The 72,089-nt window shown below is 40.1% G+C and overlaps 1 protein-coding gene and 1 pseudogene across 2 annotated transcripts; one reads left to right on the forward strand and one right to left on the reverse strand.

The window, feature by feature from the left end:
• Positions 1 to 24,986: 24,986 nt before the first annotated feature.
• Positions 24,987 to 29,033, reverse strand: LOC147636865 (pentatricopeptide repeat-containing protein CRR2, chloroplastic pseudogene; annotated as a pseudogene). The gene is made up of 2 exons (XR_015266273.1): positions 25,733 to 29,033; positions 24,987 to 25,638 (listed from the first exon to the last, which is right to left on the reverse strand). The product of XR_015266273.1 is annotated as a pentatricopeptide repeat-containing protein CRR2, chloroplastic pseudogene (transcript).
• A 17,880-nt stretch (positions 29,034 to 46,913) lies between these two features.
• On the forward strand, positions 46,914 to 48,116 carry LOC147636866 (uncharacterized). Its single transcript, XM_086799862.1, has one exon. It carries the CDS (start codon positions 46,982 to 46,984, stop codon positions 47,927 to 47,929), a length of 948 nt encoding a protein of 315 aa, XP_086655988.1. The 5' UTR covers positions 46,914 to 46,981; the 3' UTR covers positions 47,930 to 48,116.
• Positions 48,117 to 72,089: the final 23,973 nt, after the last annotated feature.

The raw sequence follows: 72,089 nt of genomic DNA on the forward strand, positions 1-72,089 counted from the left end.
TTAGACAGGTTGAAAGAAGGTCTTTTGGAGCGTATTCAACAAGTGGAGGATTCTAGTGTGCTTTGGCAGGAGTTGAGCATCTTGAAGCAGGTCCATGGGCAATCACTGGATAATTTTGTGCAGGTATTTACATGTTTGTGGAGTAAGTGGTGTATGACATTGAAGCAGGGAATTCCTCCTATGTTTCTGAAGAAGAGTTTGTTTATTGATGGTCTGTTACCCCATTTAAAGATTAGGGTTGAGTTGAAGAATCCCAGGTCATTTGATGATGCAGTTAGGGTTGCTAGGGAAAAGGAAGGCAAGGTTTTGAAGCAGATGGAGATGGGTATTTATTCGTATGAAGGTGTTGTGTCTGCAAGGGATAAGCAGGTAAATTTGGTTGAGGTGGATAAGAGTCCTATGCAAAGTTTGATTAGACAGGAACCTCAAAGGCCGATACAGGTACAAAGGGGGATGTTTTATATGCCTTCTGATTTTTTTCCAAAGTCTTTAAAGCACGTGCAGGTGAATGAAAAGCAGGATGAGGAATCTGGGTCAAGGTTTGAGACTTTTGAAGATAAGGAGTTGCCAGTGGATTCTTCTTTGGATGGGGACGTCGTGGCTGTTCATGACAGTGAGTTGGAAGGCTCTATTGGAGATCAATTGCATTTGGATTTAGATGACATGCATGTACATGGAAGCAAAGGGGATGATGCCTTGGGATTGGCTGATAATAAGAAGGAAGAGGAGCTGGATACAGGATGCTTTGAGGATGGTTCTTTGCTAGATTCTACAAGGGAGGAGAATGGGGTAGAGACTTGTGGTGAAGTGAAGATGGCTTGTGATGCGGATGTGGAGAGTGTGGAGGAAGATCCTATTATCTTGGATTTTCTTGGACAGCTTGATGGTGATATGGTACCTGTGATGAATAATGTGGATGTTTTTCCATTATGTGCTGAGGAGTCTTTGGACGATGATACCAGGGGGGTTGGCAACATTCAAGAAGATATGCATGTAGATTTGGCAGATGAAGAGCGTTGTGAGGTGAGTATTGTGCTTGAGGATGATATATGGGAAGTTGCTAGCCTTGATGAACAGGAGCCAGAGATAGACATGGATGCAAATATAGTTGAGAGTGTAACAAAGGCAAAGTGCATGGATGACAAGGATTCTGAACTAGCTGAGCTGTATGGTTGTGAAGAGATGCCTGAAGTGCAGGAACTGGAAGTGTTTGTGGACACTGTTGATGGAAAGGATGTGGATTTTTGTGTGCATAAAGGTCAAAATGCTGAAACCTGGCCTTCATTGGTGTTGATGAATGAGATGCTAAATGCTGTAATGCCACAGGTTTTGAAGACAAGGAGGTTTGTTGTGGGTGAAGTGGACGTGAATGATTTTGTGGTGTATATGGTTGATGTTTGGTATGCAGTGATGCAGCCATGGTGTTTCATGGATGCTGGGCAGTGGGATGGTGAACAACTATTTCCTTTTGATTCTGGTGGATAGCTACTAGACCTTATATCTTTTGCTGCTGAGCATGAATGCTCTAGCAGATGGGGGGGTTGGCAAAGTATGTCAGGCGTTTTTCTGAAAGATGTTTTGGGCGTGTGTATATACGTGTGCATGGTGTGAATAAAGGTTTGGCTATGGAATGTGTTGGCAGGTGTACAGGGTGGACGGTTTTGTGTTGGGCTTGTGCAGGCCTGTCCAGAACGAGGTTCATTGGAGATGGTTTCAACTGTTCAGCCGTCTGAATGTGTACGCATCCTATAAATGGACTGGGCACGAGGTTGTGTTTGAAGATGTGGAAGCATGGGGGACTAATGTTGCCTTGAACCATGGAAGAAAAGGAAAGTGAGGGATGTAGCTTTAAGCATTGGTGTGAAAGCATAGATAGTGGCCATCTTTTAGGCAAAATAGAAAAAAATGATAATTAACGTGGCCATAAAAAAGAATAGCTACGTGGAAGCTAATATGGCTGCCAACGTGATGTTCTGGAAAGTTGGCGAAGCTGGCGAAGGTGTGAAGTTGGCGGGTGATGCGCAGCGATAGACTAAAAAGAGTAAAGACCGCCTTGTTTTGTTTTGGGGGGCTCTGATTGAATTGCAGAGAAGAAGGCGAAGGGGAGCGCCATGCTGCAACTAGAGTTTGGGGGCCTCCCGTGTGAAGAGCGGTGAAGTGGACGTGGAGGAAATTAGCTGCGGCTACTGTGGAAGCACCGACGGGTGCTGGCGATAGGCTGGCGACAGAAGGGCTGCTGGCGGCTCTTGAAGTGGTGGTGAGCGTGGAGACGCAAAGTGGGCGTGAAGGCGCAAGGGTGATGCGCAGCTATTGGTGTTAAAGGTGCTGCAGGCGTGTAGAGAAGACCACTAGAGGAGCGTGGAGCGCAGCCGTGTGTGGGAGAGCTAGTGAGCGAAGGCAAGGCTGGTTGGTGTTCTTGCTGGGAGGCCGCTTGGCAGTTGCAAGTACAGCTGGATGCAAGACAAGGGTGGCGTCAAGGTGACAGGCTGGCAAAGCGTGGGCTGGTGTGGGCCGCGTAGGTGAAGCCGACAGTGGACAGCGTGAGCGGGTGCCGAGTGAAAGAGAGAGAGAGAGAGGTGTTGGTGCTTGGCTGGTGGGGCCGGTAGCACTGCAGAGAAGTGGCAGAGGAAGAGGCTGGCAGAGGATCAGCACAGAAAGAGAGAGAGAAGTGCTGGCGACGGCTGCTGGCGACACATACAGAAGTGATGGGCTGCTGAGAGTTGAGGGTTAGCTGGTGGGGCGCCCTCTGAAGAGTAAGTGGCCGGGTTCTTTCTGGTGTGATTGGCACAGCAGGCAGGCGAGAGGTTCGTGGTGATTGGGGATGTGGTGTATCCTCGGCAGTGACAGGTCTGAGTGTTTTGTTTATGGTTGTGTGAGTAAGGCTTCTGTGTCGGGAGAAGCTTGTATGAAGTGTTTTCTGGAAATATATTGCTGGGTGTTTATCTTGTCTATGGTGCCCCTGTTTTGTGCTCTTTCTGGCGTGGGTGGGTGGTGAAGAGTGAGAAGTGTTCCAGCCGGTGGCTGGTGGTGCCTCCGTTGTGTTAGTGTTTTCCAAGTTTGGGAGGTGAAGGGCTATAGAGGCTGTGGTCTTTCTTTCTTTTTTTCACCTCACACCAGGCTGCATCCATAGTGAACCATTACAGTTCCATACTACCATGTGTATCTCTGTCAATGGCCTGGTCTGTGTCCCATAGGCCCCAAACCGCTAATCCATGGGCTGGCCATCAATGATGACCCGACCATCTCGATAGAAGGCCTTCTTGCCTTCTCTCCTCGCGTGTAAGACTCGTGGCATGCAAGCTCTCCTATGCTCAAGCTGCATCCTTGTGAAATCATCATCCAAGAAAATAGGAGCTCCCTCTAAACCTCGTAGTATGACCCTCTTCCTCATGAAGGTGACCCTCTCCGTCTCTCCTGCAAATTGTAGGATGAGAGCTCGCTTGCGTGTTGAGTCTTTCCTGGCTCTCCATGCTTTGGTGAAGGGGAGAGGGTCCTCTTCCCTGTAGCCGAGCTTCATGCATAGAAGCTGTCCATCTTTCTCGGGAGTGGAGTCGGGTGTCTCGGCTATACCTGTGACTCGAATGTTGAGGCGGCGGGCATGCCTCATCTTCTCCTCCTCAATGGTGGTGTGAATGATTTGGTGTTCTTCCCTTTGAGTCTCCTCCCTCACTTCTTTACGGATGTTCTTCTTCACCACCTCAACCCATCCTGACTGCTTAGCTTCGAGTTTTCCCTCCATGTCCTTTGTGATCTCCTTGGAGATCTCTTCTTTGATGGCCGTGAGAGTGTTGTCATTGATCTCCCCTTCTTCCTTCTCAGTATTCTTGGTGGCTACCAGTTCCACTTTCAATGCGCTCACCTCCTCCTTGAGTGCCGTGTTCTCTTGTTCAAGGTCTGTGACCCGTGCTTCGAGGGCCATGATGTGCCGGTGTAGTTTGTTCTCCACCTCATTGAGGTTGGAATCGGATGTCTTCTTGTTCTCCTTGATTAGTGCCTTCATTGCCATCTCGAGGGCCTCGAGTTTCTCTTGGAGACTTGGGGCCATTCCTCTAGATTACTCTGCAGTCCTTCCCATAGGCAGGGAGGAGAGAGAGAGAGAGAGAGAGTTATGTTGTTGCCTTGGGGCCTGAGCAAGGTGGGTGGCGAAAGGGGGGCACAGAGCCTAGCGGGGAGGGAGGCGGGCTAGCATAGCGAGGCGGTATCACAGGGCCTACCGGAGAGGAGGGCGGGCCAGCATAGCAGACGACGGCGAACGAATCAGCGAGGCGGAATCGGCGAATAGTCAGTAGGGCAACGAGGCGGAAGGGCTAGTGGGCGGAAGTGAAGCGAATCGGCGAACAGTTAGCAGGGCAGCGAGGTGGAAGGGCTAGTGGGCGGCAGCGAAGCGAATCGGATCAGCGAACAATCGGGGCGAACAATCAGCGAGAGAGAGAGAGAGAGAGAGAGAGAGAGAGAGAGAGAGAGAGAGAGAGAGAGAGAGAGAGGGCTGGCGAAGAGGGGGTTGCTGGCGGGAGGGGGGGCAGAGGGGGTAGAGGGGGCTGGCCCAGAGGGGGGAGAGGGGCTGGCGGGAGGGGGCGCAGAGGGGGGGGGAGAGAGAGGGCAGGAGGGGCTGGCGGGAGGGAGGGCTGGCGCAAGGGAGGGCTGGCGCAGAGGGGGCTGCTGGGCGGGGGGGGGGGGGGGGGGGGGCGAGAGAGATGGAAAGGAAACATAGGTGAGAACCTGCTCTCAATATCATCACCAAAAGGAATACATGTCCCGAGCAAGAAGGGAGAACCTAGGGACTGCAGCTAGACGAGCTAGGCAAGCAATGCTAAGCAGTGAAATATGAGGGAGGCATGGCAGCTATATATACTACTACATGTAGGCAGCCGACTGGAGCAAAAGAACCTCCACGACTGGGAAAAATACCTAGGACCATAAATGGGGAATAAATATGGGTAAAATATAAGTGAGGGGTGACTAGCCCCTCAGACTAACAGGGTCAGCCCTAGAGGCTAAAATAGGGCACCAAATAGGAAGCCAGCAAGTAGGGGATGATGTCTAAGAGTTACAGTATTACTTATTGCAGTGGTTCTGTATCACTTATTGCAGTGGTTCTGATTTGGTGGGATTCACGGATGCTGATTTGGCTGGTTGTGTTGATTCTCGGCGATCTACTTCTGGATGTTGTTTTCTGCTTGGAGCTTGGAAGTCTCAGAAACAAAGGACTATTGCTACATCATCTACTGAGGCCAAGTATAAGTCCTACCTTTTCTGCATGATTGAAGCTTTGTGGATTCATTAGATTCTAAAACATTTATGCTGTGCTCAGGATTCTCATGTCACAATTTTCTCAAACTCCCAGAGTGCTATTGCTTTGGCACAGAACCCGGCGATTCGTGGTCGATCCAAACATATCGAAGTGCATTATCATTTTGTTCGAGACTGATCGAACTTGGTTCTCTTCGCTTGGTGTGTTGTTTTACCAAGGACAACATTGTAGACCTCTTCACCAAACCGCTCCCTCATGCTTCTTTGGAGGTCTTACTTTAGCGTGCCAGCGTTACGAAAGGACCAGATGTACGAGAGATTAGAGCAAAACAACACAGCACGAAATAGGTGAGTGAGTCTATATATGATTGTGACTGAACATATGTACAAGAGCCCTCTGATGCGAGGATACTTTGAGTAGAAGATCGGTGCAGAAGCAAAGACGATGTCGGAGCTCAAGCATAGTTGATGACAAAGGCTCGCGTCGATGTGAGGCAAAGGCACTCCGTGAGGTGGTCGGTATCGAAGGCTTGCACGGTGGATGTAGAGGCACTCCGGCAGCAGAAGGGATGCAGACTCTGGTGACAAGGGTGCTACAGTACCTGATTGGTGATGAAGAGTAGAGAGGGCTGCTGTCCCGAGTGGTGCAAGCTCTGGTGATAAGGGAGCTGCAATACCTGAGTGAGAGGTGAGGAGCAGAGAGGGGTGCCGTCCCGAGTGGTGTTGATGGTGAAGATAAGCAGAGAGGGCTGCTGTCCTAATGATGTGAGATGGTGAGCAGAGAGGGCTGCTGTCCCAAGGTAAACTGTAGAAGAAAACAATGATGTGCTTAAGCAGAGTGGGCTGCTGTCCCAAGGTTACCTATAGAAGAAAAACGATGATGTACCTATGTAGTGGAGAGTGGGCTGCTGTCCCAAGTTAAACTGTAGAAGAAAACGCTGATGTACTGTATGTAGCAGAGAGTGCGCTGCTGTCCCAAGGGAAGCTGTAGAAAAAGGCTGAATTGCTCTACTGTAGCAAAGAGTGGGCTGCTGTCCCAAAATGTGGCCTGATATAAAATGCTGATGTGCTGACCTGTAGAGCAGAGAACGGGCTGCTGTCCCAAGGTGTGGCCTGATGTAAAATGCTGATGTGCCGACCTGAAGAGCCGATGATGAAAAGAAGATGTAGTGCAGTCCCCAGCAGCAGCAACAGCAGCAGAAGTGGTACCGGATATGATCTATGAAGTGGTATAGAATACTGAACGATGAGGCTATGCTATATATATGGTGGCGTGCTGCTGGTCGGTCCAGTGAAAGGGCAGTCGGCCAGCAGCAAGACAAAAAAGATGAACAAAATATAATAAATCCAGAAAAAGCCCCTTTTCAGGGCTGGATAAAATGCTAATTTCACACAACTTTAGCATGCCGGTGTTGGTCCACCACCTGGCGCTGAAGAGGTGTTGGAAATATTGTTCATCCCGAGATGGACACTCTGCATGCTTGTATCTGGCCCATTTGTAAGGCCCAGCACTGCATATTTATCTGCTATTTTTTGCACCATTTTTAGAGCATTTTTAGCTTATTTTATGGTCTCTTGTCCAGGTTGCCTCTAGGACCTGGCCGACCAGCTCATGAGCACCTATATAAATAGGTGCTTCATTCCCACATCATTTCATCTCTGTTTTCAACCTTGACTTGTACGTACCAGCACTCATGGGCCTCCCTCATGCTGTAGGTTCTTGATCATTTGCAGTCTACTGTCTACACATATATGCTGTTTTATTCTCTGTTTTCAGATTTACAGCAGTAGCACAAATATCTCACAAATAGGGATGTTTGCGGTTAGTAAACCGCGGGCTGGACTCACTTGTGGAGGCCCTGCAGCTCTGGAAGACTGTCTTGGGGTTGTCCCGAAGGTCGGTCCCTTGTTGCTGGCACTCCATGCCTTGGGCACTTGGGGTTGTGTCGTCTTGGCTTGCCATTATTGTACTTCATCTCGAAGTTCTGTGCGAGCGAGATGGCTTGCTTGAAGGTTGTATGTTCAAAACAATGGACATCCCACTGGATCTGGGAGTCTAACTCATACAGGAATTTATCTGCATGTGACTTGTGCAACTCTAAAGATCAATTGAGTGACCTTGTTGGCATATTGGAGCTCAGGTTTCGAGTTTTGTTGTAGTCCTTGAAACTCATCTTCGAGTTTCATCAAATACTTTGCGGTAGGAGCTGGTGAATCAAGTTTACCACAAACCGGTCCCACTAGTAATAAGCCACTGTCCATGGTGTTGGCTGCAGACTAGACTTGCCACCAGAAGCATGCGTCACGGGAGATGTGACAATTAGCCAACAATACTTTCTCCTTATTTAGAAACAGCGGCAAAGTACACCTCAAATTGATGGATCTAAAAATATAAAGTATTAGAATCACTTTCATCATCATACTCACTGAACGTGACCTTCTCGGAGAATGGGTTGAGGGGTCTGTGCAGTGGTCAAGAATACGGAGCCGCTGCTCATGTGTCTCTGACTGTGTGCCTCTTCCGCCATGTGGTGGTCTGCCAACAATAGTTGTTCTCGTTGAGCTTGTTCTTAGGGTTGCTTCTAGGTGCCTCTGTAACATAACGTGTTAATGTTGTCACTGATGCTTCCTTCTTTTGAGGTAGGGAGGGATCTCACTGGTAAGTAACACCCCAAGCTTTCTATGAAGATTGCCTTATCAAGAGCCAATCCTTGACTATCCGATATACGAATACATTCATGGCTTGGAGGTCTTATGTGATATTTAATTTCTCTCCCTCTCCCTCCCTCCCTCTCTCTCTCTCTCTCTCTCTCAAAAGTGTTCTCCTTAGGAGTTAATGGGACATATACCCTCTCTTCACCTGTAAGACACCTCTTGTACGCTTCCTTCTTTTGAAGTAGGGAAAGATCTCACTGGTAAGTAACACCCCAAGCTTTCTATGAAGATTGCCTTATCAGGAGCCAATCCTTGACTATCTGATATGCAAATACATTCATGGCTTGAGGATCTTACGTGATATTTACCTACATTTTTACTTTGGAAGGTATCCAACTACTCGGATCCGCCCTACTATCCACTTTCTAGATCAGGATACAGTCATCTGTGAGGTTTTTAATTACTAAGCACATTGTTGGTACAAATGCATCACATAACAAAGTTCCTTAATTTAATTTCCTTCACTGGTTTCTTTATCCCTTAATTCTAACAAATCATTTAAAAAATAATATATTTATAATCGTAAACTTGAATTACAACAGAATCTCGAAAAACATCCCTCGACACACCGAGTTAGATACAATGTAGGCATTACAACGGTCATGGCGATAAATTATCACATATTAGTAAGGTGAAATTTCCCTTCACTCACCTACACTAACATGAAACCTATCAAAATTGGGTTTTCAATCCCACAAGGAACCCTTGCCCTGCTTTGTGGTGGGTTAACTATCATAAGCAATTGTCCCAACTCCGTAAATACTCGGGAGTTAGTTGCCTTGGGTGGGGGAATACCACTTGTCCTAGACCGATCACTTCGGAATGGTTATCCCCAAGAGAACACGTCCCTTGGTTTATTTTACAACAACTTTAAAATATATTACTAGGCTTGTCATAATCTTGCATCTATATTTCATGTAGCATTCCATGCAATAAACATTCTCACATGAGAGAGAGAACCTTTTCTACTTTCTTAAAGAAAAATTTCATAGTTAAATGCATTAGACAATCCCTTTTCTCAACAAAAAACTTCTAGGGTTTGGTCTCACTTACACAACAAGGTGGAGGTCCAATAATCGCTTACGGGGCGGGGAAGTGAGCCGGCGGTCCTCCACTTCCTTGGGAGACATTTGCAGCTACCATTATTTGAGGTTTTGTTGTACCTTCATCATGGTTAGCTATTCTTGGGTGTCCATGTCCTCCATGTTCCGCACGCCCTCCTCCACGAGCCATTATCCCTTGTCATGGTTGAGCCTTCGCTTGTTGTCGGGAAGGAACTCACAAGCCTAGGGAGTCGAGTGAAAATCCTCTCTTAGGAAGAGATAGTGTGAAAAGAAAAATTAATTGATTATTAGTAGAATATTTTGAGAACCACTTGGAGATTGAACCTCTAGTCTCTTATCTTAACCACTAGGCTTTATGCATATTATATAATTAGTAATCAAGTTGAAGTTATTTTCTTTAACCTAAGAGGAAAAAATAAAAGAAATCGAGAGAGACATTGAATGAGAGAGAGAGAGAGAGAGAGAGAGAGAGAGAGAGAGAGAGAGATGGAAGCGGGAGAGAGAAAGGTGGAGGTGGTTGGAGAGGAGATTGGGAGAGGGAGAGAGGGACTGAGGGATTGAGAAAGAGGGAGAGAGAGAGAGAGAGACTAAGATACAGAGTCTAGGAAGGAGGAGTGAGCAAGAGAGCGTGTGAGGTGGGAGGAAGTTCGCGATGGAGGGGGAGTATAAGTGGTGAGGTAGTGAGAGAGTGATAGAGAACAATTGAGATGGAAAGAGAGATAGCGAGGGAGAGGGGGGTGTAGGTGGTGAGGTAGCGAGGGAGTGACGGAGTGAGAGGGAATGGGAGGATGAGTGAGGTGGTTGGGGAGATAGCGAGGGGATGAGAGGGGGTGAGGGAGTTAAAACTGAATCAACACTGTTTATATTTTTGAAACAGATGAGATAGAAGAGTGATAAATTTTGACTCTAATTTGTGGATGGGCTAATCCCAAAAACTCTAATCCTACTACTAAGGAGCTCAAATAGCTCAGATTTGACAATTCATACAGTGCTGTGAATGTCAACTCAGGCTACACTCAGCAAGTGGCTTTTGCACACTATCTTGTTCATTTCAGTTCACTATCGCTCACTATCCCATTAGAAGCTGCATACAAAATATGATTTTATAATGATCTAGGATGAAAAGCTCGTTGTGCCGATAGTGGATGCATTGTGATTGAGGCTTTATCTCCGTCGATGTATTCTATTAGGTGTGACCGGTAATTCTACAGCTTCCTATTATCTAACTTGTGGCAGTTCTCCTGAGAAGACAACCTCCTGTAATTCCTCCTTTGATGTAGGAATTCTATTCACCAACCAGGCGGCACATTTCTCCAAGGTTTTGTAAACCTTAGATGGTGTGAATCTTGCATCTTTTAACACCTTCCTTCAAGATCAGCAACATCTCTCTAAACCTTTGTTAGACAACTGACTACAAACTGATTATAGCTCACTACAAATTGATTATATCTTACAGCGGCAGCTGACTACAAATTGATTATAGCTTACAACTGACTACAAACTGATTATACCTTACAATTGATTATAACTAACTACAAATTGATTACAATTGACTATAAACTGATTACAATTGATTATAAACTGATTACAATTGATTATACCTTACAACTGACTACAAACTGATTACAATTGACTATAAACTGATTCACCTAGCTAACTCAGATAGCTAATTCAACCAGCTAATTTAGAAAGCTGATTCAGTCAATTGATTTCGAAAAACTAACTTCTAGAAACTCTGCAGGTTAGAAGCTGACTCTAGTAGATTCTTTAGTCAATTGATTCATTTAGCTGATTCAGATTCAGATAGCTGTCTCAGATGTGCAAAATAAAAAATAAGAAAATCTAAAAGCATGTTTATTGTGGAAGAGTATTGAGCCTTCCCTTGCTCTAAGTATGGAGCAACTATGGAGCATTCCCTTACTTTTCAAACACCTTCCCTTAAGGGAAGCTCCGTCATGCCAAGGCTTACTCTATGCTTGAAAAAGAGCTCTTTGCCTAGGGCTTTAGTGAAGATGTCTCCAACATTCTCTGTGGTATTGCAATGTTGCAAAAGTAGTATTAAAAGGATGTCTTGTTTCATCCTTTATCAGCTTCAAAATGGATTCCATTGGCGTAGATACTAGCTTGCAGGTCTCCATACTAAACTTTTTGAGAATAGTCTGCATGTACTTTTGCTGAGAGATGAAGATACCACCGGCTATGTTCTTGGCTACTTTAATCCCAAGGATATAGTGAAAGTGTTATGGCTCACCCTAACCCCCCTTGAAACATATCCAACAAGAGATTACCTAGTGAACCGCAAGTGTCATGAGGATCTTTCCAATGGCTGAGCTCGTAACCCTTGAGGCCTCCAAGCTCTACAACTCCTTGAGAAGCAATTCCACCGCGCTCCCGCGAGCATTGTCACACCGTCACTTTGCACTACGAGTACTCGTCCCTCCTCTCACCTCACATGCATCCATTAGGGAGAGAGATTAGCAAGAGGATTAGTAAGAGCAAGACTCAACTACACAATGGGAGAGTATGTTGTATTATGAGAGAAATTCATTTATACACATGGCCATAAGTGTTCACACTCACTTAAACTGTGGCCGACCGGGCACTTTAGGCTCATAAGAGGCCTAATGCTATTACAATGACTGCTCTCATAATATATCTATGAAGTACATCACTTGGGACTTCATCCTACATGCTACCACATGCTCTTGTAGGAATTGCCATAAGTATTCCATCACACCATTATGGGCGCCGTCCAAGTTGTAGCTTTGGACACCATTGCTTCATATCTTGAATGTATGACCCTTTGGTGTATCTACCTTGACTCCTTGATGTAAGATAATGGTGGTAGTTCTTGTTAACCCTGGGAATGGGTTAACATTCCCCCCTTCCTGATGGCGAGCGTATCCTCGTGATCGTGTTGAAGACCTTCGTGTGGGAAAAATTGACAAGCTTTGTCGATGGCTTTGATGTTGAGTGATGTTCAATGGCCGTTTTTTCTCCGGAAGGAATAAGAAACGTTAGTTAGTAAATAAAAAGGATAGTGGTTTATTGGGAATTCCTCAGGGTTTGGAGTGATGGGGTTTTTTGCGAATGATTGATTTTTATATTTGTGTGAGCTTTTTTTGGGGGGGAGGGATTTGCCCACTTTGTTTTTGTTGGCGATCATAAGCAAGGTTACATGTGATTTATGTTAGTGGGGATGCTAAGAGATGTTAATAATGGGAGAGAAGAGAGGGAAGGATCCAGAGGAACGTAGACATTATCATTAGAACGAGATGATGATTCTCAGTTCTTCATTTGATTCATTGAAGTGACATTCATCATTTGAAGAAATTGGCCTTCGATGAAGTCCCTTTGTGTGGAAGGATTCTTGTCAAATGTTGTTGAGTAGGACCTTTTTGTACATGCTTCTTCCCATGTTATGTTTTTATGTATATTTAAGTGCTCTTATGAAGCATATATACGTGAAGTACAAGAATTGAGTCCTATAGACTCTTATTGAACTGCTCTTTGTTAAAGTTGCCACGGGTTGGCGAGGATTGAAAGAATTATGTCGACTTATAAGGCTAATATAGATATCTTCACTAAGGATTGAAGATCATTGATTTGTGAAGATGGTAGCGTCGTTTGGAGAGGTTTGTAATTTGAAGGGAAATTCCAAGCGATGGGTTGTACCATTGACCAGGCTTTCGCCCACCACGGTCCCCCATCCAGAAATGTACTTGGAAGTTGTCAATGGTGAGGCTTTGGTGCAAATGTTCTCCAGTGCATGAGTATGAACATGTACTCATGGAGCAGTTTGCTACATTAATATAGCCAAAAGAATAGTAAGCTATAAGCTTAACAAAATATAATGGCTATTGAAGATTCTTGGGAGTTGCTTGTGATTTTCTATCGCTTCTAGGTAGGCCCTAAGTTTAACTCCCTTGTGTTTGTGTGTTTTTTTTACTACCACCTTGTGAGCAACGGGTTCTTGTGGTTATTCTCCTTTGGTGAGAATAGGTTCTTATGTCTACCGCATAGCTTTTGCATTTACGCTTCACATCCAGAGAGGTTAAAAGAGCATTGTGAGTTTGTCTTTGATGCGCTCATAAGTCTCCGTGTGCAAACATGGGAATTGATTCTTAAATTTTTGGCTCAAATGCTGTCGAGGCGGTAGGCAAGACTGCTGGTTGGTTACCATTGGGGTTGCTTGGACACACAAGCTCTTGTGTAGGTGCTGAATGCACGAGAGTGGTTGAGTGACTTGATTGGTGTTGCTTGGGTTGCCATTCTTGTTGAACGTGAAGCTGTTGGGGTTGAAGTCGATAGAGAGACTCTCTTCACGTTGTTCGATTTTGGCAACCATATGATGGGATTACTATCATAGTATCCTTGTTGTTAAAGCGCATGCACATGCACCCATCTTTGATGTACATTATAATGTGGTGGTGGCTAATTCTTTTGGTGCTGAGGTTTCTTTTTTGTGAAGGCTTAGTGACCTTTTGATGTGCTTGGGAATCCAAGCTTTGGTATTACTTTGGTAGTATCCTTATGCTTGTAGTAATCTTTTGGGTACCCACACTTGTTGACTCGGTGGAGTTCTTTGAGGAACTCGCATAGGCTTTTGTGGATGGTGTTGTGGAGTGCTTTATTTTTCCTTGGTTCCCTGAGTGTCGCGTTGAGGAAGAGACTTTGATTGTCTCGCCACCCAAATTTGATTGGAACCTTCGTGTAGCCTTGAGCAACAAGTAGCTACTTCTTCACCCACATTTTGATACTATTAAGATACCTTGATTTTTTATGTCTTGGTGGAGTTTTCTTTTTGGTGGAAGTGGAAGGTTTTGGGACCTCCTTCACATTGGTTGGTGCTGAGGCTGCAGGTTTGGGACTCATGTGCATTGTTGACGATGATGAGGCTAGAGTCTCTTGTGGAGTATGGAAGAGGCTTGTAACCTTTTGCGTTCAGCAACATAGAAATCCATTAAGGTTGGATCCTCTTCCTTGCAGTATAGTATTGTCAACTTTGTGTCGTTGACCGTCATGATGACTCTATCGTTAGCAAAGCATGATGGTGCTTGGGCAAGCAACAATAGTCCATTTGTGCCCCAATATCAAATCTGCTTCCAACACATACTCGACCACAAAAAACCTACAAGTAAGGGGGTTAGTTTCAATATATATTGTATGTTCAAAGTATCCCAAACATGGCATGTTCAAGTCTTGTGTAAAGGGGATTTTTTTAGGATGATCCGTGAGTATTGGTTGACCTAACAAATCCCATAACTCGAGGGTCATAAGATTGTGTTCTCATGTTGGATAAAGCTGTGCTTGAGTTGTGGTGATTTTATTGGAAAGTTCCAATCCAACCAGAATCTGAGGGATCTTTTCACAGTAAGATATGTTGGAAGTTCCAGCTCCTCCAAGGTCTCGTCCTCCCGTAAGAGCAATTTCACAATGTATACAAGAGTTTTCAAGGTGATTGTTTACATAGATTCATTTATTGAATACAACGAGTCACATATCTAAGTTCCACCAAGGACGACATCATACTCAAGGGAATCTAGGGTAACATGGAATGTAAATTCCACATCTCTATCGATTGTTTAAGTAGCATAGCTAAAGTAACTAAGAATTTTAATGTTTTGTCCATTGGCTCCTCTTGCAAGACCATTGTATGTAGGGATGAGTTTAGATTGTCCCAATGGCACCCAAGTGTCTATTGTCATGATGTTATGACTATCTTGAGGGCTAATCAATGCGCATTTACGCTTAACATCATTGCCTGTAAGGAAATCTAACTATACCATGATAGAATCTTCAAGAAGAATCATGGATGTTTCAGTTTACATTTTAGCTTTAGATCCTGTTTCTGTTTCATATTCCCATTCACTTTTATCCTCTTTTTGGCTCTCAGAATTTTCAAGAGTACCCAATGCGTACACTGGCACACTTGGTCCTCTAACAATTCTAAATGAGTTCTGTTGTTGGAAACTTGCGAATTAATGTACATTTACGCTTAACATCATTGCTTGTAAGGAAATCTAACTATACCATGATAGAATCTTCAAGAAGAACCATGGATGTTTCAGTTTATATTTTAGCTTTAGATCCTGTTTCTGTTTCATATTCCCATTCACTTTCATCCTCTTTTTGGCTCTCAACATTTTCAAGACTACCCAATGTGTACACTGGCACACTTGGTCCTCTAACAATTTTAAATGAGGTATGTTGGAAACTTGTGAATCCTCACGGTCTCATTCTATGGAGCTCTTTATGTCTTGGCATGTTGATCCCTTAAAGGTGCAAGTGCTGATGTTATGCTGGCTTCACCGGAGAGAAGAGCATTTCTCCAAATGAGGTTTTGAGAGATTGCTTTAATTTCATAAGGAATTCATCGAATTCCTCATGTGCTTTCTCAACTGCATAATTTGTGCAATCTATCTCTAATGACTCTTCTGTAGAGAGTATGTCTTCCTCCTTGAAAGGGGAAGCGGTCCTCCTTCGGGTTTTGTATTTTGGTTGCTTTTTTAGGATTGGCATTATGAGGTTCAATTACAATCGGTGATCCTATAAGACACTCAACCATACTAAGCATGCTCTCCTGAGCTTGCTTTTTGCATTTTGAATTTGTCATATGATCATGATTTTCAATTTGGGGTGGTTGGGTGGGTTCTAGTTTCTGGATTGGTCTATTAAGTGCACTGAGTGCCGAATCAGAACTTGTTTCCTTCTCACTAAGTGACGTATTAGAACTTGTTTCATATTCTAACTTTCTTTTGATCGTCACGTTTTCTTTATGTTTGCCCATGCGATGAGATCGAATTTTGGTTTTTGTATCCGGTGTCACACATGTGGGTGTTGTGGTTTGAGTGGTGGCCTTTGAGGCGGATCCTTTTCCTTGTCCTCTTTTTCAACTTTGGTTTGAGTGGTGGCCTTTGAGGTGGATCCTTTTCCTTGTCCTCTTTTTCAACTTTGGTTTGGATAGTTTGTTGTCCCTTATTTTTCTTGGGTTTAGAAGGCTTTGTTTTCTATTGTGGTTCCTGCTTTAAGGCATGTTCTTCTAACCATTTTGAAATATTATCCTTTGTATTCTTTTTTATTGTCTCTCATGCTTTAGATTGTAAGCATGTAAGTACATTCAAGGTTAGCGTGGACAATTGCCCATTTTGTACACTTGAGATGTTAAGAGTTAGATTTTGTGAGAGGCAAGTTGCATTGAAGCAACTCGCCCTAGGCAATCTTAGAACATGTGATCAATGCCACATCGTTCACACATGGGTTGCAAAGTGTCAGTGACTATGGGCATGGAAGTATTCCAAACTGTGTAGTTTGCCACTTTGTGAGTTCCACGACAATAGAAACACTGAAGTGTTTGATTAACTGCTTCTTGAGAGGTTTCTACCTTTTGGACTGTTTTTGTTTGGTGCATGGGAGATGGGGGTTTTGAGTCAATTGTTGATGAATTGGAGCACTTTGTAGTATCATGACCAAAGGATTTACAATATATGCAGTACAGAAAGATAGGTGCCTTGTATGTACAATGGGGATTGGGATGGTCGTAGAGTGATTGCACTTAACACAAGGCATATCGCTCCTCACTTGTAGAGACATTAAGGATGTTTGGCTTTGAAGGATTTCATCCTCTCTTAGAGATGTTAATTGAAAGCTTTTAAGCAAGGCTGCATAGAATTTGAGAAATGACAATTCCGAGATCGATCGTTCTTTTGCCATTGCTTCACTTGGTTTAGTTGAGGAACATCTCATAGCATGATCATCTTCCAACATGTTGTGATCTAAACGTACTCCTTCTTTACAACATTGATTAAATGTTTCCGGGTTGGATACAATGATCAAGTTGTGTAAGTTGTTATTCTTTAAGTCCATCATGAAACATCTCTTCAATTGAGAATCGTCGGTTTCACGAAAAAATTAAATTTGATTTTTTTAATTTTACGCAGGGACTGTTTCACTCCATGAGATAGTGTTTCATGCCATGAAATGCTTTGGTTTTCATGCCATGAATCGGACTTCACTAAAAATTTAAATTTGATTTTTTTTTTGCACGAGGACTATTTCACGCTGTGAAACACTTAAAGGGTTCACGTTGTGAACCGCTTAGGACGTGAACTGATTTTTGATTTTACTATTATTATTATTATTTGGAGTCTAGTGAAAAATTTGAATTTCCTTGTTTGGGGGGGATATTTTTTGAATTTTAAATTAAAAGAGATATGGGCATGTTTCCAAAAAGGTAAGTGGGAATCAATTGTTTTTGGCTGACGGATCCCCTTTCACGTCGTGAACTAGCAGGATGTAGTTTATGGATTTTATCAAATTTGATTTTTTTTTAAAATACTGTTTCACATCATGAGATGCCTAGTGCTTCACGCCGTGAAATGCTTAGTGTTTCACGCTGTGAATTGAAATTCACGAAAAAATTAAATTTGATTAGTTTTTTTGGGCGTGAACCTTTACGCCATGAGACCTTAAGGTGTGAGAGTGCAGAAAATGGTTCACGCGTGAACCTTTTTTTTTGGAGTCTAGTGGGAAATACAAATTTCCTTGTTTGGGGGGGGGGGTATTTTTTGAATTTAAAATTAAGGAGATATGGACATTTTCCCAAAAAGATAAGTGGGAATAAAAAAGTCAACCTTTTTATAACACCCCTTTACGCCCTTCATAAATGATCCCCAAAATGGACAATTTGACAACTCATGAGCATTTATTCATTCAATGCTCTTTAGCCTCAATGAGTTATGTAAAATAAGTGATTAAGAATTAATTAAAGATTAATTCTTTCACTAATCTTTCTCTCTTTTGTACTAATCAAAGCCTCTAATTAATCCCTAATCACTAATTAATTCACACAATTGAGCACATCATTGGATAGTGTAAGGAATTTCTAAGCTATGTGCATCAACTAATGTGTAAATTAATGTATAATTGGATATTAATTATTGGATAGAGCAAGGAATTCCTAAGCTGTGTGTATCAACTAATGTGTAAATTAATGTATAATTGGATAATAATTAAGCTCTTAATTGTGGTCTCTTCTTTTAAGGTAAAATTAAGCAAAATTTAGTCGAAGTCCTCCAATGATGAAGAAATTGATGTAATTAGGTGTTTTGATGCATGCAATGCTCTCAAAACACTAATTTCGACTACCTACATAATCAATTTGGATCCCAAATAACCCATTTTCTAAACTTTTTGTCCCTTAAAGTGGATTAATCACCCTTTATGACAAAAACCAATCCATTAAGAGAAATTAGTCGAATTCAAGGGTTTTTTGATGGTTTTGAGATTTTTTTGAAATATTAAGCTACTCCTAATGGTTGCTAACACTTTAATGCATAAAATTCCAATAAAAACTTACAAATTAAGCTAAAATTAAGGATTTTAGTTCTATGTTTATCACTAAAGAGAGCTAACATTCACTAAAAAATGCATTCTATTGCATTATTTGATGCAATGGATGTAAATTAAACCTAGTACACACTATGTGCAACCCCTAATAACATTGAAAACCACATTAACATTAAAAAAATAACAAATTAAGCAAAAAGCATTCCTTACATAAATAAAAAAGAGAGCTATTCTACACCAAATCACAGACAAATCACCATCAATTTCACATCTTTTTTATGGAAAATCATTAATTAAGATAATGGGCAATGGGTAATGTGTAGATTACAAGAAAAACAGTGGAAAAAGCTAAGGGATAGCTCCTCGACAGTGGCACCAAAAATGTTATGGCTCACCCTAATCCCCCTTGAAACACATCCAACAAGAGATTACCTGGTGAACCGCAAGTGTCGTGAGGATCTTTCCAATGGCCGAGCTCGTAACCCTTAAGGTCTCCAAGCTCTACAACTCCTTGAGAAGCATTCCACCATGCCTCCCGCGAGCATTGTCGCACTGCCACGTTGCACTACGGGTGCTCGTCCCTCCTCTCACCTCACATGCATCCATTTGGGAGAGAGATTAGCAAGAGCAAGACTCCATTACACAATGGGAGAGTATGTTGTATTGTGAGAGAAATTTACTTATATACATGGCCATAAGTGTTCACACTCACTTAAACTACGGCCAGTCAGGCACTTTAGGCTCATAAGAGGCCTAATGCTATTACAATGACTACTCTCATAATATATCCATGAAGTACATCACTTGGGACTTCATCCTACATGCTACCACATTCTCTTGAAGCGGGAATTACCATAAGTATTTCGTCACACCATTACGGGCACCCATCCAAGTTGTAGCTTTGGACACCATTGCTTCATATCTTAAATGTATGACCCTTTGGTGTATCTACCTTAACTTCTTGATATAACATAATGGTGGTAGTTCTTGTTAACCCTAGGAATGGGTTAACAACAGGTATCTCAGATCTTTCATTTCAAACTCGGCTGAGAGTTTGGATTTGATAACCCCAACCATGGCTTCATTGCTTCTCGTCAAATTGAGATCATCAACATACAGAAGAACAAGAACAATTTCCTTCCCTTTTACCATGTAGTAGAGAGTATAATAGCATTACTCTTTTGGAAATCTTGAGCTTTGAGATGCTCATCAATTATGCCATACTAGGCTCTTGGAGCTTGTTTCAAACCATACAGTCTCCTCTTCAGCTTACAAACAAGATGCTCTGTTCCTGCTTTGACATAATCTGCTGTGCTGCATGTAGACTTCTTCCTCAAGATGTGGCCATTGAGGAAGGCATTGTTGACATTCATTTGCCACAATTTCCACTTATGAAGAGAGGCTAGAGAAAGAAGTAACATGATGGAGTTCATCTTGGCCCAGTGGTGCAAAGGTCTCTCCATAATGAACCCCCTATTTCTGAGCAAAACCTTTAGCCACAAGTCTTGCTTTGTACCTCTCTATCTTTCCTTCCTTGTTGTACCTCAACTTGTAGATCCAATTGCAGCCTATGACTTTCTTGTTGGGTGGAAGCTAACACAAATTCTAAGTGTGATTCTTGTGCAAGGCAGTCATCTCTTCATCCATTGCATATGTCCATTCTTTCTTATCACACACATCCTCATAGAAGAGGGGTTCATCATGCTGCATTAGTGATGTCTAGAGAGCATAATTTATTAGTTTAATGTCTGAATTGTTACCTCTATGATATGTGAACCTTTGGGACTAGTCATTTTCTGAAGAACCATAACATGAAACTCTTTGAAAATGCCAAATACTTCAGCTTTAGATTTCATGAAGAAGACCTAAGTGTATTTGGAGATGAAGGAAACATAGTATGTATTACCACCAAGTGAAGGAGTGTGGGCTGACTCATAGATATCTCTGTGAATGAGGTCAAGGAATCCTCTTCCTCTACTCGTGCTTCTAGAAAATGTTGCTCTGGATGCTTATTGCCAATGCAACAGTCTTCACATACTTTATCAACTGTTTGCATAGATGGCATGCCTAAAACCATGCCTTTTGATTTCGGGAAACACATGTTATTGAAATTCAGGTGACCATACCTTTTATGCCATAATTTTGATGGAGGTAAGGAGGCTAACCTATTAGCCATTGCTAACAGTTTTGCTACTGAGCCACTCAACTTAAAGAGTTTACCATGCTTTAGATCTCTTTCGATGACCTTGTAGCTGTGTTAAGGATCTTTGATCAGGATTTGCTGACCTTCAAATTCCACTTTGAAGGCTTTATCCACCATGGCTCCAACTGAGAGTAGGTTCTTGGTGAGTGAAGGAACCAAGAGGACATCTCCAAGCTGCTTCCTTTCTCCTGTGTTCAGCTCAAGGGAAAATTCTCCTTTACCTGTGATAGAATTAGGAGTGTTATTTGTAATATAAATCAAACCATCATGAGTAGAATCCAACTTAGAAAAATATCCAGCATGAGAAGTCATGTGGGGCAAGTATGTGGGAGCTTGCCCCACTATCAATCGACCATGGTTCCTGCTTTCTGCCATGCTCTACATGTGAAGTTTTGAGAGCTTCCATCTTTAGCATAGCTGACTGATTTTCCCTTAAGATCAGCTTGCTATTTCCTACAATCTTTCTCAAAATTACTATATTTTTAACATTAATAACATTGAATGAGTTCTATATTCCTCTAGAGCAATAGCAACCTCACCCATTAGAAGAACAGTACCTTGATCATGGTTGTTGTTGGACTGGTAGTTGTTATGTCTTCCTCTTCCTCTTTGATTATTTAATCTTCCTTTTCCTCTTGCTGAACACATCATTGTTACTTACTGAAGCGCTGCTTCTTCCATGGAAGGCAATCTGCCTTGAAGTGCTTTTAGACTCATACAACTTCTTCAGATTGTCCCAAGCTTCTTTAGGAGTCAGCACCTCTCTCATATGGCTGAGGATGTCATCCTTCACACTCAGCTTTATCATGTGGACAACAAACATGGCGTTCTTGTCCCATTTTGCTAGGGCTTTAGTAGATAGATCAGTTGTCTCTCCATAAAAACCATCTCCCAACTATCTTGGAAGAATAATAATAACTCCATCTTCAGCTTTCATGTTGCATAGTTTGTATTATTGAGTTTTCCAGCTCCTTCCAAGTGTAGGCTAGTCAGGTTGGGTGCCATTGACTTAGCAAAATAGTCAGTTGATTCCGTCTTTGATGGGTTCCGATAGTTGGAGTTGACTATGACAGCAAAAAAAACGGGCTCTGAAAGCTAGTTCTGACTATAGTAAACCTAGTTAAACGAGTAAACTTGGCCAAATGAATAAACGTGGCCAAATGAGTAAACCCGACCAAATGCGTAAGCCCGGCCAAATATTGAATACTGACTGTGGAATGTAGAAAGTTGTACGACAACAGGCGATGACTTTCAGTAGAGCGAGTTGCTCGATGTCAATAGCAGTTAATGTAGATGGTTGATTCTGTCAATCGATTTAGGAAGCTGATTTCGACAACTAATTCAGGGAGCTGGCTCTTGTAGTTGATTTAGAGATAGCTGGCTCCGATAGCCGTTTCAGATAGCTGGCTCTGATGGCATAAAGATTATGTGGCATCAATAGGTCGGAGGATGACGTGACTTTTGCAAGTTGGACACGATGATGTAGCTTTTGCAGGTCAAACGATGACGTGGCTTCAGCAGGTAAGAAGATGGCGTGGCTTCAGCACGTCAGAAGATGATGTGGCATCAGTGAGTCAAAAGCTGATGTAGATTCTGCAAATCTAAGTCTGTAGCAGCAGGCAGAAGTGGTTGATGATGAATCTATAGCCCAAGTGTAGAATGCAGAATGCTAGAATGTAGAAGATTGACTTAGCAGTTTGCTTAGTGCCAACGCGGGGAGTAGAACGACTGCAAATCTAAGACTGTGCAGATTTGAGGTAGCATGTGACTCAAGCTCATGTAGATGCTGGTGTGCTTGATTTTAGGGGCTAGGTGGTGCCTAGGCAGACTCTACGTAGTAATGGAGTAAATAAGGCTCTGATACCATGTGAAAAAATGGTGAAGACCAGAATATCTATTGAATGAACAAGTTAAAACTGAATCAGCACTATTTATTTTTGAAACAAATGAGATATGAGAGTGATAAATTTTGACTCTAATTTGTGGATGGGCTAATCCCAAAAACCCTAATCCTAGTGGTAATGAGCTTAAACAGCTTAGATTTGACAATTCATACAGTGTTGTAAGTGTCAGCCCCCCTCAGGCTACACTCAGCAGGTGGCTCTTGCACACCTGTCTTGTTCACTTCAGTTTACCATTGTTCACTATGCCATTACCATCTACATATAAAACATGCTTTTATAATGATCCAGGATGAACACCTTGTCATCAATAGTAGACGCGTCATGATCGAGGCTTTATCTCTACTAATGTATTTAGTTAGGTGTGACCGGTAATTCTGCAGCTTCTTGTTAGCTAACTCGTGACAGTTCTCCTGAGAAGACGCCAACATGTAATTCCTCCTTGATGTAGGAAGTTTATTCACCAACTAGGCGGTGCATTTCTCCAAAGTTTTGCAAACCTTAGATGGTGTGAATCTTGCATCTTTTAATATAAGTCTCTAAGAGGTAAGTGTGTACTTTTATTTCTTTGCTTATTTTTCAATTAATTTTTTGTTATTCCAATGGAATAGTTCATAGAAGTAAAGTCATGTTATTTAAATAAAATTTATTATGTCTCCCCTTAATAGTTTTGCATATGATAAGAATATTATGATGAAAGCTATATATATCATTTTTTAAAACTTTTAATTCAATGTAATTTGACATTCTTCTAATTATGGTCTTAAAGAAACATAACAAATTGCAATCCTTGAACTTTAGACTCCCTCAAGTCTTCATCGACATTTGTACGAGCTTTTGCTAGGAAATGCGATACAATGATGAGCACATCTATTGAATGAACAAGTTAAAATTGAATCAACACTGTTTATATTTCTGAAACAAATGAGATACAAGAGTGATAAATTCATACTCTAATATGTGGATAGACTAATCCAAAAAACCCTAATCCTAGTACTAACGAGCTCAAATAACTTAGATCTGACAATTCATACAGTGTTGTGTCGGCTCAGGCTACACTCAACAGGTGGCTTCTGCACGCTGTCTTGTTCACTATGCCATTAGCATCTACATACAAAACAGGCTTTTATAATGATGCAAGAGGATGAACACCTTGTCGCTCATTGTAGACGCGTCGTGATCAAGGCTTCGTTTTCATTGATGTATTCCGTTTAGTATGACCGATAATTCTGCATCTTCTTGTTAGCTAACTCGCGACAATTCTCCTGAGAAGACATCGACTTGTAATCCATCCTTTGATGTAGGAATTCTATTCACCAACCAGGTGACACATTTCACCAAGATTTTGCAAACCTTAGATGGTGTGAATCTTGCATCTTTTAACATAAGTCTCTAAGAGGTAAGTGTGTACTTTTGTTTTATTTGCTTGTTTTCCAATTAAATTTTTGTTATTTCAATAGAATAATTATGTTTCTCATAAAAGTAAAGTTATGTTATTTATATAAAAATTATTATGTCTCTCATTAATAGTTTTGTATATGATAAAAATATGATGAAAGCTATATATATCATTTTTAAAAAATTTCTACTTTAAATGTAATTGACATTCTTCTAATTGTGGTCTTGAAGAAACATAGCAAATTGCAATCCTTGAACTTTAGACTCCCTCAAGTCTTCAATGAAATTTGTACGGGAGCTTTTGCTAAGCAATCTTGACAAGTAAGAAGTAATTCTTTTTTTTAAAACCTCATATTTTGTTTCCACAAAGTGTAGCTTTTATTAATTTTTATGAGTTAGATATATAAAGCTTTGCTAGTGCATCATTTTCGAATTAAAATTATATCTTCTTTATTTAATTCTTTAATTGAATATTGCATGTCAAACAATGGTGTTGATTAGCAACCAAAGTGTGGATATTTGTTATTGTCTTACAACTTACTTATTGATAAAAATAGGTGGTGGTTTTAAACCAAGATTTGGGTCCCACATGCACTCTTACTCACTGATAATAATGCTGGTAAACAATAATTATTTGGATTTGTTGATATTGTGAAGGATTTTCCATGAAAGAGGCATGGAGAATGTTTTGCATGATGAAGGATTAGCAAGACAGTTTTTGTAATCTCATGAAACTTTGGCAAGCGATTCTTGTTATTCAAGCTAACACATTGGCATGCAAAAGAGAATTTTCATAGCAAAATCCCATCAAAGACAACATGAGGACCAACTTTTACACTCGATTTTCTGTAATCCATTGCCCAAAATATTAGTATCGATTTTCATTTGTGGTATCAACTCAATTTTGAATAATTTTGATGATAAGCAATAGTCATTGTAAAAACCATATAATGTTCTTGTTTCAACAAAAAAAAGCAGCTCTTGTAGATGGATTGGATGTATTTTTTTAAATGAAGTGATTACCAGTGATCCAACTCTTTTTTGACAAGTGCACCCTCACGTCAAAAATCAATAGCACTTCAAACTTGGGACTTTAACATGTTCTAAGTATAAAATGATGCGTTTTGTGTATGTTGTATCATTTTACATGGCCTAGCTAATGTTTCTAGGTATTTAAGGACCTATATCCCCTGTATGAAATAATCATTAAACGCCTGGCAACTCTAAAGTTGAGGCTAGGGCTGGGTTAGTTACAAAAGCTTTGGAAGGAGGCTGCAAGCATCCAGTACAAGCACCAGTTAAATAAAACTCTCTTGAGCATGCTCATTGACAACTCCTCTGATAGATTCTGTTTCATTAGTCACTGACAAATACCCATCCACTGGGGCACCTGCTCAAATGGATCTCCAAACCTTCTATCTAGAATCCTTCAATCGAAGAAAAGAATATGGAGATGCTGCTCCTCAAAATATTGACTGTAGCCACCTGCATACCCTTTGGCTCTGCATGCTGAGACCACCACCATGTATCAGTTCCATGTAATGGTTAGAAGGCTGGTCCTGCCTATGGACACGTTCTTGTGGATCATGCTCAAGGAAATAAACTCTTTTGTAATCTACATAAGCGAAAATCGCAACCATTGCCTCAAAAGCCTGCTGCAGCTAAATTGGCTCCTGACTATGGTGAAGACACATTGGATTGGTTCTCCTATCGTGCCTCAGTTGTTAAGAGACCACCATGCATGATGCTAAAGACTCTCCTCTAAACACCTCTGATAGCATTGATGGCTCCTCGTTAGATGCCTGATTGAGAGCCTTCCTGTTAAGAGAATATGGATGACGTTGGATACTCACCAACACCTCTGATGGCTTTAAAGATTCTTTGATAGATGACCATTTGAGAGACTTGTCATCCTAAGCCCACTCCCTGGGAATATCTTGGAAAGTCCACACTGCTCTTCAACTTTATGACACTAGCAAATAAACAACCAAACCCCCCCCTCCCCACGCCCCCCTAGCTGTGAGTATAAGGCATTTTTGGCTTGCATCAACCTTCCTAGGCAGGAGCTGTCATTGAAAGAAAGGTACAATACAAGCAAACAAATGCACAAAACCTGTGGGATGTTCACTCCCGAAAAACTAACCAACACAGTCTGTGCGTGCTTATCCTCCGCGTGCCACATATAATATACAAGATCCAGCAGCTCTGTACCTCCCATGCCTAGTCAACATGAAAAGGTCACGTCTGCCAGACCTAGCACCTCACCAGTAATCTGCACATGAACAAACCCCATGTTTTACATGGTGAAATCGGTTAGCATCCCTCAGTACGATTTCACGATGGGTTATCTTTGAGATGAACTTTGTGAATGAGTGACAGTCAGGGCACACTCGGACGTTTGCTGTTATGAACAGAGGCGTCTCAGAGCTTGTGCTGATGAGTCCAAAACCAATAGCCAGCTTCTCACTATGAATACAAGGCTGATACTCGCTCCTCTCAAAGTCATACAAGTGTAGATAGCCTGCCTTTTTCATCAGCCTAGCCAGCCTTCTCAATTCAGAATAAATCTCTTGCTTTTGTGGGTGTAATTGATCCTCTTCCACAAACTCGTGAACTACACCCTTGACCTCAATTGAGCTCTGGCCATGCTGCTTTTTGAACTCTCTACATCTAATGTTATTCATTAGCTTTTCTGCATCACTTGCCCTTCCAGCTGCAGCATAGATATTTGCAAGTGTTACATATGGTGTTGGATCGTTTGGATCCAGGTGAAAGGCTCTCTTGGCAGCAAGCTCTCCTCTCTCCACATCAGCCTGGCTTTTGCATGCACCAAGCAAGGTCAGCCATGATACTATAGTAGGCTCCCAAGGCATTTTTCTGATTAATTCCTCTGCGTCACTCAACCTCCCTGTCCTACCCAGGAGGTCAATCATACAGTTATAGTGGTCAATATCAGGTTTAATGCCATAATCCTTTTCCATAGAAAAGAAGTAGCGGCAACCTTCTTCCATTAAGCCAGTATGACTACATGCAGAGAGAACACTAACAAAGGTGACCTTGTCAGGTCTGTACCCCCCTGCTAGCATTTTCCTAAAGAGTTGAAGCGCATCTTTGCCGTTTCCACACTGTGCATATGCTGTTACCATTGCACTCCATGAGACAGCGTCTCTTTCAAGCATTATGTCAAACATTCTCCTTGCATCCTCAACTTTGCCACATTTGGCATACAGGTTGATCAAGGCATTCCCCACCACAACCTCTCCTTTGAAGTTTGTGTCCAGGATGTAGGCATGCAATCTTCTCCCGTCTGTCAAGGCTGCCTGGCTAGCATATGCAGAAAGAACACTGACATAGGTGAATTTATCTGGCATTACTTTCTCCTCATGCATTCGAGAGTAGAGATGAAGTGCATCCTTGCCATGCCCATGCTGTGCATACACTGCAATCATGGCAGTCCATGAAAACGTGTTTCGAATGGGCATTTTGTCAAACACTTTTCTTGCACCCTCTGTACTGCCACATTTCCCATACATGTGAACAAGGGCAGTCCCAAGGACAATGTCTGATTCAAATTTACTACCCACTATGCTGGCATGTGTCTGCATTCCTTCACTTAAAGCTTCTTGGCCAGCACATGCAGAAAGGACACTTACAAGGGTGACATTGTCAGGCACCACGCCATCTATTTGCATTAGACCACGCAGTCTAAGTGCCTCATCATAGTGATCGTGCTGTGCACATGCTGAAATTATGCCATTCCATGAAAATACATCCCTCTCACGCATCTCTTGAAGGACACCTGTTGCATAATCCAGGCTACCACACTTGCCATAGAGGTTGATAAGTGCATTTCCTACTACCAAATCAGATTGGAGATTGCAGCTTACAAGTTGGGTGTGCAGCCACCTGGCTTCCATTGAAGTTGCTTGACCGGCACTTGCAGAAAGGATGGTAATGAAGGTGACCTTGTTTGGCAGGACTCCTTCACCTTGCATTTGGTTGAGGAATTTAGGGGCGTTTTTTCTCCTGCCATTCTGTGCATGTGCTGATATCATGGCTGTCCACGAAATTATGTCCCTTTCACATATTTTGTCAAAAACATTGCATGCATCATCCAGGCTACCATGCTTACCATACATGTTAAGCAAGGCATTCCAAAAGATTTTATCTAATTTCATATCAATTCCAACAACACGAGCATGCATTTGTTTTCCTTGATATAGACTCTTCTGGCTGGCACAAACAGAAAACATGCTCACAAAGGTGATTTTATCGGGGAGTACTCCGTAATTGAGCAAACTGTCAAAGAGCTCCAGGGAGTCTTTGGCTGGCCCATGGTGGACAAATACATCAATCATGGCATTCCAAGAAATGATGTCCCTGTCAGCCATTTCAGTAAAAACAGACTCCGCTCTCACAAGGCTGCCACATTTGCCATACATATTGATCAGGGCATTGCCTACCACAACATCAGAACCGAATTCAAACCCGACAATGCGAGCATGTATTCGCTTACCTTCAGCTAGAGATGACAGGTCAGCACATGCAGAGAGGATGCTGACATAGATGAACCTGTCTGCGATGAACCCTTCCATGTGCAATTGGTCAGCGAGTTGAAGGGCCTCCTTTCCATGGCCATGGCGAGCATATGCCCTTATCATGAAATTCCATGAGAAGTGATCTCGAAGACACATGCTGGAGAACAAAGCCAGAGCATCCTGTAAAGCTCCACTTTTGCAATAGGATTGCAGCTGCATGTTTGCCATGTATGTGTTATGTTGAGATCCATTATGGGGGATGTCCGCCATGTATATATTCTGTACAGGTCCATGAAGGAGGGTTTTCGCCATACATAAGCTCTGAACAGGCCCATCACAGAGGATATTTGGCGTATTCGTACGCTGTACGGGAGCATTATGGGTGATGTTTGCCGTACATGCGGGCGGTGTGGCCCCCTTGCCATGCTCGGCATTGTCGACTTCAAGCGCAGGTTTTGGAACAAACAGAAGCTTTTGAGATGCGCACGCCGCAGCTGCTACATTGTTCCCTGCCTTCGAAACTAGGGGAGCTCTGATCATCAGACATGGTTGATACCTCCAAACCAACTGTAACCAGGTTTAGTGTAATACAGACACGACTGGCTTTGTTCACACACAGGCGGACGTCAGCTAGGTGTCCGCCTCATCGACTCAGCCATCAAATTAATTCACCTTATTTTAGAGCAACTTCCCAATGCAAGAATCCCTTCCCTTCAAGATGATGTGTCCAATTTTGAAATGATTCACATGTCACATCACACTATAATAGTTTCAAAATATGCTAACGTCTATCAATTTATCATGACGTGTGGCTCCTCGTGACCACGACGGGCCGAGAATAGTCAGGGGAAAATTTTCGCCCCTTAAGATTCTCCTTGATCATTATACCATCAATGCCCTTCCCAAGGGCAAGCTCCAAAGTCCACAAGCCTGAGGGATTTACAATGCCTACTCAAATTTACAAGTTGTGGTGGCACATTCATCTTGTGCCGGTTTATTTATTGCTTTTATTTGTCATTGTCATCTGGTTTTTTTAAATCATGGTTGCAAGTGTTTGACTACTTATCATATTCCTAATTCTCACAAGGTCCATTTTTTAATCCCCTAATCTACATGTGATGTTATCAAACAAATCATCAATTTGGGTTGCCAGTAACAGTTACGAATGGCTACCTAGAACAACTACCTAAAAGGCTTGGGATGACGTGTCTTTGGCGACTAATGGGATTCGAACCCATGTTTTCAAATTCACAATCTGACTCTCTGACCCATTGGATTTTATCCGACCCCAAGGCTAGCTCCCCGCCCCTTCAGATTTAGAAGGGGCCTGTCTCGTTGAAATCAATTCAGACACGTTCGTACTTGCTATCGGATTTGAACCGATAACCTAGAGCACATTTGAAGTCTGTCGCGTTTACCAATTCCACCAAGCAAGTATGCTCACTATCGAAAATCGAACCAATAACCCTTGAAATGGAACAGGTTTTAAGTATGTTGTGTTTACCATTTTCACCAACCAAGTGAGCAAACAGGGGAAGCAAAGCTCTTTGGAGAAAGAATGTGGGGTGGGGATCAGAATCTCTTGCTGCTTTACCCGACCCACTCGGGCCCTCGTCCGCCACTTTCTTCTCTAGACACCCCGGCTCCACTAAACGGAGCTTGCTCTCGATCGGCCAGACTCATCGTTCTTTACTACCGAAGATTCTGGCAGGAGGAATTGAGGTGACCATGTCAACCTGAAGTAGCAGCACTTTGTAGCTAGCTCGGGATCACCAATGTTTTTCGTGTTTATCAGAACTACCACTAGTGTCTGTTGCAAAAAATAATCACTATAAATAGGTGTTGGATTGAGCCACTAGAAATAGTCACAATTTCAAGCAATCACCAGTCCAAGTAATAGCCAACCGATATTTACAAAGTTTCTACCACCAATAGATACCGCTTTCAATTGATGGCCTAGTGACCACTTGGAGAATAAGCTATGAGACATTTTTCCATTGGAACCTTTGTCAAAGTGGACATTAGTGCTAGCCTCTTCATTTTCCTCTTCTTGCATGCTCCCATCTCCTCCATTAGCCTAGACTTCCTCCCTTGTCTCCAAAATAGTTGTTATTTCTCTTAACTATCTCTATGTTGTGCTTTTAAAGTAAAATAACATAGTCTAATCTTCCCCACTCCTTCCTCTCACAACTATAAGTTTTCCTCCCTCTTCCTGAAATTCCTAAGGCATTGTGCATAGAATCTTATTTAGAGCTTTTTGTGATCATCTAGAGAGTAGAAATCTTTCTTTTTCCCCTAAGAAAAGATCCTTCTATTAGTTAAAAAAGTAAACCTGCCTATATACAATACCTACAAGAATGCAATCAACATGTACAAAGCAAAGGAAGAGCTCCTTCATGGCTCACCACTCTCGGAGGAAGCCTATAATGTCGAGGTGAAGTTTAAACTTTTTATCAATTTTACACTTTCAAAATTAAATTTTGAATGTGCTTCACAAATCACGGAAACAAATAACTATAAACATCTGTTTATAAACGAAAATGGTAGTCATTCATATCACTGAATATCTTCTTATACTCACCCACTTGTACTCACCCATGGTGCAATATTTTATTTTATTGTTCTCATATGTAGTTCCCGTATGTGTACTATTTTGTTTTTATCAGTAAAGTTCTAGAAATATAATTGTTTGTGCATAAGTCAAAGTGTTAGATCATTTAGTACTTCTCATTTATTCCAAGAGTCTATATCTAGTAACCGTTCTAAGAGTCTATATCCAGAAACTGACAGAGCCTGAAGATATTGGGATAAGAAATAAAGATTGGGACATGAGAGGTTTAACAACAATAGATGATGAGACCTATCTATCCTAGGTAGAAGGCTTGAAGTAACAAAGTCAAAAGATGATAGGGATCAAGAAGAGGGATCGGACCCGAGTGGATTTGAGCTTACTTGAGCAAGCACATGAAATTCCGAGTGCCAGGATAGAAAGATGAGAGATGAGACATAACCGAGAAACAACTCTAGGAGAACATATCAAAGAAGAGTAGCAATCAAAGTCAAACTAGACATGGCATATTATTACATAAGTGAAGAGAAGAAGGTGAATCTAGGCATCCACATTTAGGCTTTTGAAATGTGGATGAGCTTAAAGAAGATGGAATAAGGGGAAATGGTAGACTACTCCCATTAAAAGCTAGAGCTTAGAAAGAAGATGGAAGAAGGGGAAATGGTAGACTACTTCCATTAAAAGCTAGAGCTTAGAAAGAAGATGGAAGAAGGGGAAATGGTAGATTACTTCCCATAGTCATTAAAGAAGATGAAAGAAGGGGAAATGGAAAACTATTTTGTAAATAATCATGGTGGATTCAAGATAACAATTAGGCCCATGATTAAAGCATAATAAAGAGCTATGGAAATGGATTAAGATTAATCACATGATTAAGAAAATAATCAACACAACATGAAGGAGGAGAATGAGTGAGTACTCTTACATTAGATCTGATCCTTGATATAGGCTTGAGTACAAGTGATTAAGAGCATGATTAAGTTAAACCATCTCCTAATTTCTCCTAGATTTGAGCACCATGGAAAGGGGCACCTATTACCTAGATTTACGTGCAAACAAAGATCCTCCTTGCTTTAGACACCTACTTCCTATATATTTATGTAGTTGAGTGGACCATATTATATAATATAGAATTGGCCTAAGACCTTAAAACCATATTGCCCTTATGCCCCAATGTCATTAATGGATATTTTAGTGAATTATTTCAACACTCAACTTTCTTTATACGAATTTTGGTGTATTATTTCAACATCCTCCCTCAACAAAAATTGATGACTTTATTGATGCTAATGCACTATCTACAATGTTGGTTATGATGACAATCTTGGTGTCCGTAGATCTTACTTCCAATAATAGGTTTACAATGCCAATGATGATGATAGATGATAGTCCTAGTTATGACTAATAGGTCGAGCACGTTCTAGAGTTGGTCTAGAAGGCCCAGCTACCATTGATGTAGTTGGCCTCTGATGAGGCTCATTCTTCTTCCTTTGCTTCATCTCCAGTGATTCTACTTCAATCGTAAACTAAGGCCTTTTAAGCTTTGTTTCTAAAGAAACAATCCTTCTCTTCGTGATTTGGTTTCCCAAATAAGTTAAAAGACTTTTTTGGAAAATCCTTCTTCTAGAATGATCCTTTGAAGGATGTATTTAGCCCTTGCTTTTTCTTCTTGTAGCTTCCTTTGTTAAAGAAGGGCCCTTCACTAATCCCTTACCTTTGTTTGACTTTATTATCTTCATCTTTCTAGTAGAATTGCTTCCACATTTACTAGTTTTGGTGCTACCACGTTTGTGAGAGTAGTAAACAATGTTATAGATGCATCTTGGGGTAGGATCTTTACGAGCACACAGCTATGACCACATCTCCCTTTATATTTTTCTTGATCCCTACTAGTAGCTCGGTAAGGAGGCTCTTCATGTAATTGAGTGACTTCCCTGGGTTCATTTTAAGATCAAATAATTTTATGAGTAGGCTTATCTTAGAGTTCTTGGATTGTACTCCAAATAATGTGTCTAGTGTGTTCCATGCATCATGAGAACTATCTTTTCCATCTATGTGATGGATATAGGTATCACTAAGGCCCAATGCAATCATTGCTAATGCCTTATCTTCTCTGCTAACCCACACTGGCTCTTCATCTCTAGTGTTGGGCATCTTTTCCTTTCATTAGCTACTCCTCATAACCCTTTTCTTCATAAAAGTAAATTAACCTTGATTTGCCAGGTGTAGAAACCATGGCCTTCAAATTTATGACTTCTGAGAGAATTTTCCATAAATTTGGTAGGTCTTACCACTTAGCTTTATGAGCTTAAGGATAGTGTCTAAGAAGAATGCGGGGGAGAAGATGAACTTGAGCTCCTTTTGCAAGTAAACACATACACACATAAGAGTAGACAAGCATACAAGAGAGATGGATGGCTAAATTTCTTCTATTCTCTTATCTTCTCTACAACCATTAAGAGAACATTCTATATGGGAAAGTACTCTCCTACTATAAGTTATAAAGGTCGGTTCATAGTGTGAATTCGACTACATGAGCTGGTGCTATAACTATACCATAGTTGTAGTACACTAGAGTGGCTCACTAGAGTGGCTCTATCACATGCTTGTAAACCACTACCAACATATCACCCATAATCTCACCAACCCTACGAATGGTGTGAGTGTGGAAGCTATTACCCAATTGAGTTATCAATGTCCGTAGCACTAGTTGAGTTCGATATCTTAACACTCCCCCTCAAGCTTAACTCCACACATTGCACTCCAAGTAAGGTCCTAAACTTATACCCAATGCCTTTGTGAAGATGTCAGCCACTTGATCCTCTATGCTCACGTATACTAGATCTACATCACCTACTACTAGAACCTTCTCCCTTAAAAAATGGTACCTCAACGTGCTTCATCCTAACATGATAGACTATGTTACTGGCCAGTTGTGTTGTCACAATAAACAACAATGACCCTATCCATGATGGGCTTGCCCATATTACCAAAAGTAGCTTCCAAAACTAAGCTACATCACAAGCTCCTATAGAGCAGGCACCCCTGTACTCTGCCTCTGTACTTAACAAGGCAATTGTTAGATGTTTCTTGCTGCTCCAATGCATAACATCACTCTTAAAAGAAAACATAAAGCTGATGGTAGATCTCTTGTCTAAGACACTACCAGCCCAATCAACATCTGTCTACCCATGTAGCTGTATCTATGTGCCAGCCTCATAGAAAAGTCCATAATCAAATGTGGACTTTATGTACCTAAGAATATATCTAGCCACATCCAAGTGTGGCTTCCTGGGAGTCTACATAAATTGACTCATGAGTCCAATAACATAGCTCGAGTCTAACCTAGTAATGGTCATGTAGGTCAATAATGGCATTGAAATAGGCTTATAACTTGTTATATCATGCTTGGACAACATCCATATTGCCTGTGTAACAACAAAATGCCATCATGTGATCTCACCACCTCTAACTAAAATACAACCTAGTGATGAAATCCATGCTAATGCACTCCCATTTCGTCATTGGAATATCTAAAGGATGCAATTTCCCAGGTAATTTGACCCTTTTTTACTTTAATCTTTTGACAAATAAGGCATTAATGGTGGACATAAATTAGTACATCCCTTTTCATTCCTGGCCAAAAGAAGTTCTTCACATAACCAAGATGTCATGCAATTCAGCTGTCATAAGCCTAAATTAACATCCTATTCTTGAAATTCCCATTGCTTGGGACACATAAGCGATTATTGAAATATAAGCATCAATCTTCAAGTCTGTAGCCTTGAACTTTATTCATTACTTGAATCATTTTACTTTCTTGCATCAACACGGCAATGATTGGGGCAAAGAATACACCTTTCCCTTAATTTCTAAAGAGAGAGGATTTTACATAATTGTTATGGAAAGCAAGGATACTTTCTGAACTGAAGGCATTTGCAGCAGCAGCAACTATTGCATTTATTTTCTAAATTTGTACTTGATTTCAAAATCAAACTCTTGCAATATCTACATCCATCTCCTTTGATGCATATTGGATCACTTTGCATAAGTATTCATTTCAAAATTTTGTGGTCTATTATCAAAGTAATTCTTTGTCTGAGAAGATAATGCCTTATACCTTTAATGCATGAGTCCTTCCTTCTTATATAAGGATTCTGCCAATTGCAAATCCACTTGCATTAGAAAGGCTTGCTGAATTCTAGAAGTTTTAGCATGGGATTGGTCATGCCAAGGTAGTTTTGGGTTTATTGAATGTACTTTGACACATTAGCATCCAAATGAAGGTAAGGCAAAGTAATCTTGGCATATCTTTGGATGAATATGCGATACCATCCTGTCAAATCCAACAAAACCTCAAACTTCTTTTACCGTTTTTGGTTCTAGCCAATCTATTTTAGATCTTGTACCTTGGAAGGGTCATCTAAGATACCCATCCTTGTACCTTGGCAGGGTCATCTATAATAGCTCTTATACCTTGGAAGGGTCATCTAAGATACCATCCTTGTACCTTGGCAGGGTCATCTATAATACCTCTTGTACCTTGGTAGGGTCATCTAAGATACCATCCTTGGAAACAATAAACCTCAAGTATTTTATGCGATTAGTGAAAAAGGTGCATTTACTCTTCTTAGCAAAGAGCTTGTGCTTCCTTAAAATGCCTAGAACTTTTTAGGCATGCTTTTATTCAGCTACATTCTTGGAGTAAACCAAGATATCATCAGAATAACAAAATCGTCTAGATGCTAAGTAAAGATCTCTTGCAATAGTCAATTGAAAATTGCAGGTGTATTGGTTAATCCAAAAGGAAGTGAATATATGTGCACTGTGCAATCGATCCTTCAATCCTTCTTCCTTTAAAAGTGAGTTGGTGTACCCCATGGGGATAGACTAGGCTTGATGAAATTATGCTCTAAAAGTTGTATTAATTTCTCCTTAATCTCAATTGCTCCAAGTAAGCCCTTCCTTGCAAATGGTATAGCTCTCTGAGTACAAGATCTATCTCATGATCCACTTCTCCGGCTAGGGGCATTTCAGTCATATCCTCAAGAAATACACCATACTCCCTTAGCCATTCAGGTTCAAATAAACTTGAGTTTTTCCCACTAGAGTTAAGCTTAACAAGATAGATTGCTTCTTTCTTCCTAAGTCCCTACATCATTTGGGATGGCTTTACCAACTGTAACTTTGGAGATCCGGTGACTTCGATACTTCGGACCTTATTTTTGATGAAAATCCAAAAAAGAGATGGTTCCCTTCATCATTTTATGGCTTTACCAATTGTAACTTTGGAGATCCAGTGACTCCAATACTTTGGACCTTATTTTAATGAAAATCCAAAAAATAAATGGTTCCCTTGTGGTAGTGTATATCCACTTGATTCTGATTAAGCCAATCATAAACTCCTAAAGATAAGGCTTTGAATTTACATTTAGTGGAGTTTTCATCTAGAGTAAATTCGAGATTGTCGTCTCATGGCATGTGAGCAAAAGTTTCCCACTAGCTAATTTAACTTGCATTGGTTTATGCTATCTCTAGTCTAATCTATCTTTTAAAGGCAAGAAAAATGAAAGAATGAGTGCTTCCAGAATTAACCAAAAGCTCAAACTGTTTACTTGGTAATTTTTGCATGCTCAAATTATATAAAAGTGCTGATTTTGGTAATATGAAATCTACCTTTATTATCCTCTTCCATGTCGACAACAGTGATAGCTCTAGAGGCAAGTGGTTGAGTTAGAAAATTCTTTCTTTGATTCCCCCAATTCTAGGGTAGAGGCCCTTGATAACTTTGGGTGGGAAGCAACATGTCTCTGGTTGCTTTGGACACACGACGCCAACCTTTGAAGTGAGGTCCCATTGCAATTTGCATTGGATAAGTTATGACTAGCATATTGGGACATTTCACTCATAATGTGTGATGGTTGGTGATGTCTATATCATATTTGTTCCCTTTTGAGTTGTTGCAAAGATCCATTAGAGACACTTGGGAACTCTCTCTTCTTGGCCCCAATTTTGGAAACCTTGGCAGAAATTTTGAGTTATGTTCTTCTTTGAATTGGGCAGATTTTGGTTCTCAACTGGGCTTGATGATCTCTTTGGGGTTCTCCTTCAAAAAAACCTTTGCGAAGTCTTCCGCCATATGCACTACTTCATCTATAGAGTCTGGCTTAGCATTTTTAACCAACTTTTCTACCAAGTGAATCAATCTTTTTAACAAATGTGTTAAGCAATGTGGTATCAACCATAGATGGAACAAACCACATTAGATTAGCATAAGCCTAGTGATATGCATCAATAGATTTTTACCCTTCCGGGATAGTTCCAACAAGAACTCATTCATCCTATCTTCTTCATACCCTAGCATATAATACCTTTGAAGTAGATACATCTTTAGATCATCCCACTTTAGTTGATCTTGTTTTAGATGGTTAGCTTTAACATGATTTTTCTAGCTTGACTGAGCTTGGAGATGTGATCTTAAGATGGGCCAAGACCATCTTGCCCCATTCATTGTACCTGGAAATATAAAAAAATTTCATCCATTGCATCAATGTAATTAAGGAAATTCAGCCAAATTATTTCCTTCACCCATGAAAAGTTCTTGGCTGATATTTGTACAAGGCTTCACGAATATTGCTATTGAGTTCTTCTTCTAGGAGGGAAGATTTACCCGCAAGAGTCATGGGTGACTATTTTGAAAAAAGATAATCATAGATTTAAAGCTTAGATAAGTGACTTGAGTAATAAAAGATCTCTTTATTTACTCAAAATTTCTTATTACGTTGCAATAGGAAAATCTAATCCTTGCTTCCAAACAAGTGAAAATTTTGATAATATCCCATAATTATAAAATTTTGATAGGAAAGATGAAAATCCAGATGATTTAATCTGGATAAATATTCATCTAGGGAGAATTGACTTTGTCCTCTAATCCTATATTCTTTAACAAAACCTAGTTTCTCGATAATCATGGCTAAACTTAGGTTTCAAGCATAGAATCCAAGCTAATCTCGATGATAAATGTTTCCTCTACATTAACCCAACGATACATATAAGAAGTCCTTGGTAAGGTTTCCAAAGCAATATTCTCTAAAGTTGAGATAATGCATAGCCATCCTTACTTTATGGTTCATCATACACTATGGAAAGCGACGCTAATGGCTTGATACTTACGATCAATGATCTATTGACTCTGAGCCATTACTGCCTCACATAGCTATATGTTTAACATTCTGAATTAAAGACAATGCTTAATAAAAGAGAAAGCTTTATTTATTTATCAATCTTATTTTTGTACAACAGTGTCTTTTTACTTTCTCAGATATATCTCGGGTTTAGTACTCCATTTCTTGCATGACAAGTTATAAGATGTCGTTCTATAGTTATTAAGATAAGGATCTGAGTTTCAAGTATAAATAAGCTAGTAGTCCTAAAAATTTATCTATGAGTTACAAGGTATCTAGGCACAGAAACATATATCTAGAGCCTATTTATTATCCCAAATCTATAGCAAATTATAGCTACACAGATGTTCTCTCTAAGCATTCTTGCCTAGTGGCAAAAACAAGCTAAAGCATGAGTCATTAATGACACACTAATGTTGCCTCTGTTTGTGCCATGTTGGCAAGAAGAGTTCTTCAAAATGATGCATCAAAATGATGCTCTCGCATTAATTTCAAGAAGATAAAAGATGTACAAATTCTTGAGACATTCTTGGTATACCATACATGTTTGGCCAGGTCATCCGTTGCACCATTCTACAATTATCATTTACTTAATTTAACTTAACAAAACAATTTGAAAACAAGGTTTTAAAAAACTAAAGATAATTTTTTTGCAACCAAAAAACATCGTGTGTGTGTGTGTGTGTGTGTGTGTGTGTGTGTGTGTGTGTGTGTGTATATATATATATATATAAAGATTATCTATGTACAATTTGGATCAGCTATAGACTCAATCTGCTCGTACAAAGTCTACATCCTCCCTATCATGTCTAGGGGAATAAAATCCCTAAGCAATCTATACAATCTGCACTAAAGTATGTGATCTGGAGTAAGAGTAAAGTATAACACTAGCTCACAAATAACTCCGAGTTGCATGACCACCATCGCCATCTAACATTCTCCCATAACCTAGAACTCAATCTATAATAGGCATGGACTCGCCCTCTCTCGATATAGTACAAGAAGTAACATCGACACTCTTGAGTCTAGAAGAATCGGTTAGTAGAAATGTGGATCAAGGTGGGTTGAGACTCCAGTCCTTGGATGCATAGGTGCTTGAGAATTGAAAAGGCAAAGAATTTAAGCTAAAAAAGGCCATGTACCTTCATAAATTTAGAAAGGCCCATGTACCTTCATAAATTCAAAATTTTGAACAAAAGACTTGATAAGCTTCTTGAAATATGTCCAAGGCTTGATGTGTGTATGTTTCAAGATGAAGAAAACCACCTCCAAGCCCTTAAAAATTCCACACCTCCTTCTAGGCTAGATTTCAGTGCCCACACACTACCAAAGTTGGCATAAATGACCTAGATGACTAGTTTAGGTAGTACTAGAAGCTGCACAGAGTGTCATACAAGTACTATAAGGTGAAAAGGGAGGTGAAAAGGGAATAGTTTCAAAAGTAAATGGTGAGAATTTAATAGGCATGGAGGAAAAAAGAGAATGGGCCCCCCTTTATATAGATGTTGGTATGCATGAGATCCACCAATTTTGGTATGTATAAGTTCTAGCCACAATGCACTTTGCATCTTAGTTAACTCCAAAAGAAAGGGGCTAGTAGACTAAGGCTTAATAAAGCAAGATCCCACCATGCACTAACACAACTCAAATTGAGGGATCCCGGAACCATTCATGCACCAAACTACTAGCCATTACCCCCAAAACCTCTAGCAAGCCACTTAAGTTGTGGGAGCTGGACACTACTCATGCACCAAACCACTAGTCAACCCCATGCTTCACCAAAAACCTTTAGAAAGCCACTTACCATTTTCCACTCATCCCAATTCCACTTGGTTTCATAAATCCATGGTTTAGAACCTTAGAATATTTAATCAATTTTACCCAAGGGTACACACACTTAGGTTAAACCCCTTTAATTTATTTTCTCCAATGTGCTAATAATATTTTTGCCCATGCTCTTGGTCCTAGGGTAAACCCCACATTTTGGATTTAAATATGGACTCAAATTTTTAAAATTTTCTTGGGTTGTAAAGTTCTTTCCACACACACACACACACACACACGCGCGCGCGCGCGCGTGTGTGTGTGTACATGTTCACAAGGGCATGTGAGCCTTAGCATTTAGGATAAAATTCAAATTTCCCACCTTAAATTTTAATTTTCAAGGGATTTTACTCATCTTTGAGCAATTTCCCCATGTGCATATTTCATTACACATTTTACCTTTCTACCTTTCTTCACAAATACACAATTTTATTATTATTTTGGCCAAAATTATTTTATTTAATAATTTCTTTTTGCACGAGTAGGAGGGACCTTACACATACCCTTGTTGTCTTGAATCTTTAAGAATCTTCTAGGATTTAAGATTTACATTTAAGGTTTTCTTATTTATTTTCTTCCTTCCTCTCAAAAGAGCCTGTATTCTATACTTTTTCTATAATGAAGCACCAATCTTCTTGAGACTCATAATGAAATTGATTCTTTCTACTGTAAGGGATTTTAAAATATCATTTTTGAACAAACTTCTTGTAAGAGTATTTATGCAAAATAAATCTCATACAAGATCGTTTTTGAACATACATGTAAGAGTATTTATATGAAATAAATCTCATATAGAAAGGGGCTATTCACTTGGAACATCTTTACTACCCTACACTAAAATGGTTCTTTCTTGGTAAGAGTATTTATGCAAAATAAATCTCATACAAGATCATTTTTGAACATACTCCTTGTAAGGTTATTTATATAAAATACATCTCATACAGAAAGGGGCTATTCACTTGGAACATCTTTACTACCCCACAATAAAATAGTTCTTCCATGGAGCTACATTGTTACTCTTGAAACTATGATTAGGCCTTGAAGGCTATTTTATCTTGAGTGACATCACCCACCTCGTGCATGGAATTGATTCATCTCGGTAACAACCTGTTCTTGAGTTAGAGCCACCTATACATTTTGGACTTTTACAATATTTCAATTATCACCTTGTGCTATCTAAACCATCCTAGTGACTTCCTCTTAGGCTTGTTTCTATGTCCTATATGGAAAAATTAATTGGATCTTTTAAACTTATGATTGCTAACACCTAAGGATCTTCATTCTCCTCGTCTTCTTTAACTAGTGCAATAGCCACCATATTCACTCATGGAACTTGTCTTGTTTTTACTCCTCTCTGAGGCATCATATTCTATAATTCTTACTAGATTTGTTTTAGAATCTGAATTATAGTCAGAATCGTCTCATCAGATTCAAAGTCATAGGGTTCCAACTTCGAAGAGTCTTCCTTCTTTTTTTTTTCTTTCTTTTCTTTGTCTTTCTTTGGCGTTTCCAAGGATAATCCATGATCTACTTTGTTGCCACCACCATGTGTTTCAAAGACTTGGTTTAAGCCAAATTTGTGTGGATCCAAAGAAGTATAAATTTTATTTAGGAGGCCCTAGACAAACCATTCCTTTAGAAGATGATCCTTGGGCTAGAACCCCATATCAATTTGGTTATAAATAATCCAAAGCTTTGTAGCATATTCATCAAATTATCTTTGTCTTCTTTTGTAGGCACCTTGTCAACAACTTCTCAAGCAACTAAATGGATATTTTATCCAATTGGAACCCTTCCAAGAAAGAATTCTTCAAGGAATCATAGGTTGAAAAATGACTTAACTTAGATTGGGCATACGAGTTCATTGGTTGTATCCTTGAATGTGCATGGGAACTATTCAAACTTCTACATATTAGATGTCTTATGATTGGCTTTGCATGTCATCTCCAATGCATGTCTAAATCATCCTTCTACTTCTCCTTAAATTTGGAGACATTCACCTTAAATTTGGAGACATTCACCTTGAAGTTATTTGGAGGCAAATTCTGCACCATATTGCTTGTGGTGCCTATTATTACTATTGGGAGTGAGAGGAATGACGTTGGAACATGACCTCCTAATCCATAAGATGTACTTGTAAGGGAGATTTTACTCTCCCCCCCAATAAAAACTTAAAGAAAAAAGCCCAAATATAGAAGAATGATACCCTTCTTGAGTTTTCTCCTAGTGCATGATGCCTGTTAGATATATCAGATGTTTAACATGCTTAGAACATTGCATCATAGACTAGAGATTGCCTTTGAGTCCGCTCAACCTATTCCCAATCTTGAATACTAAGATCAGCTTCCTAAATCACTATTTCGCTTTCTTGGGCATCTAAATATTCATTGCGGATAGCATGTCCTTGTGCTCCTCCATGATAAGGGATCAATGGGACACTCTACATGATGCAGAGTAGATCATTATACTAATGCGCATTCTCGCACATCCTAGAGAATCTCAAGCTGTTCTAACTCCTACTTTGTCTTGGGATCAAAAAGTACAAGCATACCACTTAGTAAAGGATCTCAAGTTGTTCATATCACTCAGTATAAGGATCTCAAGCTGTTCTAATTCCTAGTTGCATACCACTCTCAGCAAAAGGGAAATAAGAAAAAACTTTCAACCACATTTTGATCCAAATCTCCCCAAGATGAGATTGTTGATAATACCCCAATCCATTGGAAAAGTGAATTGCCTTGAGTTCAATTCTACCCATACTTCCCTAATGGCTGGATAATTGAATCTCTAATTCATGGGGAAAATAATGCAAACGCATTCAAAACAATGCAAAAGCATTGGTTAATTGAATTACTAATTTATGGGAAAAACAATGCAAGTGCTTTCAAAACATTGTAAAAGAATTGGTTCATTGAATTGTTTTTCCCATGAATTTCCAATTCATGGGAAAAACAATGTAAAAGCATCGACAACAAACAAAATCCATTCAAGCACATGAGGATCTTCCTTTGGATCCCTAGGGGGCATTGATAGAGCCCCAAATCTTCATATCCAATCAAGCCCTAAATGATAGCCCTTTTGGTTGGAAGAGGCAATTAGTCCATGTTAGAACCATGATATACTAGGCTATTTACTACGATCACAAAAAGATAAAATATCAAGGAACTGGATTGCAAAAAGTGTTAATGGATAACCAACATGGTCAAATCAACATATTGATTAATACATTAGCTCATAGATGTCATGCAAACACAATAAAAAAAGAGAGACTTAAAGATAGAATGATAACCAACATGAACAAATTAACAAACTAATCAATACATTAACCCGCAAACAGACATTATGCATAGACATAAAAATAAAATAGAGACTTAAAGATTAAATTTGAATTGGACCTGCATATCGATATATTTCTCTCTTTCTCTTTAGCATGTGCTTGGCATGGAGTACATCTTATAGATAGACTGAAAGAATAATCACCATGTCATTTACAAGTATACAATTATTCGCATATATGTGGCTTTACATTTCTCTCCTTCTCTTTGCATGCACTTGATGTGAAGTACATCTTATAAATATATTGGAAGAATAAATTCCATGTGGGTTTATAACTATATATTTGTTGGCATACATGTGTAGATAAATTGAAAGAATAACCACCATGTGACCATGTGGCTTTACAAGTATACATTTGTTGCATAGAGTACATCTTATAGATATATTAAAAGAATAACCACCATGTGGGTTTACAAGTGTACATCTGTTGTTGGCATACCTTTGGATTTACATGTATAGATAAATTGAAAGAATAACCACCATGTGACTATGTGGCTTTACAAGTATACATCTAGTGGCATACATGTATATATCTATAGATAAATTGAAAGAATAATAACTGCCTTGTGGCTTTACATGTATACATCTATATCTCTATCGGTAATCTGGTAGCCCTCTAAATGTCTATCAGTATCAACTACAAACATCTATAGCATCTATGCTAATGTATTATCAAGGAATATTTAAGTTGACATCAAATGGACACCCACTCTCATCCAAATCCATGGGTTGGCCTTTGACATTAATAATGATCTCACCCTCTTTCAAATATTTGGATAACGAGTTTAGTGGTTTCTAAGCCATTCCATCACCTACTTCAAAGATATGTTAAAGTGGGGCACTTTTGGGTGCCATACAAAGTCTTCTCCCAAACATTGTGGACTCCTCTAAACACCAACTTTGTCCCACTCAGCCTACTATCATATAACCATCATATACCAACTTAACCCTTGTGAATTTTGAGGATAATATTTGAATAAGAGAGGGGGATATGATAACCACATTGGGGTTAACCTTACCTTTGTAGGCAAGGATGTGCCTTTTTATTTCTATCTTTTATATCCATGCAATGCACTTATTATAATAATTTTGGGATTAGTCAAGCCTACGAAGCTTGTGTGTACTCGTAGTTCTAACTTACAATCATATTTTTTATATACATAGCCTAGCATAAGTTTCTCTATTTTGGGCACCTTGGACAACATTTCATGCATGGCTAGCCATTAAGATTTTGTATATAAGACATTTTGAGTAATGAGAAAAGGAGAAAAATGTCATTATCACAATTGACCCTTCTTGTGTTTATTATATTAGTAGCTTTCAAAAACAACTGATACACTCTGGCTATCATTGTGGATATGGAGGTGGGGGATTGTTATCAAACACTAAGATCTCTGCCACACCAAAAGACATACGAGCCATATACACTCCACAATCATTGTAAAACTAACCTGTACTCAGCTTCATGGCTCGAAGTGGCCACACTGCTGGCACCTTGCTGAGTTATGAGAACCTACATGTGTCTTACTAGGCAAAGGAATAGCTAATTTACTATCTCGTAATGTTTGCACTAGCCATTTTGGCATACTCTTGGATACGCGTATGGTTGCCCTTTTCTCATCCACTGCATCATTCATAATTACCTCATCAAATGGCTGATTTATGGGCTGAAATTCAAGTTGGATTTCACTTGATATGGGATGATTCATAGCACCTTGTTGAGTATTCATTTGCTCCACACATGGTTGCTTGACTTTGTATAAATGTAGGAGTGTATCAAAGATGTCAAGTGAAGATACAATTTGCTATTATTTGTATAAAAGCACATTGGGATGAACTGATTTCTCAACAAAAGCATACATTTTGTTGTTTTTTTCATAAAAGCATGGGATAAGCTAATTTTACAACAAAGACAAGATCTCTACTCACCAAAATCTGCCTTGTGGTGGTCGGATGGTAGAGTCTATATCCTTTACTTTCTGAATTTTACTGCCTTGTCATCTAGGTTATTGCATTGTTGTGCTCAAGTACAATAGCATAAGCAAGACAACCAAAAACATGCAAATGAGCCATAGAGGGCTTCCTACCATTTTAGCTTCATAAGGGGTAATTGTCTACAAGGCCTTGGTGGGGCATCTATGTAACACATAAGTGGCACACATAACTACCTTTAACTAAAAATATGAGGCAAATCCTAGCCTGTAACCATGCAAATGGGTCGTCTCCATAAGAGATCAGTTCTTCCTCTCAGCTACACCATTTTGTTGAGGTGTGTAAGGCATTGTGTATTGATGTTTTTTGGCCTCTTAGCCATATATGCATGAAACTCCTTTGACATATACTCCCCCCTTAATCTGTACAAAGGGTGCTAACTTTACATGTAGACACATTTTCAACCATAGAAGCAAAGTCTCTAAAGCATGTAAAAACCCGCGACTTTTATTTCAATAGTTAAAATAGATGATAAAGTAAAACACAAGAAAACTAGTTCCAAGGAAGAGCCAACACCATTTGGTGTGACAATATGGTGGGGAGAATAATTATCAGCTAAAAGCCTTAGTAACAATTTTGATAAGGCTAAGTTTTTGTATGAAGGCTTCAAACTCAAACTCTCCACCAATTGTTAGGTCTTATTTTCATCAAATAAACAAGACTTGTAGTGTTACAATATGGAATTACAATGGAATAAGGCCTTCGTGTAAAAGTTAACACCCATCTAAAAAGGTCTTGAACTTAACACACATATCAGAGTCAGTTAGATGAATCTCTTTGATAGAGCCCACATTTCCTTACTTTACTAGATATTCAACCTATAAGATACAATTGAAAATGGATAAACTAAAACATAAGAAAACTAGTCCAAGGAAGAGCAACATCATTTGGTGTGACAATATGGTGGGGAGAATAATCATCGGTCAAAAGCCTTGGTAGCAACTTTGAAAAGGCCAAGTTTTTGTATGAAGGCTTCAAACTCACTCTCCACCAATTCTCAGGTCTCATTCTCATCACATAAAAAGGATTTGTAGTGTTACATATATGGACTTACAATGGAATAAGGCCTTTGTGTGAAAGTTAACACCCATCTAAAAAGGTCTTAAACTCAACACACATACTGGAGTGAATGGTGAATCTCTTTAATAGGGCCTACATTTCTCCATACATTATATCCTTTTTTAAAGTTAAGCTCTCGATCTTATGATCTTTTTTAAAAGTTTTACGATTTTAAGAATACTCAAGGAACTCAAACTATTGATTTTTGAATTATTTCCTTTGAAGTTAAGCTCTTAAATTTACAATCTTCTTTTAGGAGTTTACATGTTTGGAAGTTGAATCATATAGAGGTCAATTGTTCCTTTGAAGATGAAGAATATAGAGGTCAATTTTGTTTAATGTATATTTTTGAAAAATTAAATGAATGGGTCACGGGTGTATAAAACGAACCTTAGAAGAGAGGAGTATGTCATAAATTTTAACCTTAATCTAGTGCAATCCTTAGCCAAGGGGAAATATTTGGATAAGTGAAGGTGAACATTCCCGCGTAAATTTCCCGCCAAAGGCCAATTGGGTGCCCTTGAAAAGGCTCTCCCTTTAACTGGCCCTGTCTCCTACTCGCCATAGCCACAATTCAGCCAACCCTTTGACTGTGCAGCCATGGTTGTCCCCCTTAAGCTCACTCAGTTCTACGGCCACAGCGTGCCCCGCCCTCGCATCTACCCGGAGGTGAAGTTCAGCGAGCAGAGGGTGGACCCCCCTCCCTCTGTGAACGAGGCCCTGCTCTCGTGGGCCGCGGACGCCAACTGGTGCATGGGCGGCCTCTCTTTCAAGCGCCTGCGCCTCCAGGGCAAGCTCGAGGGTAGTGTCCGCAGGCTCAGGGCCCAGCTGGAAGAAGACGAAGAAGAAGCAGAAACCGGTCATGGTGGCGATGACAAGACGATGGTTGTGACCAAGAAGAAAGCCTGTACATCTGATGCCGTGGCCGAGAAGAGGAAGCGCGATGAGGAAGCAGTCGAAGCTACCCCTGTGAAGAAGCTCAGAAAGAAAGAGATCAATGGTGCTGATGGAAAAGCGGTCACGCCTGACTTTGTCCCTGTTTTGCAGGAGGAGAAGAAGAAGAAGAAGAGCAAGGTAAGCTCAATCTCTGCGGATGCTCCTAAAGTGGTGGTTTCTTCGAGTAGACAGACGAAGAAAGGGGCTCAGTTGCTTAGTTCTGCCGAAGCTCCCAGCTTCGTCCCGGCAGCAGCAGAGAGTCGGCGATCCAAAGCTTCTGATTTGAGCGGGAAAATTCTGGGCGGGAGAATTTTGAATGATGGCCCTGCTGAAGCTGGGCCTGTCACCAGGTCTGCGAAGAAGAAACCCTTTGGCCAAGCGGCGCCTGCTTCACCTCTGCAGCTGCCCAAGAAGGGGCAGCCTTCTGCGAGGAGAGCCCTTCTGACTGATAAGCCTGCCAATCATGGTGGTGATTGTTGCGACAGTGATGATGGACAAGAAGGGTCCCTGAAGCAGAAGAATCCCCCATTAAGAAGAAGCAGCCGTCTAATCCATGAATCTCCAAAGAGTCTGCAGCACGATTGCTCTGAATCGGATTCAGATTCCACCTGATTATGTGATGATTAGCTCCTTCTAAGCTTTCTAATGTCTTTCGGGAAAGATGCGTATGTGAACCTCCCAATCATTGGCCTGCTTTGTTTGAATAATTTAGTAGGGTTCTGCAATGTGCAATGTGGTCAAATTACATGATGCATGTACATGAGCTTGTGTTCTAGAGAGAGATTTTCTTGTTGGATTACTTTGATGGGGGTCAATTAGCAAGTCTTTTGTGAACTCAGGCATAGTCTAATAGTACCCTTATCAACAAGTGGAGGGTGAAATTAGCCAAATTTAAGCCTACCTTAACCTTCCTGGGGTAAATTCACACTTGCACACATTAATATCCTTGACTTGGTGAAATAACATATAATAACTATAGTCCAATGTACCAAAAAGTGATACTTCTCCATAGTAATTACTCTTGGTTGGACTAAAAAGACAAACAACATGATGAAGGGTTAGGCTCTTTGGGAGCTATAAAGAGGGAAAAGTTGAAAAGAAAGGGTGGTCTTAGTGTAAGTGTTATAAAGAGGGAAAAGAGGGAAAAGTTGAAAAGAAAGGGTGGTCTTAGTGTAAGTGTTATATGTCTATCTTAAAGTCTATTAGGGACTGTTCTTTTTAGGTCGAAATTGCAACCAACCAAACAAATCTCACCTCCGAGACTTGACTACAATAGTGAACTAACTTGTTAGTCAAAGTATGGGTGGTTAAACTTGAGCATTAAGATTGCAGGCATATTAATATTTTTAACAAGCTTACCAATACTAAGTCACCCTCCTAGAAGCTCGGCTTATTAATATGTTGATTTACAGCTTTTGTTATGCAATGTAGTGGCAATGGCAATGGAGCAATTGTAGTGCCACCACACTCACATAGGCACCACCTCTGAGAAGTGAACGCATGTTCCATTCACAGACAGTGAATGGCTGTGGCAAGTTTGCCATGCTCGTTCCATTTCTCTTAGGCATATCTTGGGAGATCTCCAGTCATCAATTTGATAGTTGGCATTAAAAAGGGAATAATTGCATTGATTAAGCATAAATTGCATTAAACAAGGGGTACAGTTGCACTGTCAAAGAATATTTGTAGGCGCGGCAGTCAGACTTTCAGCATTAAAAATCTTTAAAAATTGAAAGTGAATGCTTGTACCATTTACAGCGTATACCCATACCATTCAAAGTGCACAGTCATTCCTTCCTAAAGCATACGCTCGTTCCCTTTTAACTTGCCATGCCCATTCCATCACTTTTGCCTCGGATATTGCAACCATACATCCATGCCATATTTGCCATGCTTGTACCATCTCTCCTTTTTGAAGCATACGCTCGTGGCAACCTTTCCACGCTTGTACCATCTGCTTGCAATGCTCGTGTCATTTTTGCCATTGTACACTCGTTCCTTCTTGAAGCCACGTTCATGTCTTCCATGAAGCATACACCCATATCATCTTCTTTCTAAGAAGCGTACGCCCGTGTCCTCAACAAAGCGTATGCCCATACCATCTTAAAGCATACGGCTGTACCATTTCCCAAAAAAAAAACAACAATAGACTATTCACAGGGGGTCCTGCATAGTAATTCCACACATTCATGCACCTAGTTTGGGAAAATTGGCACAAAAACAACCCTCTCTTTGGCGATATAAACTCTCCTAAAGCTCCTTCACTCATAAGGTCTCAGACCCATCCATCAATATAGCTTGGAGCCAAATGGTGCTAGTCTTTGACAGTAGCACCAGTGAGAGCGAAGATCATCCCAGTGCACGGGATGAGATACTCCTTACCTCGAAATAGGAGAACTTGAGGCTCAATGTATGGATAGATCACCTGTCTAGGATCAAGACCCTACCTCTCCTACACATTCACAAAGAAGCCTTGCTTCAAGGCTCCGCAACTTTATCCTGGGAAATGCACATTCATAATTGCCACATCCCAGGGCGAGAGGTATGGAATACCAACAGGAAAGAGAACCCACGTTGCCTCTAGATCTTAGAGCAAAAATAGGGCAAAGTGAGAGCCATCAAACCTAGACTCATCCACCAGTCTAGAGGGCCATTCCTGTCTTGAGGGTGGTCAATTCATTCCGGGCCAAGTGACCCATACTAAACCCACGGTCGGATCTAGATCCCCAAGGGCCCGAAACTTCATATCAGAGAGATAGGGCCTACCTAGCCCCATTATATCAGCCTGGGTCACCTGTATATCAACAATACCCACCTCAAGGAGCATACCTAGGGTACCACATGGGGGCACAATCCAATCCACTCAAGAGACAAGGAGGACCTCTGATGGTCTGCTGGCCCAACTCCTCCACCCATCGTTCCTCCCCAACCAGCACCCACTCCAGGCATGGCAAGGCAAACATCGAAAATGTTGAGAATAGCTATGGAAATAGGGAGGGGGTGGCTACTGGCATCATGCCCCCAGAACCAACTCAACCAATACCAGGACCCAAACCAAAGCTTGCCACCACCCTCCTCACAAAAGTCCTCTACCACGTCGCTAGATGGGAGGAGCTTCCCAGGGCAGTGCAGCTCACCGGACTAGACGCAGTCCCCATCTCTCTACCTCCCCCCACCCCCCCCAATCCTCTCCCAATTCACCAGCGCCATCACCTGAACCCCAAAGGGAAAGATCCCATTCCCCCCCAATCCAGCCACAAGACCCCACCCCAGAAGAACAGGAAGTTGTAGAAGCCTAATGCAACCATTGAGGAGGAGGCACAAAGGGCATTTTTGGAACATAACCTTTTTGAAACCCCACCCCCATAGGATCTTCTCCTTACCCCCCTCATCACTCAAAAACATCACTCAAAAACGGCCCCCTCATCTCCTCAATCGTCCCACATCAATACTATAGAAACTCTCCGTTGGGCATGCACTCAATCCCGCGAAGCTTATGCAGAGCTTATGCAGAAAGTGTCCGTGCATCACATGGGGAAGTACCCAACTTCGCCAGGGCTCTTCACACATGGCCCGCGAGCTCATCACACAGATGATGGCGGACTGAATCTATCGCCAAGCAGAGATTGCTACATTGGCGGAGCAACAAATGTTGCTTCTTGCAGGAGTGACAGAATGCAGAGGACCTTTACATATCTACCCTAAAAAACATTCATCTACAGTAGGGCCTTGATGAAAAGGAGAAGCTATTGGTCAATGCCCTCTCCTCCATTTTAGAACTCCAACATTAGCTCCAAGCAGTACAAGAGGCAACACAGTGGGCTAACCACCCAGGAACTCTCTCTCACCCAAGCTGCAGCCCAGGACTTCTAGCAAAGAGCCACAAGCGAAAGAGGACCTCAATAGAACCACTCTCAACTTCCAGTGCTACCATGAGATCACAGAGGAGACACTCCACCACAAAAAAAAGCGTAGCTACTAGAAGCTGCGAAAGCAAGAGCCGCACACCCACCCCCCACACCCTCTGGCCCCTCCTCCAGTGCCATCGAGAAGAAGGTCGATGCCTTAATGGATACTACAACAGAGCTCCCTCTCCTCACCATACCTCGCTAGAGCCCTACCAACTCCTCGACCTCCAACCATTACAGGACCGTTTGCCTAAACTTGCTTCAACATGACATCTTCATCGAGACGAACCCCTCTCTCGCACCACATACGCCTATATCCTCACCAAGATCCCACTCCACAGTGTTTCCCTCCTAGCTCAATTCTTCTTCCAGGGTCGAATTTCCTTCACCCACCCCCAAATCTTCTTCGACTTTCCTACCCACCCTCTCCAAGCAAACCTCATGAGCTTGTCCCACCTCCTATGCTTTGGGATTCCCACCGACCAGAACGACATCATCGACCTCTTCGTTCCAGACAGGCTCTGTCCTTACCCCTACCCATCCCAACAAATAGCCCGAAGCCTCCGCTACCTCTATTGCAAAGGATGGGAGATCGTCCATGTGGCTTATCGATCCCTCCGGCGAGATGAGCTCCCGCCATACTCCGCACAGCAGGCCTCCTCATTCTTTATCGCAGATGTCATCTACAAATGGAGGTCACGCAAGCCCACAGGCATCATGCAATTTGATGACTCACATGTGGCGTTTCCCATGGAGTTTACCCCCGAAGAAGCTGTGGAGGGGCCAAAGTCTTCTTCCGATGCCACAGTCCCGACTTAGACGAAGAAGACAACGACGATGACCGCGATGACGATGACGGAGGCGATGGAGGCCCAGGAGTCCAACCCCCTCAACCTCCACCACCTTCATCTCCCCCCCATCAACCTCCGCCCCCCAAGGTCCTCTCACCCAAGCAACAACACACAACCACCCCTACCCCCACCTTGCAGCACCACAACACTCCCCCTCTTCCCCTCACAATCCTCTACACCCATCCATCTCCCCACTCCACCTCCCTCACCAACCCCCCACCTCCAACCTTAACACTCAACTTAGGCTTGCCCAATGCCCTTGTAGAATTACCATCAACATTAGCTAGGGCTCCCCCAGTCCTTAAAGCCAGTCTCACCACTATTTCCTCGACATCACCCACCCCTCCAACCAGCGCCACCAAGAAACCCCTCCCCCCCTTGAAAGAAGGCGAGATCCCATCATCGCCACCACGTGAGCACGAGGAAGTTGACCCTCCACTCAACCCCCTTAATTAGCGTGATCCACTCAATCGCACGGAGTTTGAGCAGGCAATTCGGATCCTGCTCAGTTGACAACTCCAAGAAGTGCCACTCACCAAGGTTACAAACCACATGGACATCTACGTCCCTCTCCCTTTAAAGCGCTATACCTCTTTGTGCCTCCTCCTTCTCCAAGCAACATAAGGCAAGATACAATTGAGATTTCTCTACCATTGGACTCTCACAAGCCCTCCTATAATCCCATCCTTTAGCCCCAAACACTTTATTTTGCTACATTGCAATGAAATAAAGTGTTTTTTCATCCAAGCTTGAGGAGCCAAGTCTAAAGCTACTATGCTCTCCTCCTTTCCTCTCCCCTCAAAAGCGCTTAGCTCCTTGTGCTGCCTACTCCTCCTCCAAGAAACACAAGGTAAGATCCAATGGAGATTTCTCTAACATTGGATTCTCACAAGCCCTCCTACAATCCTATCGTTTAGCCCCGCACCTATATCCATGTAGAGAAATAGCAACTTAAAGAATTGCTATTTAAATTATAGAACAAGCACCATAATAATTCTCACCATCTTCAAATTGTCTTCATCCCCCAAATTGATGACTCCATGCTCGTCCTCCTTTACCCAACAAATTCTTTACATTTATTGGGAATGAGCTTCTTCAGTAGAGATGATATTCTTACAATCATCTAATTTGATTGTGTTATCCAGTATAAGACCATCTTTCTCAATGTCTTTCATGACTTACATAAATCGCACTTGAGGCCATTTTTCTTCTTGTATTCCATGACTTGCATTAACTGCACCTACCAATATAAATCTAGACTATATTTAGACACTAGTTTTGCTACATCAATATATCAATTTGAGGCCATTTTCTTATTGTCTTCCATAACTTGCATCAACCACACTGCAAGTATATATCTAGACCATATCTAGACACTAGTTTTGCTACATCAATATACCTTTTGGTTTATTTTTTAAGATTTTTACCTCTTCATCTTAATCCACTCCCTCTAACCAATTCAAGCCTTCTTTATACACAAGGGTTGGGCTGCTCTTCAAGTGGTCCCTACTTTGGCCACTTGAATCTTCTTCTTCTTCTTTCCTTTTCTTTATACAAGGATTGGGTTGCTCCTCAACTGGCCCCTCTTTTGGCCACTTGTTTCTTCTTCCTCCTCTTTCATTTCTTTATGGTAATTTAGTCATTGGCCCAATTGTAACAAATCCTTGCCACAAAATAACCCCACAAGTTTGACTCGTCATTTATTGGCCATCTTAATGGAAAATGAACTTTTTTGTAACGCCTAACTCTCTATGAAGATTATATATATAAAAAGTACTCCATACCTGCCATCTAATACCACTCAAAAGATACTCCCTCTTTAAACTAAGATGTGACTTTTGGTACCACTTCATCTCAACTGGGGTTTGGTTGGGATTAATAAACTTGCCTCTTCTTTGGAATTGGCTCAAGATTCTAGGTTTTACTTTCCCAAGCCACATTCTTTAGCTAAAGTTACCTTGGCTTTATGTTTAGGGGACGAAACACAATAGTTGACTTGGACATTGAGATTCCTCATTATCAAATCTTCCCATAAATTTATACAAAGCATATATTTTTCTTTGCCACACACTATTGAGAGCATCTAGTATTGATGGTAGTAGTATATACTCAGATAAGGTAACTCATATATGACATTAGGGAAAATGTGGACTCATTTTGGGCCCTCTAAGAAATGCCAAGTCATCATTCTATTACAAAAAGGGGAGATCATGGATAATTCTATCCATAGTATCTCAAAACTATATCATGTAACATATCATTGGAAAGATCTTGATGAGAAGATTCTAACGCACCAACCTCCGATAAATTTGGGGTTTTTATGCTCAAGTTATGGCCTCCCCACCAAAAAGTAACCTCAAAAGTTCCGTAAGGGAAGCCTCACCCTCATTAGTCCTTATGGAATATTCCCTAGAATCTCAAAGAGCTTAAAAGGCCCAAAAGTGAGTCCAAATTTTCCCTAATGGAACATTTGCACAATTCCATTAATACTGCTAGTGACAAAAAAAATCTTTTTGTGTGTTCTCTTATCAGGCCAATTTATATCAATGCTTGTCTTGGAAACGGACTAGTTTTAAAACTTCATCTCTAACTGCTCTCTTTGATCATCCTAATCTGTCACTTTAGATGGATCTTATCTCTAACTGTATCTTCTTTTGAGAGCATGTTTGAGATGGCTAAAACTTGGGCCTCTATGCTTCACCTAATTGTATCGATTTTTGAAGCCTTACTTGAAGTTTGTGGAGCTTTAGCCATCATTTGTTACACTCATGTTGACGTTTGAACTAAAGGGAAGCACTTAATCTATTGGTGACCTTGTTCTTAATAGTACTAACACTGAATCACTTTGGGCTACCTTTGAAACTCTCCTCCAAGTTGTATCTCCAAAAATATTTCCTTGTTGGTCCAACTTTGTCTCACCAAAACTGTACCCTCCTTTGGTGCTTGATCAACATATTTCTCCCATTTATTTTTTGAGTTGTAAAAACACTCCACCATGGTATGGTTTTTTGTTGTAGCATAGATAGCAGATTCCTTTGTTTTCATCAACTTACACTCTTCCTTGTGTGTCCTTCATTTTGGCACTATGTACACCATAACTTTCATCGTAATCCAAAATTGATCATGTATTTTGCTCCATTCAATTTGGCCAACACATTCAACAATTTATCTTTAACCTTCTTGTCAAACTTCTTGTTTGTTTTTTATTTTCTTCTCATCTTCCTTAAAGTTTGTTTTTTAGTCCTTGTCAAAGTCGTCCAACTATAAAACTGAGTCAGACATTTCATCCTTCTTCTTATCTCTACTTTTCTACTAATATAACTAATCTGATTCATCACAGACACATGATGCCCCAAAATTGAGTCTTCTTGAGGCCCAAAAAGCAAACTAATTATTCAAAGGAACATTGTTAGATTGGGATGCTTTATCAATCTCATATGTAGGGTTTTGGAGCTTTCTAACATATTTTGCCACCATCCCCCTCTTCCCTTGCTTTAGGAAATTAAATTTTTGAAGCTCTTGGTTAGAAACCATTCTAGAAAGGTGGTCTTAAAGCTATCCCAATTTGTGAAATGTCGATTTCCCTATTGCATGTACCAATTTATGGTGACACCCTTCATGCTTCAATGAAATAAATTTATCCCCTTCCTATTTGAAATGCCATTGACCATGTGCACAAATTAGTATTCCAACACATGGGTAGTCATGTCTTCCATTCTTTTTCCTTTAAACTGAAGTTGTGGCACCCTTATAGAGACCCACAATATATATTGAGGTTGAGTCCCCAATCCTCTTTGGCTAAATACCTATTGATATCCTTGAAAATGTTGTAGGATGATGCTACCTCCCTTGAAATTCATCCCATTAAGTTTGCTCTTTCACAGACCTCATGCCCATTTTTGGGTATTTGATTGTAAAATACAACCACTTATTTTGAGTAAAACCACCAAAAAAATAATGACCGTCAAAAATCATCATTGCATCCAAGCTTACACTCTTCGAGCATGGTCTAATTACTTCGTGTCTAGATCTATTATATCTTGAGTCACTGCATATGATTTCATCGTCTACATCTACTTGAATCTCTAAAGAGATCATTTTTTGCGCTTCAAACTTTCATGATACACACTTGCATAAGTAATCATATTGAGGAGCCTGCTTAGGTACTCAGGCTATTGAGCATCTGCTTGAAAGGGAATGCAAGGACTTGGTACAGAACTTATGAGGAGTCATTGAGAGTTGCTGTTCCACGTGTTGATATGACTGAGAATGGATTGAAGACAGTGAGAGATTCATAGAGTGGAGGCTACACCTATGAATGCAGTGATTGAGAGAATGAAACCCGCTGAAGCCCAGGCTATGCAGATGGTACCTCAAGTTAGTCAAGGAGTACGTATGGTTCTTGCAGGTTCTAATGAGGGATTGCGACAAGATATGAAATAGATGGTCGATCTTATGAAGAATTTGAGCTTAAGTTTAATGGGAGGTACAAGTGGTGGACGTGGTAGAGGCAATAATCAAGAAGGGGGAGATGGACAAGCAGGGTATGGACGTGGTCGTGGTAGGGGCCGTCGTTTCATCCCTACATGTTGGAATTGTGGTGAACTTGGACATCTAAGTACAGATTGTGATAAGCCTCAGCGAATGGGTGGTGATATGTACCCATTACCTTCACAGTTACCTGACAGGTCAAATGACTATGGTATTGATATCAGGGATCAAGCAAGTCCCAGTGGGATCACAGTAGCAGAGGAGAAGGGGAAAGCAAAGGTTGTGAATGTTGTTACTTTGGAGAATGTTCAGGTGAAGGAAGAAGGGGATGTGATGCCCATTGGCAAGCGCACAACGGATGAAAGAGAAAGAAAAGGAGTGGCTGGACCCAGTCGTTTAAGAAGGGGAAGCAACAGGAAGGAGAAGATGTGAAAGCCAAAAGGAAACGGAAGGCTCGTAGAAGGTTCCAGGTGTTAGACTTTCCACTTGGGAGATGGGCAAACCAGCTATAGCCTGAAATCTGATATGGTGAACATGAAGGCTAACATCACCTTGGGGCAGTTTTGGTAGAGATGGTGCCAAAATTGAGAAGGCAGTGGAAGGGACTTGTGAATCCAATGGAAAAGGAGTCAGAGAAGAGGTGAGTCAAAGTACTATCTTTAGAGGAGCTTCCAGATATTTGCCCTATTGTGGAGGTGTGGAGTAAAGGTAGGAACCTTGGTCAGGCATATATAGACGGAGGAGCTGAAATCTGTGTGATTACTCAATCATGTGTGGAGCAGTTAGGCTTGAGGGTGTCTGGGGTTTCTGGTTTTCGAATCAGGATGGCTAACCATCAAAAGGTAAAATGTCTTGGCATGGTAAAGGAGCTGGAGGTTGAAGTCTTTAATGTCAAATCTATTGTAGATTTCCATGTAATGCCTACGGGTCTTGGTGCATTTCCAATTATTCTTGGACGACCTTGGTTGCGAGAGTGGTTGGTGCAGTACAAGACTGAAGGTATGGGACTATTTCTTTGCATAATAAACGGGGTAATAAAAAATCTTTTGAGATGCATAGTAGGAGATCTTTGAACGATGTGTGGGAGAGGCCTCAGGATTTGAGTGAAGAGGAGACTACCACCAGTTCTTCTGAATCGGAGGCAGATTCATCGACTACTGCATCTAGCGAAGAAGAAACAGATGTGGCTTTCTTAGTATCAGAGCAACAAGGTAATGAGGATGAAGAAGTGTATGAAGTGGGTGCTGGGGAGAAGACACTTTGTGGTCGTATGAAGTGATCGAGGAATTACTGCAGCCAAAGGTAGAAGTGAAGAAGAAGCAGGAGCTGATTGAAAGAATGCTGAGTCCGGATCTCTCGAAAGGAGAAAAGGTTAGGTATGTTAATATGCTGTCTCATTTTCCAGAATTGTTCATCACCTCTTATAAGGAGATTCGGGGATTTAAAGGGCCAGATTTGAGGATTGAATTGAAAGAAGGTGTAAAAACAGTTAGGCAGAAGCTTCGCAGGATGGGACGAGAGCAAATGCAGGCCTTGAGAGAGGAAGTTGATAAGTTGTTGATGAGTGCAGGTTTCATTACACCAGTGGACACGGCTAAGTGGGTAAGTCCTACAATGGTGAGTCCAAAGAAGGATGGCAGGTGGTGTATATACGTGGATTTCAAGCCTTTGAATGGTGCTACAAAAAAGGATCCTTATCCCCTACCCTTTTTGGATGAGATCTAGGATACTGTAGCTGGATATGAAAGGTATAGTGTTTGTGATGGGTTTTTAGGCTATTTTCAGTTAAAGATTTCAGAAGAAGATCAACGCAAAACGACTTTCATTACACCATGGGGATGCTTCTGCTACAAAGTCCTTCCTTTTGGGTTGACGAATGGGCCAGCCTACTATCAGAAAAGGGAAAATTGGGTATTATCTCTTTTTTTGGGCAAGTTTGTCAAAGATTTTATTGATGATTTTTGTATATACAGCTCCAGGAAAGAGCATTGTGACAGGCTGGCTACAGTTTTTCAGCGTTATGATGAGTGTGGTGGTCAATTAAATCCAAAAAAGTACTTTTTGGCTCAACCAAGGGTGAAGCTCTTAGGCCATGTTGTTTCAGAGAATGGTATTGATCCAGATCTTGATAAAGTCAAGTCTCTTCTTCTTCTTCCTACACCAAATAATACAAAGCAATTGACTACTTTTGTGCAAAAGGTGAAGTATATGGCTCGATTTATCTCTGTGTCTTCAGAGTTGTTATATCCTTTGCAGCAGGCAGATTACTTTGCATAAAGTATTGCAGGAAGGTTATGTATGGCCAAGTGTACATAAGGATGTTAATCATTGGTGTAGGTCATGCAAACAATGCCAAGCTCATGGTAGACGGATATTAAGGCCTGAAATAAGGAAGACAATTCTTGCTTATGATGTTTTTGAAAAATGGGGTATTGATGCTGTGGGATCATTGCAGCTGAGGGAAGTGCTATATCTTGACTGCGGTTGATTATCTTTCTAGATGGGCGGAAGCAAAGGTAGTGAAACAAATTACTGCTAAGGAAGTGGCAAAGTTTGTATATGAGGATATTTGCACTTGCACTTGCACTTGCACTTGCACTTACACACTTGTACACTTATGTTACAAGTAGAGATAGGTTAATCTATGGAGTTTGGATCTTAGGTTCACCTTTGAGAAGTGAGCACTTGACTGAAACTTTTTAAGTGGATGGATTAGCCATCAATTAGTGAAAGTAGGATTAATATAAGAAAGAGATAGTAGAAGTAGATAGGTGGAGGTATATTTATGGTGTTGTTGCTACCCTTGGTAATCTTTCACTAGCTCTTCTAGGTGATAGCTAGAAGAGGGAGGAACAGGTTGATCTAGCACCCAATGGGTTTGGCCTTGTTCCCTATTCCACTACAACAAAATAGTCACCTATGCACCTAGTGATTTCAAACCTCAAGAAAGACATTTGTGTCCTTGTTATCTATTCCACCTTAACAAAGTTGCCGCCTATGCAACTAGTGATTGCAAAACTCAAGAAAGAAATTTGTGCACTTATAATGATTAGGTAAACAAAATTTTGGCATGATTGCAGGGGAGTGTGTTGTTGGGTGGCTAAGGATGTTCAAGTACCAAAGTACCCTCAAATTAAGAAGGGAATCAACTTAAAAAGATGTAATAATTCCAAAAGAGGCAATCAAATTACCCTAAAATAAAAGAGAATAATCCTCATCTACAAGTAAAGTGATGCATGAAGCTAAGGCTAATGTGTGATACTTAGATTACACAAAATACATAAGCAATCATGGATCCATGGAGAATACCTCACAAGATAAAACAAAGATTTAAGACCAACCCAAGCTCATTAGAGGAAAATTTTAGAGAAATATTACTTGGGAGTGAGAATGTCAAGGTTAGTTTCCAAGTTTAAAGAAGAATTCCCTATGGCGGCTTGGTACGCACCATTGGCTACTACTAACCATTTCCAAGAACATGCATAAATATAAGGGCCAAGGTGATACACTCAATTATTTATAGCAGTTGAAGTCCACATGCTCAATTAAGGGTAGATTCACTGTAGCAAAAATCATGCTTAATCGTGGATAGATTTAGCATAGCATAGCCATCAAGAAAAAATCTTGAAGGGCATTCCCAATGAGGGTATGGCTTATATCTAGACCAATTGCCACAAAGAAATGGGATTATATATGTCCAACCTTTAGTACAAGGTTCCACAACCCATAGGATTTCAGGACCACTCAGTTTTGTAGTTATGAAAACTAAGTAAAAGAAGGACAAGGATTTTGGGACCACTCACTTTTCTAGTTATGAGAACTAAAGTAAACAAAGGACAAGGCAAGAGACTACATCACAAAAGTTTGTAGTCTTAATGCATGTTGGGAGGACAAAAGGCCGAGGGATAAGGGTGTGACGATATACTTTATTGCCAATCTTAGCTTTAGAATCCATCAAGAAGTACAGAGGAACTGGGAGCCTTTGAAATACTAGAGGAATTTTTGCAAGGGATTATTCAAGTGTAATATTGGCTAAATAATGATGCAACTAATACAAATATTGAAGCCACTTCCCGGACATAAAATTCTATGTTAAGGGAAAAAGAGGCTCACTGCTCTTCTCTCTAATCTCTTAAGTGTTGCGCGAGAGGGTTGGTTGAATTGAGCAAAAAGAGTTCAAGGGATGCAACCCTTGCATGAGGTGGATATATTTTTCCTTCACTCTCTCATACATCTGTTGTCACTCTGAAGCAGCTCCATCTCCATGAGTAATCTCCATGGGTAGTGGCCCTTTCCTCACCTCTCCCACATACACACCCTCACTCAAGATCAATCGCATAATGAATTAAAATGATTAGAGGGAGGATTAGTAAGAGACCTAGTAAGAGAAATAATAGTCCAATTGCTAAATGGGAGGGTCCTTTGCATTAATATGAGAGAAATTGGCATATATACAAGGCCATAGGTGCTCACATTCACTTAATGAGTGCCAAGGCATAGTTTGGCTCATTCTTGTGCATACAATTATAATTGTGCTTCTCATAATTCACGAAGCATATTCACTACTACGAATCTCTCTACAAGAGTTTTTCCACATTCTCTTGAAGTGAGAATTGTGGAAGCAACACTTTAGCCATCATTTTTTCTATGGATGTCATAGTCTATTTCCTTGTTGTTCATAGTGTTGGTGTGTCTATCTTTGCTAGTTGGTGTTGAAGACCATGTTACCTAATGTAGTTAATAGTATAGTAGTTCAAATCATGCTCAATGGAAGGGCATAAAGCGCCCCAAGTGGTAGTGGTGATGCCTAAGGTAGCCAAGGAATTGGTAACCATGATGCAAGAATAATTTAAGGGTTCGAACCCTCCTATGAGATGATGTTGTGTGGTACTACATTTGAAGCATGAATCATATGGCAAATGAGTGTCCTTTCTCAAGAGCTAGAAAACATATTGTAAAGCATGTAACGGTGGACTAGGAAGCCACACCAAATATGTATATATAGAGCAAGGAGGTGGATTGCGGTTCTATATCAAGGGTCTCAATTCCCCCAACACTACCTAAGAATTGTATATATGACTAAGGAGGTGATTGTGGTTCCATATCAAGGGTCACAATGCCCCAAAGTTCTCATCCAAGAACCTATGTGAGGAGCCAGTGAAGCTTATCCAAGGGGTATGTTTGTAAACCCCTATAGCATAGAGGTTTTGCCACCACCAATTTTTCCTCAACAACCCAAATCAACACCAATAGCAAACTTTTCCTCAATAACTCACACCAATAGCCAATGTGGTAGGGGAAATGAGTGGTAGCATCTGTGAGGATCACAAGGGCAAGAAATAAATATTTTGTACTACATGGAAGATGACAAGGGAAGTTGATTTATTATACATAACAACATAATATGCACCACAAAAAAACAACACAATATGCACTAGGGAAACCAATGGAGTTTACATAACAACACAGAATCTAGGGACACCAATGGAGTGTTTTGGGTGCACTGGAAATCATATGATTTGTTGAATGCTCGAACAAGGTACAACAAGTGTAATGCCAATAGATTATAGGAAATTATGGAATGTTATGGGTGCATAGGAAATCATATGATTTTTTGAATGCTTGAATAAGGTACAACAAGTGTAATGCCAATAGATATAAGGAAATTATGGAGTGAGAAATTTTGATTTCTCTATTAATACTATCCAATTGGCCATCTACCTTAGTTACTTCACAACCACCACCACTAAACTTTAAATTGCTAGATACAACCCAAAAAGAAGTGGCATGCTTGGTTATTTTATAGGATCACAAGCACCACATTAGGAAGAGCTAATGAGAAGGATATTGGTCATGCCTTGTGAGACCCCCGCCCCCTCCACGGTGCCCTCTCCGAGGGCACTGGCAGTGAAAGCAGCGTCAGCGTCTTGCGTGGGTCAGGGATCCACACTCGAGGCCTCGCCCACTACACAGATGTCCGAACAAGAGACTAGCATGGCGGTTCCTCCGAAATCGAACCCAGAAAAACTTCCCTTGCCCGGAAGGCATAGGCGATTCCGAGAGGAAAAATTATCTAACGGAAGAATTGATGTAACGAGTCAAAGCCTTAGCTAACCAAACTGATCCGACCAAACCTGAAAGTCACATGGTCAGATCAAGGAAGAGACTTGCACTTGGTCCATAGAATCACCGCTTTTTTTCCCCTTTTGTGAGGCACAGCCCACTGATTCCCTCCCACAGAACAAGGTCTTCCTAGGACTTAATCTAATTAACGTAACTTAATCATAACTATTTGTATCACAGGAATCCCTCGATTTAGCCAACCGGCCCATGGGTTAGCCAACCGCCCAACCACTGTATTGGTGGGATTCCTTTATTAAAATTTGGTTATGTTTTGCCCGGGTACCAAGGAAAAGAGTTCCCAGGCCTCCTATAGCCGGCGCTTCAAGCAAAATTTAAGGTAGGCATACCACTTACACACCTAATATGAAATTGCCATTATAACAGATTCGGCTGTCTTTAAAACAATCTTAGTATTATTGATCATAATCCTCCAAATATTGAGTCCGTTGTTTTACAAAGATTTATCATATGGACTCTCTGTTGAAGACCAGCTGGTCAACCAACGAGATCCAATATCAAAATTCAGTTCACAAAAGTAATTCCTTTCAGTTCATCCATATCTTCCTCGACGTACGCATGGATGTCCTAGAAACTGCGAGCCCGTGTATCACCTAGTCAGAACCCTTTAGGATCCTACTTAGGTGTCCTAGCACTTCACTCATAGACTGCTTCGTCGATCCTTGCCCATCGTACTGAAAGCACACCATTTTAACCATACCGAGGCTGGTCAGCAGGCTTTGGGGCGAGCGACATCCCTCGATGACTCCCTGCCAGTTGTTGTTGCAATAATGAGTCTCTCCTTAGTTAAATCACAAACCAAATGCTTCCTCTAGCATTCTGGCGTAAAACAGTCCTTAAAAAAAACAGAGGTTCTATGCAAGTAGTATTCCCGGTTTGAGTTTGATTCCACAAAACCCTTTTTTCCATAATCCAGATTTTCTTAATGAGAATCATTGATCTCACATTAGGGTAATCTACCTATCATTTGACTGAATTTTCAACTTGATTCTTGGTGATTTCGGTTAAGGAAAAACTACTCTAATTTAACGGTAATCTATTCTTTGTGTCAAGATTTGGAATCGGTCTCGAGGTTTTTGCTTGATTTAGATTTGAGAGATGGGCAAGTAATTTACTGGCCGTCACAGTCGTGGTCTAACCAAAATTATTTGGTTTACTTCTAACTTTGATTCCTAAGGATTTTCTTCAAATAAAAATCTACTGAGCTTCTAACCCCGTAAGGAAAATTCTAGCTTTATGAATTTCATTCCTTTCTAAACCACAATAGATTAAAAAATAGTTCTATATGAGAATATCGATATTTTATAAAAATACTCTACTTCCACTAATCCAAATTTGGGTATATAACAGTTTGGTGATTTATCCACATAAATGTCTAAGAATATTCTTTCCACCAAGTTAATTATCAACTTTAATATACCCTAATTTTCTAGGTGAAATTATGGTGAAAATTCCTCTTTTATCAAAATTAATTAAAACCTTTTTCTTCTTAAAATACCATGAAAATTTCTCTTTTTTATTTAATTCCAAATATCCATTTTTTTGAATATGCCAAAAATTTCTCTTTTTGCATTTAAATGATTGAATTTTGAATGTCATGGGAATTCCTCTTTTATCATTTAAAAATTCTTATTCATAAAATAAATTTATAAAAAATTTCTCTTTTTAAATTAAATAAAAATATCCATTATTTTGAATATGCCAAAATTTCCTCTTTTTGCATTTAAATGATTGAATTTTGAATGTCATGGGAATTTCTTTTTTATCATTTAAAAATTTTTATGCATAAAATAAATTTATCAAAAATTTCTCTTTTTAAATTAAATAAAAATATCCATTATTTTGAATTTGCCAAAATGTCATGGGAGTTCTTCTTTTATCATTAAAAAATTATTATGCATAAAATAAATTTATCACAAATTTATCTTTTTCTTAATTAAATAATTATGCATAAATAAAAAAAGTATTCTTTCATGAATATGGTCAAAATCATTCTTTTTACTTAAAATTTCTAAACCTACAATATGGCAGGAGTTCCTCTTTTAGTATTATGTATAAAAATAAGATATGTATTTTTTTTTGAAAAATTTACCATAGCTTCGCTACTATTACTGATAATTTTTAAATTTTCTAAAAGAATAAAAGCTTGTAAATGAAAATATGATAGAAGTTCTACTTTTAATTTTAATTTTAAACTATGAATTTAAATCATAATTTTAACTATAATTATAAACATAATTATGATTATCCCACTAGATTAAGCTAATTTCAACATTCCTCTTTTCCCACTAGATTAAGCTAATTTCAACATTCCTCTTTTCCCAATTTGTTTAGGATAATCCATTTCTCATTTAGAATGAGTTAAAGTAGTTTTTTAACTGCTTTAAACAATCTAAAAGAATTAACCATTATTTTAATAGCACAAAATCGTGAAAATATCATTTTCTTAATCTCTAGCTCATGAAGCCTAGAGTTTAGTTTTGAAATAAGAGATTAGCTTTGAGAAACATTCTTTTGTTAAAGAATCAACCATAGAGATGACTATTATTTTTGAGAGAGAGATTTACTTAAAGAAAGCATTACAAATAAGCATAAAGAATTTAGATATCAATTTAGATTTCCATTACAATATTGTCCATGGAAAGCTATGAGAGAGTGATTCTTCCATTGAAATATCATCCATTGAGCAATGTTTTTTTTCCCCTTTTTAGGCTAGACTCCTCCTAAAATGTGTTTGCCAGAGGTTACAACTCTCTCCCCTTTTTAGGCTAGACTCCTCCTAAAATGTGTTTGCCAGAGGTTACAACTCTCTCCCCTTTTCAATCCTCTTCCCCCATACCTCCCTTCTCCGCTTAAGACTAATTTAAATGTAATATAAATGTGAAACTTATATATATTCTCTTTGAAAGATATATTTTTTTGCAACCATCCACCCCGAATCCCTCCTATGATAATGTAGATTGCAGGACTAAGATACACAATCACATTTGTAGTTTTTACCATTTTACCAAAGTTGCAAATTCTTCCATCTTTTAATGTAATTTAGAAATTTAAAAATTCATTTCACGATGGACCAAAAGGCATCCACATGATGGAAAGAAGAAGATATTTTAGGCTACAAGTGATTATAAAGCTTAACATGGGGGGCCAACCATCTTGGCAAGTTCCCTTCTTAAAATAGTAATCTTGTTATAGAAGGAGTACTGCAAGGCATAACAACATAAGAGGATCTAAAGCCTCTCATGCATTAATAAAAACTATAGGATCTTCTTCACATAACATAACTAGACTTAACTTCCAATTGAAATATGAACTAGATTATTATTGTAAAAATGAGTAATTATAATTGATGGCGATTTCTTTTCAATTGCTAAAATCTTACCCAATTTTTATACCAAAAATATATACATTAATCAATTTTTATACCAAAAATATATTCATTAATCAATTTTTATAATTTAAATTGTTAAAATCTTACGTATTATTTCAAGTAATAGGAAAGAGGGAGAGGGGGAGGGGGGTTGGGGCTAGGGTCTATTTACAAAATAAGATATGTACAAAGGTATAAAATACTAATTAGTATGTATAAAGGTTTGAGGCCTTAGCCTTCCAAAAATATCAATGCCTAAATATGAAACCATAAAAGGTATTTACATGTCTTCCAAAATATCTCATAGTGGTCTAGCACATGTTCCACTCATGACACATAATCTTCCACTCAATTATCACCTACATCCAAAATAATATTAGTTAGTGCACATAACTGTGATTAGACACATTTATCTTGACTATATCATACCAACACAAATAGTCGATTAAACACATTAATTGGAGCATTAGTAAGTCCAAAAGACATTACTAAAAAATCATAATGATCCATCTACGCGGCGCGAAAAGGGATCTTATAGACATCTTCTTCAGCCATTCTAACCTGATGATAGCTTGACTTAAGGCCAATTTTGGAAAATATTTTGGCTCCTCTTAACTTATCTAAGAGATCTTCACATGTGGGATATGATATATATTCTTGACAATATTCTTATTTAAATCTCGGTAGTCGATACACATGCAAAACGTTCCATTATTTTTTTGAGAAGAGGAACAGGTGCTCCGTATAGTGAACTACTAGGATTAATAAATTTCCTATCAAGTAGGTCCTTAATCTAAGACTGGATTTCTTTTTGCTCCAAAAAATTTACTCCATAAGGAGCTCTACAAGGTGGAATACTACCAGGGATAATGTATATCCTATGGTCTTTTGGTCTAGAATGAGGTGATTCAAGAGGTAACTCATTCATAAAACATTCCAGAAATTGTGAGATGAATGGCTCATGTGAGTTGTCCTTAGCAATTAGTTTAGAGGTAGTAAGCTCATGAACCATGACTAGATAAGTCTTTTTCGTTTTTCCTCATGTCTCGCTTAGCTTGGGTATGGCTGAGTGCACATCCACTGGATTCTCGTAATCCTTTCAAACATATATTCTCACCATTGATTTCAAAAGATACGTCATGAAAATCATAATCAATGTGAGGATTATTCTTATATGTCTCCATGGTATACCTCGAATAACATCATACAAATGCAAAGGTGTAACTAGAAAATTGCGAGGTCGACAATATTGTGCAAAAGATAAAAACTACATCTTTCACTTTCTTAGTGTAATTATACTTTGTTCCTTGAAAAAATAGTCTTGATTTTATACTTTAAAGGAATAGAATTCAATTTAAGAGCATACACAAGCCTTTTGGAAATAAAATCATGCGTACTACCATCATCATGCAATATATTTACTTCCTTTCCCTTAATTTGTCCTTTCGTTTTTAGAAGAAGCATATGAGGTGAAACTTGATTTTTAATAGGTTTAGTCATACGTGGATCATCTGAAAGATCTCCATGTTCATAATTATCCTCTTACTTGAGAGAGAGGTCATTATCTTCTGCATTGCCTTTGCCATTAATCGTGTTGACTGGTGCAGTTGTTGAGACTGCTTCTTCTCTAGGCAATTGGATGCAATATGTTCTTTTTGTTGATAAATGTAGCATTTCACAACTCACGGTACATGATCTTGTTTCTTATTTGCATCATTGCCCTTCTTATTGTTGTTGTTGTTGTGAACACCACGATTATTGTTGTTGTTGGAAATAACACCTTTGGTATCATTAGTGTACCTATCAAACTCACGAAAAGGAACAAACTTTTTAAATTTGTTAGCATGCAATTCTTGAGATGGTTTGTTGTCCCTTGGTCCTCCATTCTTTCGCTCATAATTGTAAGCCAAGGAGATTGCCATGGAAAGAGAATAAGGTTGGAACATATTGAGATCCACTCAAATATAGCAAGCTTTAATCCAATAATAAATTTACAATTTGAATCCTTAGTTATCACTTATTTAATGGCTTGGAGTTGGATGCAAACTTGCTAAAATTTTGTTAGAAATAGGGTTGAGAAATACACACACACACACAGAGTGGAGAAGCTCAAGGGAGCACACAATGAGATGATAGATAGATAATGAATGTGTGCTATACAAAGATGATAAGTATACCCCAAGATGGGTGTATACTAGCACGGAGGAAAAGAGGTAAAAAGTGGCCGGATGGTCCTAGTGTGTTCACACACATCACTACCAAATATGGCTATAAATCCTCCTCTAGGAGTGATGATGTGAACAACGGGTGAGCTGGCACTAAAATTTTAGAGATGTGCTAGGCTCTTTGGACTTTGAGGAGGGAGCCTAGGCTCATCCCCGCCGAAGGGAAGCACGTTCAAAGTTTTGCGAAAAGATCTAAACTTCTCTTGTGAGAGAGCCTTCATGAATAAATCTACCATGTTGTCCTCTGTTACACATAAGCCAAGATAATTTCCCATGCGGAGTATCTGTCCGTGACATAATGATAATGCACCTCAATGTGCTTAGTGCAAGCATGAAAAACTAGATTTATTGCCTGTCACCATGGCACTCTATCTGTTAGTAAAGATGGTAATGGCTAAGGACTCGCCCAATACCCAAATCAGCAATAAGGCGTCTGAGCTAAACACGCTCAACTATATTTATAAATGCTTTCATGTACTTAGCTTCATAGCTAGAAGTGGCCACAGTAGATTGCTTCTTGTTGAGCCACAATATACATGAATCACCAACAAGGAGAAAGCAAAAACCACTATGGTGGACACTCGTGTGTCATAACATCTAGCCTAGTACGAGTCTATAAATGCATGCAACTGTGATTTACCCCTCTTGGGATAAAATAACCCAAAGTTCTTGGTGTCTTTTACATAATAGATCCCGTGTTTGATAGATGATCAATGTTTTTTGCCTGGGCTATGCATACATTTTCTCAATACTGGGACCTTATACTGAATGTGACAAGTCTGGTGTTACATAAGAAGATAAGGAATCCAACAACTTCTTGATATAGGCCAATATCAAAAGGGTCACCTTCATCTTCAAGACTAAGTCACAAACCAGGTTTCATAGGTGTAGCAACAGGTTTGCAGTCTCCAAGATTTAACCTCTTAATAATGCCTCTATGTATTGCATATGTACCATAACAATGCCATCATTACATTGTCAAACTCAATGCTAAAAAATAGTGCAATGGGCCAAGATACGACATTTCAAAGGCCTCTATAAATCAACTATAAAAGCTGAAATATAATCATCATCAGGGCCTATGAGCAGCATGTCATTAACATATAGCACGATGAATAAAAATTCATCTAAGTATTCATGTATCTTCTCATACCATGCTCTCGGAGCCTACTTAGGACCATACAAAGATTTTTCAATCTGTATACTTTTGATTCCTGACCTTTCTAAACAAAACCACAAGGGTGAGATACATAGACCTCATCATATGAATCTCCATTCAAAAAAGCAGTTTTGATGTCCAATTGACATACATTGCAACCTTTATGTGTTGCTAATGCAATGATACTTTGCATGGTAGTCATACAACATGTGGGTGTGCAAAGGTCTTACCATAGTCAATACCTTTTTCCTGTGCACAACCCTTTGCAACAACAAGTCTTGCTTTATATCTCTTGACACTACCATCACCTTTATGATTAATCTTGTAAACCCATTTTGTACCAACGACCTTTTTACGATGAGGCAAATCAAACAACTTCCAAGTACCATTTTTGAGTAAAGCATCATATTTAGATTGCATAGCACTCATCCATTGTTCTGACTACGATCGTGAATAATACATTTGTCATCCACCACAAACTGAACTACTAAGCCAGTCTAAGTAATGGTAGAGATATAACAAGTTGTTCTTGATCCCTGGTACATATAATATATTTGAGGGCGTGATTGTTCCACCATTTGTAGTAGCAATGAGAACAATTTTACCAACTCCTTTATATGATATGAGGAGTTGTTTACACATGTAATAGTGTTTTCTTATGGAGAAGATTTAAGTGATGGGAACAAACTATGATGAGAAGTAATGTGCTTACTAGTGCCACTATAAAAATACCAGACATGTACATCTATAACATAGCCATGCATGCATCTATGCGAAGGGTAAAAGATGCATTGCACAATGAATGCTCAATCATTAAGTGCATAGTTTGTAGATTCTTTGTTTTTTGCATTAGATGGTGACACATAAGCTATAGCCATACTTGACTCTTTCTTTTTCTCCTTCTTTAGCTACTTCCTACACTCATTAATGTAGTGACTAGGTTTCCTACAATAGTTACATTTGCCCTTTTTCTTTGGCTTCTCACCTTCCTTGTCTACATGCTTGCCCAATGACTCTGTTTTTGGCTTGTAATTAACCAAACAAAAGGATTTATCTTTGCCTCTTTATTGATTGGCAACAAAAACCTAATCTCCTATACGACATATCTGTTTTACCCGAATTACTCTTCTCTTGAAAGAGCATAGAAGCTAAGTCCTCAAACTTCAAGGCATTTGGATTGCCTTTTATCATCATGAGTCTAATGGGTAGAAGAAAAACTTTGATACGAGTTCGACAACGCATTTAAAAGAGTAGACATTAGTGAACTGTTAGGATATACTTCATCAACACTGGCCCAACTGCTGCTTAAAATTCTTGATATTTAAAGAAAACTATCCATGGTGAAAGATCCCTGTCCCCACCGCGCAACAAATTATTCAGGGGTGCTAGCAACAAAAGTATCACTTCTTGCGTAGGGCAGGGTCCCTCGCTCGAGGCCTCGCCCATGGATATCCGGACAAGAGACTAATCCCTCAGTTCTTCCAAAACCGAACCCGGAAAGACTTCCCTCGCCCGGAAAGCACGGGCGATTCCTCTAGGATAATTTTACTCTAACGTAGTCAAAAGCCTTAACTAACTGAACTGATCTGACCGAGCCCGTAAGTCCCATAGTTAGATTAAGGAAAGATTGCACTTGGATCATTAGAGACCAACACTTTTTTCCTCATTTTGAGAGGCACAGCCGTTGATTCTTTTCCATAGAACAATTTTTATCCGAGATTTACTTCATCTATCGTACAATAACAGAATTGAGTCTCATTTTAGGGACCCATCAATCCAGCCTAACCCCATCCAATCCCGTGGGTTCAGTGTAGTGATGGGATCCATTTAAGAATTTGGTTAGGTTTTGTCCTGGGTATAAGGAAAAAGAGTTCCTAGGCCCCCTAGCCAGATATTCATGCAAACTTAAAACTAGTCACACCACTTACACACCTAATATGAAATTACCTTTTTCATAGAATTAGCTATCTTTAAAACAATCATTTAATGAAATCACAATGTCACTGATCATAATCCTCCAAAATATCCAGTTGAATCCTTATTTCTAATTTTTCCTTCATCGGTGTACCTATGGCATCATTGGCAACCAGAACGCTCACCACCTGTCCACTCAGGGGCCTTTTCGATAGTTCCTAGCTAGTAACCGGTAATATTTTCACTTATAAAAATCAAAATGGAATCTCCGTTGAAAATCAGCAAGATCAACCAACAAATCCATATAAAAGAGCCATGGACTCATCCGTTTTGAGGACCAGCAAGGTCAATCAACCAGATCCATGCCCGAATTCAGAAAATAACTCTTACTCCTTGTTTCAATATCTTCCCCGATGCATGTGTAGGTATCTTCGACGACCCAGAGCCCGAGCACCATATGGTCAGCACCCTCTAGGATCCTTCGTAGGTCACCTAGCACTTCACTCATAGGCCGCTTCCTTGGTCCCTCATCCACCGTACTGGAAACTAACCATTTAAATCGAACCGAGGCTGGTCAACAAGACCTCGGCCAACCTTGCTATGCGAGATGTCCTCCATTAACTCTCCGTTAGTAGCTGTTACAACTTTATCAGATTAGGTCTCCACGACCTCATTCACAAGACGGTCAAAATGCTTCCCCAGCATTCTTGACA

This window comes from Cibotium barometz, chromosome 7 (assembly GCF_041138505.1).
Source record: "Cibotium barometz isolate CiBa-2024 chromosome 7, ASM4113850v1, whole genome shotgun sequence".
Lineage (NCBI taxonomy): Eukaryota > Viridiplantae > Streptophyta > Polypodiopsida > Cyatheales > Cibotiaceae > Cibotium > Cibotium barometz.

Bases quoted from the DNA above. Each gene is read 5' to 3' on its own strand.
- LOC147636866 (XM_086799862.1), top strand. From the start codon at position 46,982: ATGGTTGTCCCCCTTAAGCTCACTCAGTTCTACGGCCACAGCGTGCCC.